The sequence below is a fragment of the Vombatus ursinus genome, unplaced genomic scaffold (genome assembly GCF_900497805.2).
Source record: "Vombatus ursinus unplaced genomic scaffold, bare-nosed wombat genome assembly UNPS02014810.1, whole genome shotgun sequence".
NCBI lineage: Eukaryota > Metazoa > Chordata > Mammalia > Diprotodontia > Vombatidae > Vombatus > Vombatus ursinus.
Window position 1 is genome coordinate 15,869,181 of NW_020954588.1, and position 72,089 is coordinate 15,941,269.

The 72,089-nt window shown below is 42.4% G+C and overlaps 1 protein-coding gene and 1 pseudogene across 1 annotated transcript in view; both read right to left on the reverse strand.

Annotated features, from left to right (window-relative positions):
- The window catches only part of ERICH6 (glutamate rich 6), a 41,806-nt gene extending 28,727 nt beyond the window's left edge, over window positions 1-13,079 (reverse strand). The window contains exons 1-3 of the mRNA XM_027876042.1: window positions 12,908-13,079; window positions 10,781-10,850; window positions 6,329-6,429 (exon numbers count right to left, since the gene is read on the reverse strand). Coding sequence (XP_027731843.1) covers window positions 6,329-6,429; window positions 10,781-10,850; window positions 12,908-13,079 — 343 coding nt within the window. The remainder of the gene's footprint in view (window positions 1-6,328; window positions 6,430-10,780; window positions 10,851-12,907) is intronic.
- A 40,854-nt stretch (window positions 13,080-53,933) lies between these two features.
- LOC114053173 lies at window positions 53,934-57,657 on the reverse strand (annotated as a pseudogene).
- Window positions 57,658-72,089: the final 14,432 nt, after the last annotated feature.

Sequence of the window (72,089 nt, forward strand, 5' to 3'; positions counted from 1 at the left end):
ACTTTGTCATGTAGAGGGGTTTGCTTTGACAATGAGAAAGGGCCAGTTATTCACATGGGATAGAAGCAAAGGAGGAGAGAGTGGCAGAGGACATCTGGATGATGTGAGATGGGGAGGAGGAAAGCGAAGGTGGTTTTGGAGAATGGCCTCAATTTTTTTAGTGAAATAGGAGGCAAGGTTCTCTGCTAAGAGGGTCTGACAAGGGGGAATCTTGAACAGCATGGGGAGGAATGCAATGATTTTAAAAATCTGATATGGAGAGTGAGGTATTGAGTTGATAGGAGGTTTAAAAGGATTGCCTTCTGTGTAGTGAGGGCCAAGCTGAGATTACATAACATAAAGTTGAAATAGAACTAGTCTTCACAGTCTTGATACATATTCTTGTAAAGATGTAATCATTGTGTCCTTTGGTTTTAGCTATTTTTTTTTCCTTGTTGCAAGGAGGGGGAGGGAGGAGCTCTTTTGTCTAGAGGAAATCTATCTGAAAATGACTGTGATATAAAAATAAAAGGCATCAAGAAAACTAATTTTAAAAAATAAAATAATTAAAAATAAAGAAATTACCAGTAAGACATAACAAAAAAGAAAAAAAAGGAAACTGCAATCAAATAATTGTAAAAATATAAACTGATCCAGAGAATAGAATATAAAATTGTAATGGAAGCCAAGTAATTGGAATAGCACATTGCAGTTGGACCTTATGTTATTGAATTAAATGGAAAATGAGATTAAAATGTAGAACTCGAAGTAAAAGGGTCTTTGTGGCTACATCCTGCTGTGTGTTATAGTATTGTCAGTCTGCGTCAAAATATCTATGACAACTGCCAAGGGTAGACATTGAGGCCAGAAAACACTTATATCCAAAGATTGTATATACAACATCACATAGACATCACTTACCAGACATTGGATATAACACTTACACCTGAACACCAGACAAAGTAAGAATGGGGCATTAATTAGCAGAGAGATTTTCAAAAGAAGGTGTCATGTGTATTGCCTCAGGCCCAACTGGTAAGAGGAGACCTCTCCCTAGCTTTACTCTGTGTAACACCTTTTTTCACTCAAATACTGATTCTCACAAATTATTGGGTTCTATATGGGGTTTTCTTTCTTTTTTTTTTGGTGAGGCAATGGGGGTTAAGTTATATGGGGCAATTTTGGAAATGAGTACCTTCATTGACTGGAACCCCATCCCAGCTCAGTTGAGAACCTCCACCATCATCTGAACTCAGTTTGTCCCTTACTAGAAGATGAGATTAAAAAGCATACATTTTTAAAAGGAGGCATTACAAGATTGGAGAAAGGTAACCCTCCTACTTTCAGAAAAGGTGAAGAATATAAATAGAATATAAATTGGGCAGAATGAAGAGATGTCATTGATAAAACAATCATTATAATAAAGTCTCCTATAAATGGTAGTTAATTACATATGAGAAACAACTGGACCTTGGAAGAGGGAGCTTCTTCTTCAGGTGAAAGCAGATGAATTTCTACACAGGAGAAGCTTTCCTCTCCAGGCTGCTTAAGTCAGTTGCTTGCTATTCATGGTGAGGCCTCTTTTTCCCCATCATCCTAGCATTTCCACAGATAGGTTCCAGGCTTTGGATAGTCATGGTGGAAAGATAAGACACTTGTTTCAGCTAATTTCCTTTTTTTCTTTCACGATTACTAAACTACCAAAGTCAGGAAACCTGATAGACACAGTGTGCCTGACTTTTAGCAAGACATTTGGCAAAGTCTTCAGCAATATCTGTGTAGACAAAATGAGGAGATGTGGACCAGATGATAGTTAAGTAGATTTAGAATAGGTTAAATGAAGGAACCCAAAGGGTGCTGATTAAGGAATTAAATTCAACTTGGAGGGAAATCCCTAGTGGAATATGTAGGCCTCTGTCCTTGGTCCTGTTCTGTTCAACATTTTTTTTTTTTTTTTTAGAAAATTGTTACTTTGGTGCCAGTGAAATAAAGCTGGGAGGGATAATTAACCCACCATGTACCAGAATAATGATACAAAAAGATCTAAAAAGTTTGGAATGATGGGCTAAATATGATAAAATGAAATGCACTTACTTCAGTAAAGCAACAATGCACAATTTCATTGATGGAGGTGTTCCTGCTATGGATACAGATAGCAACTCTTTACTGTTTATTTAGTGCACAGTCTTCACAAATTGCTGGGACCTCCCCCCACTTCCCCCCCCAAAAAAATTATCACCAGGTGGGCAAATCTCTGGCAATGGGCCTCTCCATATTTAACTAGTCTAGTCATCAGGCAATAGCCACATGTACAATCCCTTGTGGAGCCAGTAATTGAAGCCTTTCCATTTCAGTGGCACCTGACAAAATTTATTCCCCACTGACATCACCTTTGAGGACCCAGCCACTTTCAGGCTACAATGAAGTCCTGGACCAGGACTTCAAGTAGAGAGTTATTATATGGAATAGGAATACAAAGTTCTACATTTGGTTTCAAAAAATCAGTTGCACACATACAGGGAGGAAGGGACAGACATGGCCAGAGAGTACATAGTAGGTAAAAGATGCAAAAGCATAGTGGGACCTATGCTTAATTAGGGACCTAACCCTAATTGCGCTCGGATGCATACAAAGTACATAGTAGGCAAAAGATGCAAAAGCTCAGAGATTACTAAGAAAAAGGAAAAAGGGGGGAAAAAAGCTAGCTCCAAATTAAAAAGCATTACCAGAATCTAGGAGTTGTAACAAATATAAGAAGGAATTAGATCTGACCAATGGAAAGGGCTGCTTTAATAGTCAGAGAGATCCCCATTATTGAGGGGTCTTCCAGTGATTAAAAAACAGCAAATGACATACCAGGTACTGTGCACATAGGTATACAAAAAAAGAAGGAAAAAAAAACCAGTCTGCTCTTAGAAGGCTCACAGTCTAATGGGGAAGACAACATACAAACAATTATGTACAAACAAGCTATATCCAGGATAAACTGGTGGTAATCTCAGAGGGACAGCACTAATGTTAAGGGGGAACAGAAAAGGCTTCTTGTAGAAGGTAGGATTTTAGCTGGGATGTGAAGGAGGCTGAGATGATCAGGAGGGAAAGAGAAAGAGGGAAAGCATTCTGGAAATGAGACAGAGTCAGTGAAAGTGCTGAGAATCAGGAGGTGGAGTGTCTTATGGGAAGATCAGTGAGGAGGCCAGTGTTACTGCAATGAAGCTCATTTGAAAAAAGAAGTATATGGAGGAGAGTAAGGTGTTAGAAGACTAGAAAGGTAGGAAGGGGTTGGGTTGTGAGGGGCTTTAAAAAAACCAAACAGAGGATTTTATATTTTATCCTGAAGGTGGTAGGGAGCCAATGGTGTTTATTGAGTGGGGGTGGGGTGTTATCTGGTCAAACTCAAATGTTAGGAAGATCAATGTGACAGCTAAGTGAATGATAGATTGGAATGGGGGAGGGAGAGGCTGGAAGTAGGGAGACCAACCAGCAAACTATTGCAATGGTCTGGGTATGATGAGATGTGGGCCAGCACCAGGATGGTACCCTAGGTCAGAGGAAAGAAAGGGGGTGTGTGTGTGTGTGTGTGTGTGTGTGTGTGTGTGAGAGAGAGAGAGAGAGAGAGAGAGAGAGAGAGAGAGAGAAAGAGAGAGAGCGAGACAGAGACAGAGAGAGAGAGATGTTATGAAGTTAGAATGGCAAGAGATTGGACATGAGGAGGTGTGGCGAAAGAGAATGAGGAGTCAAGGATGACACCTAGGTTGCAACCCTGGTTATCTAGGGGGAGGGTGGTGCCCTCAACAGTAATGGGGAAGTTAGAAAGAAGAGAAAGATTGGGGGGAAAGATAATGAGTTCAGTTTTGGACATATTGAGTTTAAGATGTCTCTGGGACATCTAGTTCCAGATGGTCAATAGACCGTTGGAGATGCAAGTCTAGAGATTAGAAGAGATGCCAGGGGTGGAAAAGTAGATCTGAGAATCATCATCATAGAGATAATAATTGGATTCCTGGGAGGTAATGAGATCACCAAGCAAAATAGTATAGAGGGAGAAGAGAAAAGGGCCCAAGAAGAGAACATTTTGGAATTCCTAAGATTAGTGAGTGTGACCTGGCTAAAGACCCAGCAAAGGAGTTTTTCAGCTGTAGAATTCTATGATTATATGATTTTGTGGTAAGTGCAGCAATTTCTTTGATAGTGGTAAGGAGAGCAAAGCTTATCTCTACCTTGCCCTTTAAAATTAATTTCAATTGATATCTTTCATTTTTATATCTACCTACATTTTCCAATATATCTTCCTCAGTCCCTCCCAGAGAGGTAATCCTTATAGTAAACAATAAAAAAGAGGAGGAAAAAAAAACCAGTCTAGGGAAAACCAAAGAATGTATGAAAAAAGTCTGACACCATATGCAGTATTCCAAAATCATAATCCCTCAGCTCTACACAGTGGCAGGGAGAGGTGCTTTTGCATATCTCTTCTTTGGGGCAAAGCTTGGTTATTATAATTTTTCAGCATTCAGTTGTAGCTGTTTTGTTGTTCTTTCCATTTACGTTGCGATAGTATTTATATTAGTTTTTTTGGTTCCGCTTACTTCACTTCACATCAGTTCATATAAGTCTTCCCATGCTTTACCATATTCATTATTTCTTCTAGCCCAATCATATTCCATTACATTCATATAATACAACTTGCTGTAATATAATACAACCACCATTCTCTAATTGATGGTTATCTACTTTGTTTCTAGTTCTTTGATACTATAAAAAGAAGTGTTGCTATCTTTTGGCATATGTGAAGGCCTTTCTTTTGTTTGACTTCCTTATGACATAAGTCTAGCAGTGAAATCTCTGGTTCAAAGGATATGAACTTTTCCACCACTTTCTTTGTAAAATTCCAAACTGCTTTCCAGAGTAGTTGCAGAATAATTCATAGCTCCATCAGCAGTGCATCAATGTGCCTATACTTCAATAATCCTCTCCACATTGGGTATTCCCCTCTTTTGTTATCGTTGCCAATTTTCTAGGTGCACAGTGAAAGCTCAAGGTTGTTTAAATACTCACTTCTCTTGTTATTAATTACTTAGAACATTCTTTCACATGGTGGTTAAAAGTTCAGAATTCTTCTGACTGCCCAGCCCTTTTTCAGTCTTTTTAGTTGGTTTGTAGGGCAACCAAAGGCATTGGTGGGGGTGGGGGTGGGAAGGAATATACTCACTCTAGTTCCACCCAGCTTGTTTGCAGTTTTCCTAATGGAGTCCCCAGCATGATTTAAAAGGGATACAGTCTCCTACCCCAGAGATATGATAGGAGTTAAAAGGAATTTCAGACTATAATTCATATAATGACTTAGAATGAAAGATCATACTCATTAGCAAGAGAAAAGGAAACCAAAGAGTAGGGTTTCTCTAGCCATGGGATCTTTACACAAAAGAACTCATTGTCTTGGGGGGGGGGGTGGCCCACCATTGTCAGATCTCTTTGAAACTGATTATATTCTTCTATATTAAGAATAACAAATGCTGCCAATGTGGAAAACTAGGCATGCCATTATACTGATTATGGAGCCATTATTGAGGTAATCTTTTTGGAAAGCAACAATGAGACCTACAACCAGGCAACGGCTATAAATAACAATTTGATTTACTGTTTTGCTCATTATCTTGACTTAAGGGAGTGATGGAGATAATGTTAATAATGAAGATTAAGCTTAAAACATGTCCTGAGTACTTTTTATTTTTGAGAGCTAGTTGTTCAACATTTCCCAGGGCAGACCACCCAACCCATTTTGAGAGTGAGCAATCTTTCAGGTCAGATTTCTTGTAGAAATCAGCATACTTTCTTCTTATGCCTGATTTCTTAGGAAATAAATAAATCTGGATGGCATTTCAGATGAATGAAAGCTAAATAAATTATTTTTTCCAGAATGAAGAACTAGGCGCTATTCTTTTTCTGATAGTCTCAGTTCTTCCACTTGACCTTTGATGATTTTAGGTAAAATCCTGATAGTCTAGAAACAATGTAATAGCAAAAAAGGGTTTTATGCATCACTCAAGCATATAAGGTCTGTCTACTTTATGTCTATTATGTTTAGAGACATCATAGGATCACACAGAATGACAGAGCTAGAGCTGGAATGGACCCATCACCATATTTTACAAATGAAGAAACTGAGGCCCAGGGAGATTAAGTGCCTTATCCCTGGTTACAATGGCAGTAAACATAAAAAAATGGAGTTTGAACCCAGGGTCCTTTGACTCCCAAATCACTGCCCTTTCCGCTGTACCATAAGATTGAAAGGATACTGGTGTTTTATCTACTGGTATGAATGAATACTCTAAGAAATCCAGTCACTTACGGCTTATTTTTTTCTCATACTGATCCTGAAGCCAACTCATTTCTGTCTGCAATGCTACATCAGTTCCATGTTTTGTTGAAATTGTTGTAATGATCTCTTCCCTGAAGTTCAGACAAAAGATTACAATTATGAATATAAGTGAAATGATCTACCCAAGGTCACATAGGCAATAAGCATCAGAGATGAGATTTTAATTCAGATCCTCTGTATCATAGCATTAGAAAGGTTACTAGTATTTCTTTTACTGGTGTGAAAATACAATCTAAGAGCCATTCCTTGAGAAACTCACATTTACATAAGAATCATCTAAACAAGAGGATTGTTTAATACCAAAATAGTACTTGTATGTAGAAATGATAGCATTGATTTTCTGTAAGAAAAAAAAATGTCTTCTATCCTTACCTCCCTACCATAGTTGAAGCATTCATATATGACCCTTGGTTCTAAATCTGGATTGCTAACTTAAAATAAGGGTGATGGCCACCAAAAGAGCTAACATGATGTTAGGTTTGCCTTAAGACGAGCATAGAATCCAGGAATAAGGAGGTGCTGTGGTAGTCCCATCAGACCACCCCTGGAGTGTTGTCTTCTGTTTGCAGCGCCATATTTGAGGAAAGACATTGCTAGGCTGGAAAACATCAAGGAGGTGACCAGGATGGTGAAATGTCTTAGTTCATGCCATCTGAGGATTGGTTGAAGGAACTAGACATGTTTATCAATCAATAAGCATATGTTAAGCACTTACCATGTTCCAGGTTCTGTATTAGATGCTAGGGATACAAATATCCAGAATGAAACATTCTCTACTCTCAGGTAAAGAGAAGTCTTTAGGGGACATGATAGTTATCTTTAGGCGAATGAAGAGCTAGTTGTAGAGGGAATAGGCATGTTCTGCTTGGCCCCAGAGGGGTGAATTAGGAGCAATGCTTGGAGGTTACAAAGAAGCAGATTTAGGTTTCAAATTCCCAATAATTAGAGCTCTCCAAAAATTGAGTGACCTGGAGTTAGTTGGTTCCTCCTTTCATCAGAGAGGTAGTAGAGGAACTTTTTTTGGGTTTAGGTTACACTAAATGGTTACTGAGGTCCCTAACAACTATAGAATTCTGTCATCTATATGGCAGAAAATGTATCATATTCGTTTTTCAATGTTAAAAAAATCATGCTTCATTCTGGGTCCCACATTTTAGGCTGGAAAAATCCAGAGAAAGCAACCATGACAGTGATGTGTCTTGCGTTTGTGGCATATGCAGGAAGAGAAGATGTTTATCAACAACTCAAAAAACATATGCAATATTAAATATCCATTATGTGGCAGGTATTATTCTAGGCATTAGAGATACAAAAAGGATGAATGGAAGATTCTCTACTTTCTTGCAAAGAAGAGGTGGCTTGGGTGATACTTCTTTTCATCTAGAAAATGAAGATGCTGGATTAGATGAAGTTTAAGTTTCCTTCTGGCTCTAAATCCTAAGCTATTATTTCCATAAATTAAAAATAAAATAAATTTAGAAAAAGAAAATGTGAAGAAACAAATAAATAAATGGTTAAATGAAATATTAGAAATCTGGAATTCACTATAGAGGTCAATTTAAAAATTTAGCATCAAATTTGATTGTTTTGTTCAAACCAACAATTTTTATTCTGTTGTTAACCAGCAAGTTGTAAAAATGAAAAAAAAAAACCTTCTTTTTTTCTGTATGGTTCTTAAATGATTTGGTGGTCGAATTCACCAGAGATTGATTCACAATCTCTTCCTGAAAATGAGCATCCATTGATCACATTGGTTCTTTCCACCTCTCGTAGCTTCCTCTTCACAAATGACCACATCCTTATAATTTATGAATGTCTAGCTTCACTTCTGCATTTGGATTTCAAATCAATATTTTCCTTTTCAGGAATGTCTCTTGAGTTTTATTTCTTCGACTACCTTTCTGGTCTTTCTGCCTTCTACCACTTTTTTTTTTTTGGTCAAGGCAATGTAGGTTAAGTGACTTGCCCAGGGTCACACAGCTAGTACATGTCAAGTAACTGAGACCAGATTTGAATTCAGGACCTCTTGACTCCAGGGCCAGTGCTCCATGCACTGCACCACCTAGCTGCTCCCTTCTACCACTTTCTATCCTTTCTCTATCATGTGTTGCAAAAGATTCCACTCCCCCCCCCCCCCCCAGGAGATTACTTTGTCCAGAAGGACACATACAAGTGGAGAATGACTATGGTAAGACTCCTTGTCCAAAGGGGACACAGGTCACTTCATAGATCACTTCACCTCCAGAGCCACAACTAGAACTACACAAGACAGGCAGGTGCTTATGATGCAAAATGCCTCGTACTTAGCAAATGCTTAATAAAAATTTGTCAGATTGAATTGTGTTGAACATGCAGTGAGATACAAGGTAAACATTATTTTTTATGAATATGCATATTTTGACGTCAGAGAATTCTGTTGTCCATGGCACAAAGGTATTTATTTTGTAATTGAAAAAGTGTGTGGTGGTGGTGAGGTACGATGTCATAGCGAGGACTCAAACTCTTCAGGGTATTGTGACTTGCCTAAGGCTTCCAGATGTCTCATTCCAGGTATGCTTGCTTCCCAGTTAGAACCAGCTACAATTGTTGTCATTGTTCTTGGTCTTTCCTTCTCGAAGAGGACCAGTGACATCAGGAGGGTGATGTCTTGACTTGCACGTGAATCAGACTTAAGTGAGGCAGAGCTGTGCAAAGTCATCAGCCTCACTCTCTCCTCCAGAGTCATCGGAGTCCAATGGCAAGATCCAGGTCAGGACAACTGGCGATGGCTCAGGATGTAGTGGAAGACCTTGACTTTTTTAAGCTAAGGTCTTTCCCAGATCTCAGATTGCCTGAGGCACTGCCCATTCAGTAGTTAAGGACGAGATAAGAATTGAGGCAAAAGATAGCCTAGCTTGCCTTCCCAAAAGGATCTATCTGGGAGGGGAAGACCCTCAGATAGCAATAACATTGAAGAGAAAAATGAGAAGCACATACCACGGAACCATGGTTTGGGCTAGCACATTAGAGGTCAAATGGATGTTAAGGGGAGGCCATTGGTTCACAGAACCACCAGGTACCTTGAGGCCAACTACTTCATCTTTTGTCACTTTGGGCTAAGGAGCTGGTGCCAAATGTGAGTTCAGACTGGCCCTGGAGACCTGATGGCTAGGCATGTGCTGACCCACAGCTTGTTTTCATCTTCTCTACTTTCTCCATCATTAGCTCCCAGATGTGTGGACAGAGAAGCTGGGGGGAGGCAACTCCCTCCCCTCGATATCCTACCCTTGGTTGTAACAGAATCTTAGACAGTGAGGTTCTTCCAAGATGACATCTACTGAATTGAAAATGTCTTTCCCCTGCTCCTTCTCTCCCCTCGATCATTGCTAACCGTCTTAACCTTCCCCTTCCCCAGGGCAGATCCTTCTCTGCCCTTCCTTTTCCCTATGCCCTCTGAAATTCCCACATTATTTATCCTGAATCTTTTCCTCTCCTGTACCTTCCATTTTCTGGATCTCAAGGAATCCTCGTTCTCCCCAGAAGATACAGAATTTCTAGTCACCATCTTCCCTTGAAGATTGTCCCTTCTTGCTATCCATACTGACACACCAGGCTAGGAGAACGAGTGGACATACAACTTGCTTCCCAATGCCACAATTACACCTTCCTTCTGCTGCCAGCACCCTGCAACTTCCTCATCTTTGAGGTTCAGAGCATCCCTCTATAGTAGCAGTTCTCAAAGCGTGGTTCAGTGACCCTTGGGAATGTTTGTTTTTTGGGTGGGGGGGTCCAATAGGTCAAAACTATTTTCATAATAATACTTAAATATTCTAATTTCTAATGTGATAAACATCAACAGATCTAACCCACATAAACAAAAGCTCTCTGCGGAGGTCTCTAATAATTTTTTAAAGTGTAAGTGGGTCCTGAGACCCCAAAGATTGAGAATCACTGCTCTGTATCACCCAGTTGTTGCTATAATGCATCAGCCTCTTGTCCTCCTCTTTCAAGTTCAGTGCCTGACTCAGTCTTTCTCTTTTCCCCATCTCTAAGGCTTCATTAGACATGTGGATATCCCCTCAAACATCTTAGCATCTTGATTCACAGATGACCACCTGCCAGAAGTAACCTGTTTCCTTTAAATTGCTATGACTCTTACTGCCTAAACTGCTTAGGTGACATTTAGATGCGCTTCTGTGTATTATAATCATGTACATATTTGTCTTCTCTACCCCACCTAGACTATAAGCTATTGGAGGGGCAAGAATATAGCTTATTCTTTGGATTCCTTCCTCATAGTGATTCCTACATTGTCAATGTTCTGTAAATAATTTGCCAAATGAATTTTTAAAATGACAGCTTGTCTTACTGTACTTACCAACACCCTGCATTTTACTATCCAGCCAAAGAGGAAATGAGCACTTATGTTGTTTGTTTTCTTACCCAACTGAATCCTGGAAGGAAGGTGACGATTCTCTCCTAAATGTACCAAGTGCCCTGGGAATACCACCATCTGTGGAATGAAATTTACCTTAAATTCTGGAGGGGGCCCTCCCCCTCCCCTTTGAAGAAGCATCATCTACCTTTGTTGGACAGGTGCAAGGACAACCACTCATGACTAGGACTAGAGTTAGAGAATAAGAAGGCTGGGTCCTAGGCTAAGTACAAGCATGATTTTGTTAAAAAACAAAAAAGTGTTTGGCTACAACACCTTTGGTTAGCAGAGCATCTTCATGAGGTCATTCTTTTCTGAATCACGAAAATGCACTTTTTGGAGGGGGTGGGGGATTTGTGCATGAGCCAAACTGAAAGCAAGGGTAATAAAAATATGCTACCTTATATTTGTGTAGTGAGTTACTGGAGAGAGGCAATGTGGCATATAGACAGAGAAAACCTACTGGAATTTGTTAGCAGAGATAGTGTTTGAATCCTGCCTCCTATCAGCTTCTTACCATCTGAATGACATTAGGGAAGTCACTTAATCTCTCTGGGCCTCAGTTTCCTCACCTATAAAATGGGAATAGTACATACCTTACAGGATTGTTGTGAAGACTAAATGTGATAATATACGTAAAATGCTCAGCAAACCTTAAATCACCCCATCAGGGGTTCTTAACATGGAGTCTATGGGCAGTGGGCACATTTCTAGGGGTATATGAACTTGTATGGAAAAAGTTACATCCTTACTTTGACTAACTTTTGGTTTCCTTTAAAATCCCTGTATATTTTATTTTATGCTTTTAAAAAGATAATTTTGAGAAGGGGCTTCATCAGACTGCCAAAGGGATCCATGGAACACAAGAGCCCTGCTCTAGAAAATGTAAATTATTGTTTGACAGACCCTTTATGGTTTACAAAAACTTTCATATACATTGTCTTTTCTGACCTCCCCAAAAACTCCGTTGGGATGGCAGAGCAAGGATTATTGTCCCCATTTTACTGCTGAAGTAGCTGAGGTTCAGAGAGGTTAATGATTGGAAAAAAATTTGAATTGTAATGCTAACCCCTCTATTGATTTTGGAAAGATTGTTGTTCACTCATTTCAATTGTCTCTGACTCTTCTTGATCCCTTTTGGGGTTTTCTTGGCAAAGATACTGCATTGGTTTGCCATTTCCTTCTCCAGCCTATTTTACTGATGAGAAAACTGAGGCAAACAGGTTTTCAAGTGACTTGTCCAGGGTCACGTAGCTAGTAAGCGTCTGAGGTCAGACTGGAACTCAGGAAGATGAGTCTTCCTAATTTCTTTAGAAAGATGACAAATATTCAAAATAAGATATTCCCCTCCCCCCCATGCCTCCCTTCTCCCTCAAACTCTCCCCATCCTTCAACTGAGTGGAAGGCTTCTTTTGAACAGTTTCATAGGATGAGAGATTTGGAACTAGAAAGAATCTTAGAGTTCATCTAGTTGAACTCTAAGTTGAAATCTCATGCACAGTGAAAACGACGCCAGAGAAGTGAAGTCATTTGCCCCCATTACATAGATAGTAATTGGCCCAGCAATTTCAGAACCAGAGCACTGTATCATGGGGTCCTTCTCCGCTTCCTCTAGGTGGTAAGTGTTTCCCCAAAGATGAACTAGAACTATAAATAATAGGAAGAGACAACAGGTTTGTAGTGGTTAGAGTTGGGACGACTTGGGTTCACCTTTGACCCATGCTGGCTGTGTGACTCTGGGCAACTAAGTGCCCCAGGACAGCTCTAAGTCTCTCCACCTCATAGAATATTTACAGATCTGCATTGATAGAGGGAGTTCCCTCACGGGAGGTAGCTGCACAGCTAGGTGTAAAACTAAACAAAAACAGTAATAGCGTCCTGAACCGAAAGGGCAAATTTAGAGATTGCCTAACTCCAATCCCTTATTTTAATGAGAGGAACCAGGCCCAGAGAGGGGTGAAGGTTTGCTCAGTCACAGGCCAGCGACAGAAGAAGGATTAGCTGCTCTTTCCACACTGAGCGCCTCTGGACTCAGAAGTATAAAGGGAGAAGGGGAGGGTGGCGGGGACAAGACGGTGCATGGCTGGCGAGAGAGCCCCAGGAGCCCTGCGCCCCAGGGGTGGAGACGCGGGTACTTCTCTGTGTGTGAGATTCCTCGGGCGTCTGACTGGTGTCATGGGCTGCTTGGCTGCCTCGGCTGCTGACATAGAAGCTGCTGCTGCTGCTGCTGCTGCTGCTGCCGCCCGCGGGACTCCGGCTGGTGTCAGAGGGCACCAACGAGCCCGCGTCAGAGCCGGAGTTGGCCATGGTCCGGCGGGGCTTCACTGGCACTGCGGGGCTGGCTCTGGAGGAGCGCGGGCTGGGTGGGTGCGCAGGAGCTGGGGCTCGCGGGGCGAGAACACGCAGCGGGGGCTGGGCCCGGCTTGCGAGGAGCGCAGAGCGTCCACCAGTGTTGTGCGTTCCGTGTCCAAGGGCAACTGGCCTTGTTTGGAACGCTCCCTGGACCGAAAGGGCCTAGCCCCCCCTTCTCTGTCCTTGACCTTCTACTGGCTCCAGCTGGGGCCCGCATGCAACCTTCTCGTGCCCTGGAGTAACTGAGGATGCACAGACCTCCTGGTGCAGCCTTTGGCCCTGTACCCTCCGAACACTCACGTTCCTTTTCCAGCCTTGCTCCTGTAGCGTGTCTGGTCTAGGAGAAAGCAAGGCCGAGGGGATGGAGCCAGCTGTGCCAAACGGCTGACAATCAGAGAACCAGGTTAGAGCCCGAGGGCCCTTAAGAGACGCTCTAGTCTGGTCCAATGCCCACATTCCTACAAAATGCAGCAGAGATGGTTTGTCCAAGGTCACACAGCTAGTAAGTGGTACAGCCAAGTCACTTTAATTCAAATCCAATCTTAAAAATTTAGCTTTTTCAAAAAATTTTTAAAGTTAACAAACATCTATGTTCTTTCCCTCCCATCACTCCTTCCCCCCCACTATGTCTTGTCCGACTCCCTCTCCGCAAAGACTTAAGAGACCTTCTTCCATTCACAAGACCCACCAGTCCTTGGGTCAATTAATCAGTCAATAAATAAACATTCGGACACTAACATCTACAGAATTGGATGAACAGCCCTGAGAAGGGCTTGGCAAGCCCTCACACCAGACATGCTAATCCTCCCTGAACACCCTGCACACACCTTTGGTGATCACCTTTGACCCAATTCTTTCCCTTGGGCTCCAAGAAGCTGTAGCATGCACAGTGGTCGCACCCTGGCAAAACCTTCTCAGCAGATGGGCTAAACCAGGTTGAGGGTAACCCATGGGCCCTAATCCTGTCCGTGAGTTAGGGGGATGTGAAGATTTCCCCCAAGCTAGTGAAGACCTCTGGTGGAATGGGCAAATGAGAACAGTTTGTTCCAATGGCCACTAAGGCAGCTGAAACAGGCACACTGGAGTACTTAGAGCTTGGTCAGGCACCAAAGAAGCTAAGGCCATCCACTGCATTCTGGACCATTGCCAGTCGTCTTGACTTTTGTCCTGCCGCTGGACTTTGATGACTCTAGGAGAGAAAGTGAGGCTGATGACTTTGGGCAACTCTGCCTCACTTAAATCCAATCCACACTGTGATATCATTGGCCCTCTTGGAAAACGGAGGATAAGCAAGCATTTATTAAGAACCCATCTTGTGCTACACTGTGCTAGGTGCTGAGGATACAAATTTTAAAAAATAAAATAATTTCTACTCTGAAGGAGCTTACATTCTATTGGAGGAGATATTACTTACACAAGTATATATGGAATTAATACCTCCTAAGTTGAATAATAATAACGATAACTAGCATTTATATTGTGCTTTAAGGGTTGCAAAGCTCGTCATGTATGTTAAATGGTTGGATCCTCACAATTATCCTGGAAGTTAGGTGCCATTATTACCCTCATTTTACCGATGAGGAAACGGAGGCAGATGGAGGTGATAAGACTTGCCCAGGGTCATATCACAGCAAGTATCTGAGGCTGGATTTAGACTCAAAGATAGGGAGAGAGGTCACTAGGAGTCGGGAGGACCAGGAAAGGCTTCTATGTAGGAGGCAATGCTAGGGCTGAAAAAGCATTCTCCAAGGCAGAGAGATGAGGAGGGAGTGAATTTCAGGCATGGCAATAGCCCATGGAAAGACATTCTAATTCTGGAAACTCAGTGAGGGCAAGGGCCAGATCCAAACTTTGTCTGCCTACCACCCCACACCAGCCTAACACCATTTTTTGCACGTAGTAGGAGTTCAATAAATGTTTCTCTATAGTATAAGGAGCAATAGGTTCCTAGAACTAAAGCCAAAAGGGACTTCAGAGGTCATCTAATTCCACCCCATCATCTTACAGTTGGGGAAACTGAGAGACCCAGAAGCTAAATGTCTTACCCACAAAGAAAGGCTTTGTGTGGTCTTCAGTAAGGAAGAGGCATTGGCTTGGTCTGCTTGGCTCTTCAGGGCATAGCCAGCAGCAATCTGTGGTAGTTAAAAATAAGTAACCTTAGCCTTGTTGGTAAGGATCAAATGTCCTAGCACACTATCACCATACTTGGAATTTAGTCCCTCCTCATCTCTGTCTTGGAGAATTCTTTTGCAGCTCAACAGTTAGACCTGGTCAAAACGGCAATGGACTGCTTTGGAACGCAGTAAATTCTGGCTGCACAGTAATGGGGGTCCCTCTCAGTGGGGGCCATCAAACAATGGCCAGACCATCATTCTAGTGGTGTTTAAGCAATGGCGAGACCATCATTTGTGTCTAATATATTCTAGAGGAGATTCCTGTTCAGATATGGGTTGCCCTAGTTCAGGAGTTCTGAACCTGGGCTCTGTGGGTGCTCTAGGGGTCTATAAATAGATTTCAGGGAGTTAGTGAACATAAGAGGAAAAGTACATCTTTCTTTTCATTAACCTCTAACTGAAATTTATCATTTCCTTCAGTTATGAAATTTAAAAAAAAACAATATTCTGAGAAGGGTTCTCCAGGCTTCACTGGGCTGCCAAAGGGGTCTATGCTGCTCAGAAAGCTTAAGAACCCCTGGACTAGATGTTCTCTGAGGTCTCTTCTAGATTTAAGATTCTATGGAATCATGTTCACCTCTCTCTGTGCCTCTATTTCCACATCTGTAAAATAAGGGCATTGGACTAGAAAATCTCTACTTCCTTTTCAGCTCTCAATGCCCTAAGCCTCTAATCCTAATATGACACAGCTGAGTTACTGCAGCCCCATCATTCATAATGCCAGGCATGGCATTACAAATGATTATAATCTAATCCTCCTCAGAAATCCTACTTTGATGCCTCCTTGTGACCCTGGGTTCTTGAAAGAGGACAAGCCCTGGCAAGTTTTACCATGCTGGAAAGACTTCAAGTATGACCCTGAGAACAGATTAAGTCTGTTCTCCATGTACAGTTTAACTAATCACAGAGAGACACATCACCAGGAGGTGAGGTGCCTGGTGATGAAACATTTTTTAGCCATAGCAACCCACAAAACAGAAATTTTTTTAAAAAATCAGCTCTCAGTTTTGTGCAGCCCCATTCTGATTCTATAGTGATGATGGACAGAGAGTGTTAGGAATTACGTAGTTATTAGATTGTCAAAATTTTTTATTTTATGTTGATACTCTAAATATGAGATCCTAGTCCGATGAACAGTAAGTAGACACATTGCTGAAGGAGCTGAACCTTATCAGTCTTAACCTTCTTGTGAAAATCAGATGAAACCAGGAGTGAAGTGAAACCAGAAGAAAGAAGGAAATTGTAGCTAAAAAGTAATTGGCAAAGTGGGTTTTATTGTGAATCCCAAAGCTACAAAAAATACTATTTCATGGTAAACATGGTTGCACGTTGTAGTACTGAGGATAGGTATTTGCAAAAAGACTACCATGAAAATAATTTCAGCTTACACAACAACTATTGAGATTGAAATGCTAGAGAAATTCCATGAAGAACTGGATAAAACCCTCCACATCACATCAACATATACTCTGATATTTGGTGACCTTGTAAAGGTGGGAAAAGGGGAGGATGGGAAGAAATACACATGGAAGATGGTTCTGAAGAAAGAAATGAGGCTAAAGATAGATTATAGCAGATTCTTAAGTCCTTATGAATATTTCTTCCCCCACCCCAAAAGCATTGGAATTCACTGGAAATGCTGAAGACTAAGTAGCATCACAATGAATGAAACTGACTACATTTTAACAGTATAGCTACAGTAGTCTTAATATCACAGTACACAATTCATTTGGTTCTGTGGTAAGATCACTGACTCAACAGAATTAAGATCAGATTTTATATAAAAAAAAACCAAGAAAACAGAATAGCAATGAGAAAAAGATATGGCAAAATTAAGAAGATCTACCCTTGAATTATTTAAAGAAGGTATTGTGCATCAAAAATGGGAAACGGACAACAGAAATGACATTGACACTGATTATAAACATTTTGCCCAGAAGTTAAACCAATGTAAATTAATTGCAACAAGAGGAACAAAAGAACCTAGAAGGCACCTTAGTCAGCAAACATTTAACTTACTTGAAAAGTGGTTCAAGTCCTATTTTTGACATATACCAGGTCTTAATCTCTCAGTGTCCTAGGTGAACTAAGACAGGAAGTTGAAGTTTCCCATAAAGATGAAATTACATCTCTATGCTCCCTTCTCCTCCCCCCCATCCCCACAAAAGAAATTAGCCTTGGAATTGCCTATGTCTCATAGAGCTTAAATGCTTGACCCATGGCACAAATAGAAGGGCCAGAAGTAGGATTCAAATCCGGGTCCTCTGACTCCAGTCTAGCATTATTTTAATTAACACCCATTGATTCAATGTCTTGTGGTAGAAATAATAATAAAAGATGTCTATACTAGCTTAAGACTATACTAGTTTTCCCCTTGAGCCTTGTAGAGAATACTAGGTTTTTACTACTCTTAGCCAACTATCAAACATAATTTTTATTTTATATCTGTGTGTTCATATTTGCATGTTGTGTGTCTGTTTGTGAGGTCTTGTTGGGCAGTGGTGCAGTGAATCGAGTGCTGAGCCTGGAGTCAGGATCCAGCCTCAAACACTCACTAGCAGTGTAACTCTGGGCAAGTCACTTCAAATCCATTTGCCTCAGTTTCCTCAATTGTAGAATGAGGATAGTAATAGCACCTACCTGCCAGAGTTGTTGTGGGACTTAGCACACTTCGCAAAGTGCCTGGCATATAGTAGATATTATGTGATGCTTTCTAGTTACTATTATTATTATTATTATTGTCATCATCACCATCATCCTCATCATCTTCATCATCATTACCACCATCACCATCATCATCATTACCATCATCTCCCTATAAAGCTATGAACTCCATGAGGGAAGATGATGCTTAGCACAGTGCCTAATCCATAGTACGTACTTAGTGAATACTTTTTGACCAATTATATAATCTGTATATTCTACAGAAAGGCAGCGAGGTAGTGCCATAGTGTATAAAGCACCAGCCTGGAGTCAGGAAGATTCATCTTCCTGAGTTCAAATGTGGTCTCTAACACTCACTTACTAGCTGTGTGACCCTGGGCAAGTCACTTAACCGTTTGCCTCAATTTCCTCATTTGTAAAATCAGCCAGAGAAGGAAAGGGCAAACCACTTTAGTATCTTTGTCAAGAAAACCCCAAAAAGGGGCAGCTAGGTGGCACAAGGGATAGAGCACCAGCCCTGGAGTCAGGAAGACCTGAGTTCAAATCCGGTCCCAGACAATTGACTCTTACTAGCTGTATGACACTGGGCAAGTCACTTAAACCCCGCCCCCCCACCACCATTGCCCCACCGAAAAAGAAAACCCAAAAATGAAGTCAAGAAGAGTCAGACAGGAATGAAAACAATTGAACATCTACAGAGGTTTAGAATAGTGTTCCCTGCACAAAGTATGTGTTTAATAGACAGTTGTTGGTTGAGGCTTAAGAGAACAGAAGTCCCAAGTATGTGATTAATAGACAAACAGTTGGTCCAATCGACCAGAAAGCAATTTGGAATTATCTTATGAAAATGACTCAAATGTCCATACCCTTTAATCCAGAAATTCAGCTACTAGACAAGGTGGCCAGTGATGAAAAGAAAGATCTCATATAAACCAAAATAATTATAGTATCACTTTAGTGGAAAGAATCAGAAACAAAGGAAATGAACAAATTATAACTCATGAATGTAATGGAATGTAACTAAAGTAAAGTATGATGACTAGGAAGGCTACAGAAAAACATGAGAAGATTTATATGAATGGATACAGAGCAAAATAAGTAGAACCGAGAAAACAATATGTGCAATGCCATAAAACAGCAATAACAAATTAAAAAAACTGCTTTGAAAATATGAAGACCAAATTTGGCCTTGAAGAAGAGATAGGAGAATGCACCTCCCCTTGAAGGCAGCCTGCAACACTCCTGAGTGGGGTCAGAACCAGATTAATATGTAACTGGGAAATATTGAACAAAATGAATAAAAACACAGTAAAACATTGGTAACATTAATATGTGGTTTTCTACTGATGCTGAGTGAAGGAAACAGAACCAGAAGAACATTGTACGCAGTAACAGCAACATTGTGAGATGATCAGCTTTGACAGACTTAGCTCTCCTCAGCAATGCAGTGATCTAAGACAATTCCAAAAGACTCATGATGGAAAATGCTATCCACGTCCAGAGAAAGGAACTATGGAGTCTGAATGCATATTGAAGTATACTATTTTCTCTCTCTCTTTCTCTCTCTTTTTTTTCCTTTCTTGTGGTTTTTCTCTTTGGTTCTGATTCTTCTTTACAACATGACTAACGTGGAAATGTTTAATAAGATTGTACATGTATAGCCTATATCAGATTGCTTGCTGTCTTGGGGAGGGGGGGAAATTTAGAACTCAAAATCTTATAAAAGTGAATGTTGAAAACTAAATATAAATACATAAGCAAATTTTTAAAATGTGGTTTTCTAAGTCAATATGTGATCTGCCAGGATCCTTATATATGATTCAGTAGTACCTGTTTCTATTTGGGTTTGACACTGCTGGCATAGAATATTACACATAAGGCTGTACTTGGTTGATGTATTGATTTGTTTTTTGTTTTTGCTTTTTTCCTTCTTTTATTCTTTGTCCTAAGGCATGGTTGTCTGAGAGGAGGAGGGAGGAAGGATATTTGGGCATTTAAAGGTAATGTAAAGACAAAAAACACCCAAAACTTTTTAAAAAAAATAGTTAAATCCCTGATAGAGACCATGAGAGTTACAGGAAGGCAGAGATCATTTTAGGATGGGGAAGTTGGGGATTGTTTTACTTAGGAGATGGGATTTTGAACTAGGTCTTGAAGGATGAGTAAGATATGAGTAGGTGGAAAATAGGTGGTAAGGCACTTTAGGTGGGTGGAATGAATAAATTTTCCAAATGCTGTTTTATAGAAGTAATTAATCATGAACTTAACATTCAGTAATCAGATAAATGCATGATCAGAATAAGAGAATGGGGTCAGTCAGAGAGCAAGGGGATGTATTAACCATCCTGGAACCACATCCTGTGGGTTCCATTGGTATCCACACAATGTCAAGAAATCTAGGGGAAGCTCCACTCCCAACTTTAGAATGTCTCTCCTTCCTCCCCTCCCTTGCTTTTGGGGGACTTAGAAATATGCACCAAAGAAACAAACTGGCCCATGCTGCTAATAGCTACAGCGTGGTTTTTCTTTCTGTCCATAGCAGCTGCAGTCACTGCCCAGATGTTGATGCCCAAGAAGAACTGAATTGCCACCAGCAAATTCCTTTTCAAGCAAAGAGTAATGCTGACCAAGAAAGATTCCCCATGCCAAAGCACTCTGAGCTGTCAGATGAGGATGTGCCCAGGCTCCATGTGAGGAAGGCATGAAGTCTCTGAACTCTCATGGTCATGTTAAGGAGAGGTTTGTGTGGAGGCATTTTTGTGGATATCTTACCAATGAGGATATTTGTAATGCAGGATTACATTTACCTGTCCCCCAAAGTTGTGTTTGCCATAATGGGCAGAAGTTGCCTTGAGACAGTCTCAGGCCAAGACCCAGAGATCTGGAAGGTGAATGGCCAGCTTGGTTTACTTTGGGTGAAGTGGACAGAGACATAATTAGACAAAGGATGCTCTCCCTCATGCTGACTAGAAGGCTGAACTTTGTGCTGGGTCAGCAACAGAATTCCAGTTTAGAGGTGAATTTGACTGGGGACAGAGTCAAACTCCTGAGTAAAAACTACAGAGATTTGGTTCATATTGAATCAATTTGAGGTAAAAACCATCAGGCTTTAGTCTTGCTTAATCGTTTTTTCAGTTGGGTCTGAACCTTGTGACTCTATTTGGAGTTTTCTTGGCAAAGATAGTAGAGCGGTTTGCCATTTCCTCCTCCAACTCATTTTATAGATGAGGAAACTGACCAGTAAGTGTCTGGGGCAAATTTTTTTATTGACGTTTGAGACAAGGTCCTCAGCTAAGAGATCTGGGGAATGAGGTGCTTTGGAGAACTGAGGGGTTTGAGTTTGAAAAGATTTGAAACATGACATTAGTTTTTAGACTTTATCACTCCAGCGCTGTTGCGGGAAGAAAATAGATTTGTTCCTTCTTAGCTAGGGGCAGCCAGGCAGTGCAGTGGATAGAGTGGATAGAGGCTGGGTTTGGAGTCAGGAAGACTTGAGTTTAAATTCAGCCTCATCCATTTACTAGCTTATGTGACCCTGGGCAAGATATTTAACTTCCATTGGCCTCAGTTTCTTCAACTGTAAAATGGGGATAATAATAACACGTAGCTTACCGGGTTGTTATGATGTTCAAATGAGATATTTTGTAAAGCACTTAGCACAGTGCCTGCCACATAGTAGGTGGTGTTCAGAAGGACTAGCACCTCCAGTGTGAGGACTGCCAAGACCTTCCAGGGTTGAGTCTTCTCGATTCCAGGCATGGCACTCTGTGCACTATGGCGCCACCTAGCCACTCCTAGACTGATATAACAAATATGGGCTAATCATTACCATATAATTTTAGTCTTGGAGCTGACTTTAATCTGGAGTATCTTAACTCACAAAAGGCAAGGGGACCTAAGACACCTTTGGGGACGTGGTCATTTCTCCAGAGGGGCTTCCTGATGTAGGTGAAACAAACATCTGGGTACAGCTTGGAGAGGAAGCACATTGAAGACTGAAGGAGAGGTGATCATCCTGCCTGGTGCCCAGCTTAGACCAGCCTCTCATCATTCCCTCATTTCAGTGTGGCTATGCCTGCATTCTATTGCAAGCAACAAGGTCAGTGACTTTAAAACAAGGGCCCCAGCCTTGCCCAATTAGTTCCAATGTCTGATGTCATTATTAAGCATCTAATAACTAGGAATAAGGAAATATACATGAAGGAATATTCCAGATGAAGGAAAGAAGCATTTATTAAGTACCTACTATGTAACAAACACTATGCTGAGTGCCTTACTGATATTATATCATTTATGATATATAATATAGGAGGGAGGAGGGAGATGTTTTCTGGAAAATGGGGGTAGCATATATGGGTTATGTCCAGAGCTGAGACAGATAGTAGCAAGAGCTTTTATACTACTGCATAAGTGACTTGACACAGCTATGAGGAAAGGGGGAAATAAGCATTTATTAAGCTATTGTTGGTTATCTTTCTTTCATTTTAGAAGAGTGCTAGTGACATCATGGGGTGATGTCTTGCCTTGTGTGTAAACCGGATTGAAATAAGGCAGATTTGCTCAAAGGCATCAGTCTCACTTTCTGTTTCAGAGTCGTTGAAGTCCAAATCTAATAAAAAAGTCAATACAATTGGCAATGGCCCTGGAATGTAGTGGATGACCTTGGCATCTTCTATATCTAACCAAGCTCTAAGCACTCCACAATGTTTGCTTCAGCCACCTTCATGGTTATAGGACCAAATTATTCTCATCTGCCCATTCCACTCAATGACAGGTTTGATTGAGGCCTTTCAGTTACCCTCAACCTAGTCTAGCCCATCTGCAGAGACGGTTTTACTGGGGTGTGGGCACTGTACATGCTACAGCTTCTTGGAGCCATAAGCTGAGAGTTGCATGAATCAGGTGGACACCAAAGGTGGAGAAGCAGCCCTGGAAGGTCTTGGCAGTCCTCACACTGGAGGTGCTAGTCCTTCTGAACACCACCCACTGTGGCAGGCACTGTGCTAAGTGCTTTACAAATATCTCATTTGAGCCTCATAACAACCTGGTAAGCTAAGTGTTATTATTATCCCCATTTTACAGTTGAAGAAACTGAGGCCAATGGAAGTTAAATATCTTGCCCAGGGTCACATAAGCTAGTAAATGGATGAGGCTGAATTTAAACTCAAGTCTTCCTGACTCCAAACCCAGCCTCTATCCACTCTATCCACTGCACTGCCTGGCTGCCCCTAGCTAAGAAGGAACAAATCTATTTTCTTCCCGCAACAGTGCTGGAGTGATAAAGTCTAAAAACTAATGTCATGTTTCAAACCTTTTCAAACCCAAACCCCTCAGTTCTCCAAAGCACCTCATTCCCCAGATCTCTTAGCTGAGGACCTTGTCTCAAACGTCAACAAAAAAATTTGAGGCCATTCACTCAGAGCTCTCCTTTCTCTTCTCCTCCTCCTCTTCTTCCTGATGTCACCTCATTCAGATATCTTCCCCTCACACAAAGAAGTAGCCCTTTTCTTTGCTAAGGCCACCCCATCTATATATACTCTTGATCTCATCCCTTCCCATCTTATCCAACAAATTGCCTCCACTATCTCCCAGTTCTTTCTCTGTTCTTCAATCTCTACCTGTCTATGGTCCCACTTCCCTAATGCCTGAACACACACCCGTACCTCACCCATCCTTAAAAACAAAACAAACAAACAACAACAAAAAAAACTCAGTTGATCTGACCGTCCCCACTAGCTAACATATGGTACTTCTCGGCTAACTTCCTTAAGAAAACCAACTCTACCAGGTGACTCTGCTTTCTCTCTTTTCATTGATTTCTAAACCCTCTGAAGTATTGCTTCTAACCTGATCATTCCACTGAAACTGCCCTCTCCAAAGTTACTAATGATCTCTTAATTGTGAAATCTAATGCCCTGTTCCTCTTTGACCTCGATGCAGCATTTGATGCTGTTAACCACCATCTTCCTAGATACTCTTTCCTCTCTAGGTTTTCATGACACTGCTCTCTACTGGTTCTCCTCCTAGCTGTCCAACTCTTCCTTTCTAGTCCCCTTTGCTGGATCTTCATTCATGTCATACATAGCCCTTGGTGTCCCCCAAGTTTTTCTACTGGATCTTCTTCTCTTCTCCCTCTATACTGCCCTGCTTAGGGATATCATCAGTTCCCATGGAGCCAATGATTATCTCTATGAATATGATTCTCAGATCTGTATATCTCATCCTATTATCTCTTCAGCTCTAGACCTGTATCATCAGTGGCCTCTTAGACACTCTCCCAAACTCAAGAAACTCATCTACTAAGGCAGTAAGAAGGCAAGGCAACAAGTGTTTCGAAAGTGCTTAGCAGGTGCCGAGCACTGTGCTAAGAGCTGGAGGTACAAAGATAAGCAAAAGGAAAGATAGCCCCTGCCCTCAAGGAGCTTACATCCTAATGAGGGACGATAACCTGTTAAAGGGAGGGGGGAAAGGGGATAGTGTTAAGACAAGACATTTGGAGAGTCAGAAGCAGTACCAGGATGGGGATGAAGGTTGGCCAACCTGGCCCCTTCCCCAATATGGAGGAACTCACGTGGGGGGGAGTGGGCTTGGCATGTCAGAGGGATGTCCTAGGGTGAGGAAGAAAGGGCTGTGATCTATGGTGGTGGAGTATGTACCCAGATGAAATCCCAGATCTGTGAAACACTGTATCTTGTATTGTTATTTTGAAGACTCAGTCTATCCAGCTTCATCATGATCCACAGCTCTTCAATTTCTCTCACGTGACCCACATTTCCTGTGCCTGTTGATATCTTTTCAGGGAAAGAGAAATTTTTCTAAAGGGGACCTGTCCCCTGTGCTTCCTCTCCCTTCCACTCCCCCTTTATCAAGTGCCTTCTGTCCAGCTCAACCTCTTTAGCAAGGATTCCCCATATCATTCACACAGACCAAGGAATACTATGCAATTCTGTGCAATTTAATTCAATACTCCAGCTCTTTGGAGGCATCTTATGCCTTGTGCTACTGTGATAGTTCTGGGATTGCTTACTCAAGGCAGGTGTAATTTTTTAAACCTCAACCATGCATTGGGGTGATTCCCTTAATGCTGTTTATACTATGTTCCTTCATATGTATATGCCACATACCACCCCAATTTATCCACTGTATGTTTCTTGGTTGACAAGCGGTACCTATGCCACAGGGCAGCTAGGTGGCCTAGTGGATAGAGTGCTGGTCCTAGAGTCAGGAAAACATGAGTTCAAATCTGACCTTAGATACTTCCTAGCTGTGTGACCCTGGGCAAGTCACTTAACCCTGTTTGCTTCAGTTTCCTCAACTGTAAAATGAGCTGGAGAAGGCAATGACAAACTACTCCAGTATCTTTACCAAGAAAAACCCCAAAATGGGGTCAGGAAGAGTCAGACATGACTGAAACGACTGAACAACAACAAAGCTATGCCACTGTGTATATTGGAGTGGATATACTCTAAAGTTCTCAGGTGACAAATGGCATGGGATAAAAGATGGCATTTCCTTTACCTAACACAGCACCAATCTATACAGAGTGGTAGGCACATCAAAGAAGAGTGTGCTGGTGATCCATGAGGGCTGTCAGAGAAATCTGGGGTGGAATCTAGTTTTAAACATGAGGGAGAGAGAAGAGCCAATAGCAATCCTATCCCAAACCCTAAGTCACTTCTAACTATCCTCTCTAATTATCTTGGTACTACTGAGGTATCCAGGAAGTTTGTGCCCCATGGAGAAAATCCCCAGAGCCTTCGCTCTGGACAGAGACACCAATGCTTTGCACCAGGGAAAGCTGGAGACTGGGAAAGGAGTCACAACTGCCTGAGAGCTGGATACCTTCCTTTCTCCTAGCATAGCAGCCCATGCTTTTCTGTGAGAAAGAGAGCAGAACAGTCCTAGGCCCTGAATCACATCAACACTCTGGACATTGAACAACACTGAGGTTTGGCAAAAATCCAAGGCTCTAGGTATGGATTGGAAGTGGTCCAGAGGGCTGAACTTTGAACCTACTGGCCTGTCAAGAGCTGGGGAAGGTGATAGGCAGAGTTCTTGTAAAGTCTGAGGAAGACCACAGCTGGGCAATGCAGGCACTGGGTGCATTGCTATGAACTTGCTATGATTAATTTCTGATATTTTGGTTAAAGGGCTGTGCAGAGCTCTGCCTTTATGAAAACTTTAAGGTGCACCTGGCTACATAAGTAATGAAAAGGAGGAGCCCATAGGATGGAGGCCAAGAGCTAATTGTCTAATTGGGTAATCCATATCCATTCCTAGCCCAGGGGTTCTTAATCTTCTTTGTGTGTTTCTTCACCTTTTGGCAGTCTAGGGAAGCTTTTGACTCTCCTTAGAGTAACGTTTTTAAGTGCATAAAATAAAATACATATAATTACAAAAGAAACCAATTATATTGAAATATAATTTTTTTAAAGTTCATAGAAACTAGATTAAGAACTAGCTAGACCAGTGGTTCTCAAAGTGTGGTCAGGGGAATCCTGGGGGTTCCTAAGATCCTTTCAGAGAGTCTTTGAGGTTAAAACTATTTCATTAAGATGTTTTAATTTCAAATATGGTAAATATTGATAGATGTAACTCACATTAACAAAAGCCCTTGGGGAAGGTCATCAATAATTTTTAAATGTGTAAAAGTGTCCCAAGACAAAAAAAGTTTGAGAACCAGTGCTGTAGACTAACGGGGGAGAATAATGCCACCCATAAAAAGCCAGGGACAAATGGTCAGTGGCATTGAGCTTGCTGAGAGCCAGAGACAGGTGCTGGATGCTGGCAGCCATCCCCAGAGCACCCTCTGCTGTTAGATTTTATGCATAGAAGAAGGGTGGGTATGGTCATGGAACTGATTGCTTGATCCGTAAGTCCTGTTCTGGTTCTGACTATTAAATATTTTTCTGGGAGGCTTTGGATGTAGAAGCTTTGACTTTGTTGTCTTCTTCTGGTTGTATGTTTTGATCTTCTTTATTACCAAAAAAAGATTCTATGGTCTGACTCTTTTTTCGAGGTTTGCTCATGATCCCAGCCAATTACTTGAGTTATAAACTCTTTGTTAAGGTAGGGGTCTGCTTCCAATGTGGAGAATGTACTGTCCCAAGCTTCGGGGGTTTTGTGCAGCTGTTTTCAGAGATACTTATAGCGACCCGTAAGTTTTCAGTTCTTCTAAGGCGGTATGATAAGGATCTAGGTGTTTACTCCTTTCCTGGCCTGTGCTCTGGTCTGTGAATGACCACAAGCACTCTTTTCTGTCTTGGAACTGTGAGGAGGATTTCCTCTACACCACTACTACAAGCTCCACCACGCCAGTGCTCTTCCTCGCCCCAGGACCACCACCCAGGACTGTGACCCAGATCCAAGCACGGGCAACACAAGAGATTCCTGCCTCAGCACTGGCAAAGAGATCCCTGCAATTCCCCTCTGATCAGCCACTCGATTCCCCCTCAGTCTGTGGGCTGGAAGCTCAGTAGGCAGCCACTGCCCCGGGGCCAAACTCAGGGAATGGGACTGGGACCCCGAGTTTCTCTCTCACCGCAGACACAGACTTTTTCCACTGACCTTCTAAGTTGTCTTTGGTGTCTGTGGGTTGAGAAGTCTGGAAACCACCACAGCTGACTGTGATACAGTCCTCTGAGGCCTGCTCCAGGGTTGCTGCGGCCTGCGCACCCATGCCAAACTGCACTCCTCTTCCAACCCAGCACAATATACCTTTCTGATCAACCAACCAGGCTGTCTTAGGCTGTAACTGTGTTTCACTCTGTCTTTTTGTGGGTTCTGCTGCTTTAGAATTTGTTTAGAGCCATTTTTTGTGGGTATTTGGAGGGGTTTGGGGGAGAGCTCAAGCAAGTCACCGCTTTCACTCCACCATCTTGGCTCCACCCCCCCCATTAAGTTCAGGCACTGGTCACAAAACCCCCATGATGTCACACTAACCAAACAACCAATGTGAACCATTTGTTGTTTAATCATTTTTTCAGTCACGTCTGACACTTCATGACCCCATTTGGGGTTTTCTTGGCAAAGACACCGGAATGGTTTGCCATTTCCTTCTCCAGCTCATTTTACAGTTGAAGAAATGAAGGCTTTCCCGGGGTCACACAGCTAGTGAGTGTCTGAGGCTGGATTTGAGTCTTCTGACTCCAGGCTCAGCACTCTACTTTGACACCTAGCTGCCCATCACTTTTAGGCAAGCCACATTCTGTGATTCTAGTGAAGGTGCTAACAAGCAGTGGATAGGTCAGAAAAAAGAAGCCAGGGATGTGGATATTTCATGCTGGATAATCAGCCTCTGAATAGTGGAGAGATAATCGATAGGACAGCCTTGCTCCTCAAGGACCTTACATCTCTGGCATTCTGAACCCCAAGTAACTTCCAAAGAGACAGCCACTAGCAAGAAGTAATAGTTTGTGGGGTATAAAGTGTGTGTGTGTGTGTGTGTGTGTGTGTGTGTGTATTTATTGGAAGGTGGTATGGCATAGTAGTCCTGCACTTAGTGGCAGAAAGATCTGGACTGGAAACTTAACTCAGACAATTGCTGTGTAACCCTGAGCAAGTCACCTAACCTCCTTAGCCTAAGTTTGTCTGTCTATAAAATGGAGATAATAGCACCTGCCTCACAGGGTTGTTGCAAAGATCAAATTGTGAATCCTTTGCAAATAATATGTATCATATCAATGTCAGCTGTTATTATTGTAATTAATATTGTACTTTGTGCTTTAATTTGCTGGACACACCACAACTTTTAAATCACTCAGAGGTGTGAAATATCTCAAAGAGGGAAAGAATGAAAAAAATGATGGATGTATCTTTAACAGTCTTTAAAAAAAAGAAGTTTAGGCTTAGGAACTGAATTCTCTGTGTGAGAGCTGAAGAGACACAGGAGTTGGGTTTGTTCCAGTGAAAATCAACAGGAAAATAATTTGTTTGCCTAAAGTAGGGGGTAATCATTCCAGTGACCACTAGAGGGCAGTGTGCTACCATTTTTCCCGAGCATTTCAGCAAGTCACAACAGAAATTACTCCCCTGAGAATCAGTTGCCAAGGGGTCTGTAGGATGAAAGCAGTTTTGTTTGGAATCCTTGTTACTAGACTAAAGGAACATTCTTCTGAGACGAGAGTTATGGTATTAGTCCTTGGAACTGTCCTGCTGAGAAAATGAGCACTTCTCTTTGTGTGTGATAACACAGGAAAGGGCAATGTCAGTCAGTCAATAAACATTGAATAAGCACCTACTAAGTGCCAGACACAGTGATAAGTGCTGGGGGATACAAAGAAAAGCAAAAGGTAGCCACTCACAAGGAGCTCACGATCTAATGGGAGAATCAATATGCAAACAACTATCCACAAACGGGTTATATTCAGGATAAATGTAAGATAATCACAGCCCTCCCTCATTTAAATCCAATTCACTTGCATGTCACAGCATCACCGCCCTGATGTCATGGTCCTTTTAGAGAATCAAGGACAAACAAACAGTAAGATAATCACCAGACGGAGGGCACTGGAATTTAGGGGGACTGGGAAAGGCTTCTTTGCCGAAGGTATGACCTTAGCTGAGATTTGAAGGAAGCCTCAGAAGCTGGGGGGCAGAAATGGGGAGGGTGAGAGTACAAGGCATGGGGGGCAGCCAGGGAAAATGCTGGGAACAAGAGAGATGGAGTGTCTTCTTCATGGAACAGTCAGGAGGCTAGTGTCACTATACTGAAGAAAGCATGTGAGGGAAGGGAGTGTAAGGAGGCTGGAAAGGTGGAGGTAGGAGGGGGCGAGGCTAGGAGGGGCTTGAAAGGCAATCGGGATTGTCTATTTGACCCTGGAGGAGCGAGCGAGCCACTGGTGGTGACATGGTCAGCCCTGCACCTTAGGAAGACCACTTTGGCAGCTGAGTGGAGAAGGACAGGTAGTTGAAAGGAAGTCATTTTAGGAAGATTATTCTGGCAGTGGTGGGGAGAAGAGATTGGAAGCATGAGTTCATAGAGGTGGAGAGACTAGATCGTTGGCACAACCATATATGCCCCCCATCACAGAATTCATAGGTTGGGCATATTATGCATATACATTTATGCGTATATGAACACATAGACACACACTTCTATATCTAGCCAGATATCTTGTTCCATGGAACTGAAACCAGGCAGAGCTGCAGATACAAAGTGGAGAGAGCTGGAAGTCCAATCAGAGTGGAGAGGAGGTTAAAGGAGGCTGTGGCATAGATCAAGGCTTGAGTTAGCAGCAAGGTGATGAGATTAGGGATGTTGAGAAAGAAAGAAAGGGAGTGTGAAATACAGAGCAACACAGAGAGACAGAAAAAGGGATTGGTTATGAGGTCAGCCTCTGAGCCAGGAAGGGCTAGGTCTCACCTCTGACACTTTGTGTCTGTGGGACTCACTTAACCTCTCAAATGTTCTGGGCAGCTCCTTAAGAACTGACATTTCAGCACAATAGATAGAGCTCCAGCCCTGGACTCAAGAGGACCTGAGTTCAAACCTGGCCTCAGACATCTGAAACTTACTAGCTGTGTGACCCTGGGCAAGTCACTTAACCCGTTTGCCTCACAAAAAAAAAAGTTACATTTCAGAGGAGGTGTTGACCTGCTTGAAGGAAGGGGTTTTGTCACCAGTGAAAGGAGTTCCCTAGACCAATGAAATCACAGATCTAGTCCCCAGACCAACCTACATTATACAGGGTGTCCCAAAAGTCTTAGTGCAGTTTTAAGATTATATAGCTTTACTAGCTTAAAACTGCACTGCTTTTTGGCACACGCTGTGTTTGCATATGTAATGGCTACCACCTACATACGCCATCAAGGTTTATAAAGCACTTGACAGCCATTATCTTGTTTGCTCCTCAAAACCTTATTAGGTAGGTGTTATTACTTTCATTTTAGTGATAGGCTTGGAAAGGTTAAATGACTTCTCTGGGTCACTCAGCTAGTGCCTGAGACCAGACTTGAACTTAGGTCTTCCTGACTTGAAGTACAGTGCTCTATCCACTATACCACACTGCTTCACCTCTAAAACCTCATTTAAACAAATACCTTTTTCTATGAGTAAGTCCTTTAGATGTCCCTCCAACATGAGGACATGATGACAAGGACAATGATGATGTAATGTAATGAGTGGCATTTTCATAACACTTTACAGGTACAACAAATATATATATATACACACACACACACATACATACATACATACATACATACATACACTGTGTCTTATTTGAATCTCACAATAATCCTAGGTGGTGGGTAGTGGTTCAGTCATTTCAGCTGTGTTTAACTCTTCATGACTCAATTTGGTAGATTTATGGAAAGATCTGGATGAAAAGGCATGGAAGGAGAAGTCATGATCTGCATCAAAGATGGGAGAAGGGTCCATCCTGGTAAATGGGCTCTTCTGATCATATGTGCCATCGCCTTCCTTTGAGTTCACTTGAGTTGCAAATGCAGTAGCTAGGAGGAAATTTGGCCCATTTTGAACCCACACAAGAAACTCATAACTTTCTAGTTGCATCTGTTATTTGTCCCCCAAATAGCATTCCTTGGGTTGATCACCCCATTTTGTCACCAGACTTGACTCCAAGGGACTTCTTTTGGAGTAGCTTCAATAATTAAATCTACTATCATTGGATGAAGATTTACCACTACCAAAGGAAGAATTATCATTCTCTGAGCATGTCCAAAAGAATGTGAAGTTAATTGACTTGCCAAGGATCATAATGGTACCAAGCAGAATGCAGGGCTCCAGAGTTTTCAGAGAGTGTTCCTTCCCCAACACTGCAGCACAGAGATCATGTCTAAGGCCCTTTCTAGAGCTAAATGCCATAATCTGATGAATGACTTCTCTGATCTTTTTGAGGTCTGGAATCTGCAAAACAGATTTCTTTGTTTCTCTCTTCCCACCATCTAGTCTTCCTTGTATTCTTCCCCCACCCTGTCCCCTACTTGTATAGCACTAGTAGGGCTGTTTCCAAAAATAAAAGTTACTAAGCCCTTCAGCTACTTTCTCTTGGAGGAGGGTTTCCACTCTAAATGTGACTTCTTTGCTGTTATTGGCTAGTGAGAGACAATGGTGGAGAGCGACAAAGATGTAAGGGGGAGCCCTCCCCAGCTAGTACATGGCTGGGTTGTTTTTTTTTTTCTAATTTTTATTCATTTTGAACTTAAATACAAGAAGACCAAAAAAATAAAAAAAAATCTCCATCTACACAGGCACAATATATAAAGAGGATTCAATATAAAACCATGAGTTTCCATTTCACACTGTTTTGCTTTTCTTTTAATTTATATAATAAATACTACACATTATTTTCAAAGCTGCCCTGCTTTTCTGTGCTTTCTTCTAAGTTTTCTTTTGTTCTTTGCTGTGCACTTTTAATTTTTTTCTCCCTTCCTCCCCACTCCAAACTACAGAAGGCTATTAGACAAAAATGATGCAGTTTGGGGTTGCTGGGAACCCCAAAATGCCAGAGTACAGGGTGGCTTCCACCTGGAATAAATTCACCCACTCAAACCTTCTTTCAGTCAAAGTAGCAAGGTTTATTATAATGCCAATAGGAGCAGGCAAGATACTTTGCAATCTGCACAATTTAATGGGTTTAAGATTGATAGAAAAAAAGGAACAGTGAAAAGTTCTGGATGGGATTAAGTAGTGGTAAATAACTGGGAGTGGGCCAGTGAAAGGAATGAAGTGGTCTGGGGTGGGTCAAGGGCTACTGTGAAAGGACTGTCAAGTATCTAAGTGGCTGGGCTAGGCCAGATGCCTTAGGCAAAATGCCAGTGATCTGGGCTATGGCACTGGGTTGCTTTCAAAGACAGTCTTTTCCTTTTAGGGGTTCAGGTCCCATTACTCTATTATTCTTCCCTCCAATGGGACCTAATATCTTTTGGGGTAAGGGGTGAAGGTCTTGGCTCCTGAAACTGCTTCCTGTTGGTAAGGGCTATAGAACTGTCTCTCCTCAAGGGGGTCCTAGGGAGGAGGATGACTGGAACCCAGCATAGGCTAGGGGATCCAGGGGACAATGGATGAACAGGGGCTGGTACCTACCATTTGCCACCTGTAGTCTGGAAGACACAAAGCTGGCAAGCAAGTTGAATATGTAGGGCCCAAATACAGGGAGAATTAAAAATGAGGTCAGAATGGGGGAAAACAAAGAAACAAAGCAAGAGCCTCTTAGAATCATTCACATTTGGCATACAGGATTATCTGATCTTGTTACTTTCTTTTTTTTTAATTAATTAATTTATTTTTAGTTTTCAACATTTACTTCCACAAGATTTTGAGTTCTAAATTTTCTCCCCATCTCTCCCCTCCCCCACCCCAAGATGGCATGTGTTTCTGAATACCCCTTCCCCCAATCTGCCCTCTCTTCTATTACACCACCCCTTCTCTTATCCCCTTCTCCTTCTATTTTACTGTAGGGCATGATAGATCTCTATATCCCATTGCCTGTTATCTTATTTCCTAGTTGCATATAAAAACAATTTTTAACATTTGTTTTTAAAACTTTGGGTTCCAAATTCTCTCCCTTCCTCCCTCCCCACCCACCCTCATTGAGAAAGCAAGTCTTGTTACTTTCTCAAAAGTTTCCACTCTGATTCCAATTCCTTTAGGAGGATCTGATACTATTGGGATTCATTTCTTTTTTTTTTTTTTTTTTTTTTGGCTAGGCAATGAGGTTAAGTGGCTTGCCCAGGATCACACAGTTAGTAAGTGTTATGTGTCTGAGGCTGGATTTAAACTCAGGTCCTGGCCCAGGATTCATTTCCATACAGGAAAAAATATAAGTAACTACATTCTTGCATGTAAAACTTTTCTCCCCTTGGGTTCAGTAATAGTTATACAAATGAATTTGCCAGAGACTGGCTTTTATTCCAATTATAACAAAAGACTTGGGAGGATACTTAAGTAATGACTAGGCCAAATATCCATTTTTCTATAGGTTACCTCTCTCTAATAAAATTGATTGCACTGAAATTTTCTTTCCCAAACTGAAAATGTTCCTGATTTAATTTCAGTAATTAATAGCAATACCCAATTATTAAGTTGTTTAGGATATAGAAAGGAATATGATTTTAGACTGAGTAGCTCAAATCTTAAACACACATTTTATTATCCCAACCTTAGTCTATGGGATAATAATTCCTATGACTATGCAGGCAGGCAGATGACAAGCCTGAGTACCACTTTACCCAGTTTGTTTGGGATATGGAATAGTCATTCCATTCTACACATTCAGGTCAAAACAGCAAAATCTCACATACTTGCATTATGTTCTTATCTTTTATTGACCATTTGCTCTGATTATAGAAATTTGCTATAAAAGGATAATTTTATCCTTTAACATGATTTATACCAAGTGTGACAGTGATGAGGATGGGATCTGAACCCCTAAAGGGAAAAACCATGTCTTTGGGATCTGGACCCCAAAAAGGAAAATCCTTGGACGTTCCCAAATCCCTATTATTTGCTTGAGCCTGTAATCCACTCAACTGGCCTTTCATTATTGCCTACACCCAATCTCCCAATTCTGTTACCCTTAACCTAGCCTAGCCCTCCATTGTCTATTACCTCCTGATTGCCGCCCTCCCCCCACTTCCCACCCTTAATCCTATCTAGACTCCATTCTCCCTTGGCCACATGGTCCAGGTTCCTGGCTTTCCAGTCACCTTAGACTACTTGGCCACTCCTGGATCCCTCCCACAGTCTTTCTGTATATAAGATTCATCTTGTCTCCATTAAGGTGTTCAGATTCTTAAGAGCTGGTATACTTGCATTAGTGATACAAATGCTTAGATTCCTTAAGAGTCTGGCCAATATGGCAGATGTTCTAATAAACCTTGTCTTTGGCTGAAAGAAGGCTTGGGTCAAATTCATTAGGCAGGACCCATGTATTGTGATTTTGGGGTCCTAGCACTCCTAAACCTCAACAACAGGATAAAACATCCTTAGCTCTGTTTCAATTCAGATAATTCACAGTCTTCCAACCGTACAGTATCAATTCCACCTCATAGCTAGACTCAGGAATAGCCAAATGGATAAGATTCCTTTTCAAAGGAGCACAATGGGGAAACTGAACTAGGAAGATCCCATCTTAGACAGAGGCCAAAACTGTTCTCTCAGCTTTTCTAGATGCAGACCTTCACCTGTATCACATTGTCTCTGAGTAGCTTCTGGCATTTCTCTCAGACAGTGGATTACTGACTATTGATTATGGATGGATTATTATAATCCATCAGACAATCCAAAATAAAATCAGTTACAGTCCCAAGGGCTTTTACCTCAAACAGCAAGTTTTACTAATCACAACTTGGGGAAAATTTTGACAGAACTTATCTCAAATTGAAATTTGTCCTGGTGTAAAAGTCAATTGTTAGACATCATTTCTATATACTTACAAATTCTCAGCAAGCCAAGTTCATTGTTTAGGAACTCTATAACCCAAACAAGTTCTTTGGCAACCTTACAAAATAAAGGGGATCAACAGGAAACCTTGAGAAAGGGCTTCCTATCCACCTAATCTACCCTTAGAGCTACTGTGGGCTATGCCTTTTGACTAGCCCTAAGGACTGCTCTGAATAGGCAGAGTCAATCTGGATGAGGCTTTCACCTCATCCCCTCCTTTCCACACACACAGCAATCAATTACTATTTTTAGGTTTCAGCATCAAAAATTACCCAGATATCTTAGTTAACAATCTTACAATTTTCACAAGTGAGAGCCAAATTGTTTTAGCTGCAACTTCCTCTTACCGATAGATAGGCTAAGGTGAAAATATCCAGTTTTCTAAATGGCAGTTACAAAACATAAGACAGGATTGGCAGGGAAAATTTGTCCACTGTCTTTTTAGTTTCTCTCATTTCATACTCTAAATAATATCCAAGTTATGAAAAGCTGCTTGACATAACTGATAAAAAAGTTTACCAGTTTGAAACTTGAAACAAATCCATTACCAATCAGGTGACGTCAATCTGGTTGAATGTGTTTCCAAATTACTTTACACAGGAAATTGACATCTCATCATTAACATGTTAGCTTTAAAAGAGGAGGCTTACAGGTTTCTTACCTCCTACTGCCTTAACCCGTCCCCACTATCCGCTGTCTACTACTGCTCAGGGGAGGGGGGTGAGCAGAATGTGCTGAACCTGGACGATACTTCCAGGCTTTCCAGACTGGCTCCAAGGTGCCCAGGGTCCACGGCCATTGCCAGTGGGACCCTACTGTAGCTGCTGCCCTTCTCCCTCCCTTCCTTTCGACCTATGGTCAGAAAGTCTCTCAGTTTGGGGGTTTGCAAGCAGCCTCATGTTTTCTGTTAACCCCTCTTATCCCAGATCAGATTAAGAGAAGATCGTGCTGGAGAATGGTAGGGAATTTAGGTTGCCAAATGTGACCATGGACAAGTGACTTGTCCACTCTGTGCCTCAGTTTGCTCATATGTACAATGGAGATACTAATACCTTCCAAGGTTATGTGGCTCAAATGAGTTGTAAAGTACTTTACAAAGCCTGAAGTTCCATATAAATCTGGCTTCAAATCTAGGTTCTGACATTTATATTCTAGGCAGTTACTCCTCTTCTGCACTAAATGTCCTTGTCTGTAAAATGAGGTGGCTGTTCTAGATCAGATATGGCCACATATTCCCCACCCCGCAACACTTCTGAGTGTTACCTGAACCAGATTAAAATGTAAACTCTGTATGTTTAGTGGCCCTGTTTGTAGTTGTTTGACCCCAGTAGTCTAGATGACCTTCCCAGGTCCATTCTAGCAGTAACTCTCATCCTAAATGCTTGTGGTTTGGATAAAACATAGCTTAAAACAATCTTTAAGAAAAAAGGGCTTATGTTTAACCTGATCCTCCATTCTCCTCCCAAATCCCAAGGTCACACCTCTTACCCTTGTCCTAGGCAAGACTATTTCATGTTAACTGCATGGCATTCTGGAAACAACCCTGGGAAATGGACATGAGAGGACCTCTTTATATCCTGGCACTGTTCTCTATTACCCATCTGTCCCTGGCCAAGTCTCTTCACTTATCTGGGTCTCGGTTCCTCCTTTTTAAAGTGAGAACACTTGGTCTAGATCAGTTCTTCTTAAACTGTGGCTCTCAACCCCATACGAGGTCATCAAACAATGTGGGGTTCGTGAAAAACTTGGCAACAATAAAAGGTTTCTGAATGGGCAACGACCAAAAATAAATTCAAAATCAAACACGTAATGAATCCAAGGCATTCGTGGCAGCCTGGAACTTCAATGAAGCCTTGGTTCTGAACATACAACATGCGATCTTTGCACTACCCATGCTGTCACACCATCCAATGCCACACACTCTGCCAGAAACAACTCAGCTCAGATTCAAGACTATTGTCTTTAATAAATGATAAAATTACATGTATACCAAAGAATTATTTTAAAATATTTCTTTGATTTATTATCTGCAAATGTTTCATATACCTATATGCACTGGGTCACGCAAAAATTTCTCAGGCAGAAAGGGGTCATGAGTGGAAAAAATTTAAGAAGCATTGTTCTAGTTGGCCTTGAAAGGTCCCTTTCCAGCTCAACACTAATGTGAGCTTATGATTGTCTCCCTTCATATATGGAGCCTCCTATAAGGAGTCATGTATGCGGAGTTTCCATCTGAGCCAAAGGCTCTCCTCATCTCCCCAGATGGAAGAGAAAACCCAGGTTTCTAAGACTCTGGGTTAATTCTACTCATTCTTGCCCAACCTCTTGGCTACCAAGAAGCAAGGACTATTTTGTTTTAAAAGAATCATGGGGCAGCTAGGTTGTGCAATGGATAGAATACCAGTCCTAGAGTCAGGAAGAGCTGAGTTCAAATCTGGCCTCAAACACATAACACTTACTAGCTGTGTGACTCTGGACAAGTCAATTACCAATTACCTCACCAAAAAAAAAAAACTCAGTTGAGGGGCTTGGGAAAGCTTTAGGACAACACCTGAGAAGTGGTTATTAAGTGATAAATACAGATGACCATTGTAGAAGAAAAAGGAGACCAGGGAGGAGGGGGAGGCTGTAACTTAAATCCAGTCACTTACTGGCTGGCACCTGATTGTACACTTCAGAAAGTGAATAAATTGGGCTATAGCATTTGGGAGATAGAAAGGACATTAGAGAGTATCTAATCCAATTCCTTTCATTTTCCAGATGAAGAAAAATGAGGCCTAGAAAAACTTAAGTGACTTATCCAAGGTCACATAGGTATGTAGGAGAGCCTGCAGTCAAACCCTGGCTTCCTTCAGGTCTTGGCTAAAATCCTACTTTCTTCAAAAAGCTTCCCCCAACCTCCCCTTAATGCTGGTCTTTTCCCTCTGTTGCCCCTAATTTATCCTGTATACATCTTATTTATAAATAGGGATTTTGCACTTTGTCTCCCCCTGTTAGATTATAAGCTCCTTGAGAGCAGGGATTGAGGTTTTCCTCTCCTAACTCTGCATTTCCTGTATTTAGTACAGGGTCTGGCACACAGGAGGCATCTAATAAATGATTGTTGATTGACTGTGATGCAGAAGGAAGGGAATTTCAAAGAATAAAGACACAAAACAGGAGATTTCCTACGGAAGAATATTTATACTCCCTGACCTCTTTGTAGGAGAGGGAATTTTGCAGACTAAGCTGTTTTGCTTCCACAGATATTGTTATCTGAAGATGGGGTAAAGCCCCTGGTGGAGAGAAGAATGTGCTTGTAGATAAGCATATCTGGTTTGACAAATACAATGTTTGCACACAACTTGACCAAGAAAGACTTAGAGCTGAGACGTGCTCGAGCTCAAGGGGTCCTCCTCCAGTCACAATCCCCCCAATACTGCGCTTGTTCAATAAGGCTCATGGTGGGAGGGACATATTGAGGGGTACATGTTAGGGATATATAAAGAAGAGTTGTAACCTGGATGAATCTGGACCAATCTAGAATCCGATGGGAGGAGTAGGATTAACTAACCATTATAAAATCTTGTTCTTGCTTCTATATAGTGTGCTTGTTCTGTGAGCAGGGCACCTGCTTCTCTAGAGAACGGAAATAACCGCCTTCCTCCTTACACTCTATTGTGTGGAGTCTTTTCTTGTGAGAGCTTGACTGCAGTAGGAGGAGCCACCTTAGTAAGTCTTGCAACCAGGGAAGCAGTGGGCAGCGGCAGCTAGCCCGGGCTTTACTCCCTGATCCTGCCTGGAGGTCTGACGGTCATCACACACAGGTTATTTCTCTCATCTTCATGAGAAACCAGGTGCCCGTGATGAAAAAGCCAGGAGAAACAGGGGCAGAGGATGTGACAAGATGCCACCTTTTATTTCTTTAGAAACTCTGTGAGTTGCAATGGCACAGCAAGTTTTGCCTCGTGCACACCTTATGTGAACACATCATTCTTCCTTGAAGATAGATCATGTCCTAATGCCGTGTACATTTCAAGGTATTTGCCCAATGTAGGAACTGACTCAGTTTCTTTCACTACTGTAGGTTGAAATCTAAGCTTACTGCAGGACTCTGTATGTAGACAAAGTCAATACGAAATTGTAAACATCTCTGGCAAACAGAAGCACTTCTCATTGTCCGTTAATTAAATGGAGAGGGGAATATTTTAAAAGAATCCTTTCTGTAGGATGCCACATGGGACAAAATACTGACAATGGAGTCAGGATTTGGGTTCAAATCCCCGCTGACTTGGGCAAGTCACTTGGCCTCCACCCTCAGTTTCATCATTTGCATAATAATAGTGAAAATTTATATGGCATCTACATTCTGGGCAATATGCTAAATGCCGTTTACTGTTATGATCCTATCTGATTCTGATAACATCTTGGAAGGGGAGTGCTGTTATCCCCTATTTTACAGTTGAGGAAACTTAGACAAAGGTTAAGAGACTTGTCCTGGGTCATGCTGCTAATAAGTGCCAGAAGCTGAATTTGAAGTCAGGTCCGGTGCTCTGAGTCGGGGGTGCTGTGGTCAACTCCTGTCCTCTGTTTTCCTCAATTTCTCCGCTTGCAACAAAGAAACCATCTTGCTGCTATTAACAGCAAAAGTTCCACGAAGCCGTTGGTGAACCAGAAAAAAACAACTTTTCATTAATGGCCTAGCAAGGTCGGATGTCTCATGTGTTGGGCATACCTTACAGAAGGGAGAGCAAGGCTTTTTATCCCTAGGCCTGAATCACAGTTCCCTATCCTGTTTCTCCATTGGCTGGGTAATGCAGGGTTTACAGCCCATCTGGAGCACCTAATTTCCCCATGTGAGTCTCTGCCCCTAATTACATCTCGAGTTCTCCACATTTCCTTGTCAACAGCATACAGCTGTCAATACCCCAGCAGCTACTTATCACCCTGATGAGTGATGCAGAAGCAACATTCCCAACCACATTTCCTGTATAAATACAGGAGGCAGCTTGGCTGTAGCTACCCTTTCACACTGACTGTCTCTATACTCCCAGAAAGCCAGAACTCCCTGATGGGACAAATGAAACAATGAGTAATTTATTTATTTTATACACTTTTTCTAAGGCATACAAAGTAGTTTTATATGTCTTAAAAATGAGAGGCTCTCATTTCTAAAATATATAGATAACTAAGTCAAATTTATAAGAATACAAGTCATTCCCCTATTGATAAATGGTTGAAGGATATGAACAGGCAGTTCTCAGATGAAGAAATTAAGGCCATCTATAGTCATGTGAAAAAATGCTCTAAATCACTATTGATTAGAGAAATGCAAATCAAAACAACTCTGAAGTACCACATCACACCTATCAGATTGGTCAACATGACAAAACAGGAAAATGATGAATGCTGGAGAAGATGTGGGAAAATTGGAATATTAATGCATTGTTGATGGAGTTGTGAAATGATCCAACCATTTTGGAGAGCAATTTGGAACTATGCCCAAAGGGTTATTAAAATGTACATACCCTTTGACCCAGCAATAATACTTCTAGGTCTGTATCCCAAAGATCATAAAAATGGGAAAAGGACCCACATGTACAAAAAATATTTATAGCAGCTCTTTCTGTGGTGGCAAAGAATTGGAAATTGAGGGGATGCATTGGGGAATGGCTGAACAAGTTGTGGTATATGAATGTAATGGAATACTATTGTGCTGTAAGAAATGATGAGCAGGCACTCTTCAGAAAAACCTGGAAAGACTTGTATGGACTGATGCTGAGTGAAGTGAGCAGAACCAGGAGGATGTTGTACATGATAACGGTCACGTTGTGCTATAACTAATATTGATAGACTTAGCCCTTCTCAGCAATGCAAGGATCTAAGACGTCTCCAAAAGTGTCATGATGGAAAATGCTCTCCACATCCAGAGAAAGAACTCCATAGTTGGAATTAAGATCAAAGCATACGATTTGCACTTTTTTTTGTTTTGTTTCCTTTTTCTTGTGGTTCCTCTTATTGGTTCTAATTCTTCCTTACAACATGACTAATGTGAAAATATGTTTAATAGGAATGTATATGTAGAGCCTATATCAGATTGCACACCATCTTGGGGAAGGAGGGGGAGAAAAATTTAAAACTCCAAAGTTTATGGAAGTGATTGTTGAAAATTAAAAATAAATTAATAATGAAAAAAAGAAAGAAAAAGAAAAGAAAATGTGAGGCCCAGCTGGTGTTTTTTCCATCCCATGACTTTCCGAGGCTGGGTGAAAACATATGTGAGAACAGTCAACAATGAAGTAACAAGTTTACTGATGATGAATTGAGAATGCTGCAGAACAAAACAGAATGTTCACTCAACAGAGAGGACAAGTCAGGGGGAAAACCTGCTTCTCCCAATCTGAAAAATAGGAGTCCTATGTACTCAGTTTAAACACTCAGTATTCAAGTCTCAAAGTATAAGACAGGGCAATAATTTATTAAGTACTTATTATGTGTTTGCCACTGTGCTAGGCATAACAGAGGCAGGCCTATATATGGTGAATAAAAATGGAATTCTCTCACATCTTTGCCTTAAGGCCAGCTCTGAGGATGGGGGGTACAGCCCTTCATCCCGTAAATGAATGATACCTAGCTTAGAGATCACTTGATAAACTCTTCATTAGTAGAGAGAAGGCAGGTAGGATGGCTGCCCAGTTGTGAAGGGACTTGGGGCTGGAGGGTGGATGGGAAAGGCAGATAGGGAAATGAGAACAAAGCTGATGGAATTGTGCCAGTGGATTTCCAGTTGCTCCCTCCCATACAGGGTTCTTCAAAGAAGTACATTCTGACTTCCTCAAAGAGATACATGTGGGTGGGGGGAAATTTTTTAGGTTTATTTTCACACCAGTCTTAAAGACCACATTATGAAGGCTGGTGTCAGGGTGTGGAAGAGTGAGAAAACTCTTATTAAGTAGGTAAATACATTTGACCAAATCTCAGTACCCAGGTATTTTACAATTCAATGAACTCTTACGGTATTTATAGGCATAGTTTATTGTATACAGTAGTGATGATAATAAGAGTTAAGATTTATATGGCACCTGCTGTGTTCCAGGCACTGTGCTCAGCACTTTACAATTATTATCTCATTTTATCTTCACCCTGGGAAATAGGTGTTTTTATTATTCCCATTTTACAGAAGAGGAAACTAAGGCAACAGAGGTGAAATGACTTTCCCAAGGTCAAATGGCTAGAGAGTGTCTGAAGGATTAGATTTTTATTTGAATAGTACTTTTTAAGGAGCGTCTACCTCCTATTTCCAGCCTCATTATACATCATTCCCTTCCAAGGACCTATGTATTCTTTAGTCCAATTAAACTGGCCTTCCTGCTGTTCCTCATAACCTTTGGATGACTCCCTCCTCACCTTTGTCTCTTGGCAATCTCTGCCTTGATTCAGATTCAGCTCAAACTTCTGCAGGAGACCTTTCCTGCCACACTCCTGAAGGTTAGCCTGTATGTTTTGTACATTCCGATATATGTACCTATGGTGCAACTTCTTAGATGGCACAATCCAGGCCTGAGCAAGAAGATTCATCTTCATGAGTTCAAATCTGGTCTGAGATACTTACTGGCTGTATGACCCTAGGTAAGTCACTTAACCTTGTTTGACTCAGTTTCCTCAACTGTAAAATGAGCTAGAGAAGGAAAGGGCAAACCACTCCGGCATCTCTGCCAAGAAAACCCCAACAGGGTTACAAAGAGTTGGACATAACTGAAGATGACTGAACTGAATATATGTACATGTTGTCTGTACCATTAGCATGTAGACTCTTTGAATGAATAGAACATTGACATTGTAAAACAAGCAAACAGTTCTGAAAGACTTAAGAACTCTGAAGACAATGATCAATCACAACTCCAGAAAAGACTCTTTTGGCTGGGGGGGGTTGGGATAGGGGTCGAGGGGGAAGTGGGAGGGAGAAAAAAAGTTCAATCTTTTTAAAAAGAAAATTCAATTAAAAAAAAACCATGAGGCAAAGAAAGTATGGAAGCTCATTGAGGGCATTTTACTTTCAGGCTTGGGATCCCCAGTGCCTGGGACCTAGTAGATGCTTAATAAAAGCTTGTTGGATTGGCTTGGATTCTTTTCTCTAATACTGGCAGAGCAACACAGATTTAGAGCTGGAAGGGACCTTGGACGTCATCTAGTATCAGCCCCCTCATTTTGCAGATGGTGAAACTGAGGGCAAGAGTAAAAGTGGCTTACCAAAGGTTGTGCAGGTAGTAAGCAGCTGAACTGGGATGCTACTCCCACTCCCAATCCAGTGTTTTTTGAATTGTACCAAAATAAAGTCCAGGGACACCTAGTCTAATCTCTACTGGTCATGGATAAACTACTATCTTGCAGTTTCTGGAAGATTTTAATGCTGCTTGCGCCAAGAATTTTTTTTTTTACTTGCTGAGACTAGTTATCCTTCCCACTAACTCTAAAATAACAAATGTTTCCTTTGATTCTGGATCACAAGGAACTGTGGCCAACTAGTTACAAATAGCACTTTATTCAAGGCTTGTCCTTGGATCTCGCTACCCTCTGATTGCTGGGGAACAGCACACAATGTCGATCAAAAAACCTGACTGCTTGTGGAGTTCAAGGGAGATGACCTTCTCTTCCTTTTGATAGAGAGGAGAGGGAAAGACATGGATTGACAGGAATGGAGGGGCAGACAGGGGAGGAGGAGAAGAGGAGAGGAATGGAGAGAGAGGAAGGGAAGGAGGAAAGGAGGAAGAGAAGAGTTTCCAGCTGGGTAAAATTCCATCTTGTCTCTTGCCTTTTAAGCCTTTATAGTCTGAATTTTGGCTGCCCAGTTAACCCATCTTGAATTTCTGACATTTTTCCCTCTGATCTAATACCATTGTTTTGTCCAACTTCATGTTTTTGTGGAACCAGTTGGCAAGGCTAGGCAAGTCTCCAGACTTTAAAATTTCAATTGACTAGAACTCTACTACCCAGAAACCCCAATAAACAGAATCTACCTCTCTATTTGACCTTTTTTTTTTTTAAAGAGGCAAATCACAAATAGAGCTATTATTTCAAATTTTCTAGTCCAATTTGAATCTGAGACCCAGAGTAATTTGCCCAAAGACTCACAGGTAGCAAGGAACAGAGTTGGGAATTGGACCCAGGTCCTCTGTAGATGTCAAATCCAGGGCATCCTTTGGATACCAAATCTGCTGTACCAACTTTTGATCCTTCAAATCAAGTAGGCAGTCATGTCAGAGATATTGTCAAAAATCAGTGTAGTCTGGTCAGTACAGCTGGAGGGCAATCTCTCACACCTTCTGCACCAACAGCTCTATCAAGGGTGGGACAGGGCTCCAGGTCAGTGTTAGCTAAGCCCCTGGAGAGCTTGTCATTCATTATAACAAAGGAAGGTGGGTAAGCTAGTTATTGCTACCAGAGAGACTTTGATAATTTAACACTCCCCCCACCTCACCCCATGGGAAACCTTGCTGTCACTCAGAATGGACAAGTATCCACTCAACTTCTAATCAATTATCCATTGATATTTTAACTTTCTCAGAATATTCCAAAACAGTCACTGAGCTTAACTGACTTATCCAGCAGCACATACACTCATTGGTCTCCTCACACTTCCTACCATTCTCATTTGATTTTTTCCACAAAATATTATAAATTGTTCTGCAATACTCAGCTCAGATGAAGAGTTTGGCTGTGATACTGGATTAGTGTGTCTGCAGTCTGGCTTTTCCCTTGTAAAAGAAATAAAAATGCCTCAACTTAGCAGGAATCAAGAGCTCTGAGTTAATTCTTAGCTCCTATACATGGGAAGCATACTACTGCCCATGCCTTGCACAGGGCACTCCATTTCCCACCTCCATGGCTTAACTGGTTGGCCCTCATGCCTGGAATGGTCCCTCCTCACCTTCCCACTCCTGGCTTCCTGCAAGCCTTGCCTCAATGCTCACCTTCTGCAGGAGGCCAGTCCTCCCAGCTGCTAGACTCTAGTAGCCAGAGCTCTCTCCTCAAAGGTTATCTTTCTATCTCTTTGTATTTCTTATGTACGTGGGGGAGAGCCATGTCCCCTCAACACCAAGCTCTTGGAGAGGCAGTGCTGTTTTTGGCCTTCTGTTATCCCCCAGGGATTTTGTCCAGTGCCTCGAACTAGTAATAAGTGCTTAGGAAATGGATGTTCATTGACCGACCCTGAAAGGTTGCAATTTACCTGGTCATCTGATCACTCAATAGTCCCATTTAGCATATTGACTCTAATTACAAGGAAGAAAAGTTTCTTCAAAAGATTTTCACCAACAAGGTTGAACATAAGTGTTTGAGGGTCAGAAATGACTACAACATGCTAATTCCTCAAACACTCCCCACTCAACTGATCTTTCTACTGTAACTAGGTAGAAACTAGAGGCCTCCCTTATCGCCTCCCCCCCCCCCCCAAAAGGTTCCCTCTATGAAAGAAGTGACTTTGGCCAAGTAGCTCTATAATTTTAGGATTCAGTTGCGAAATACAGGGTTTGGATGATAGGATTTCCAAGGTCCCTTCCTGCTTGAAAGTGATTTAGGGATTAATCTATTCCATTTAATCAAAGTTCATTTATTAAGCCACCACTGCATAAGGAACCATGCTAGGTGCTGAAGATACAGACAATACAAAACAATTGCCCTCGCCTTACAGAATCTTATATTCTATTGGGGAAAGGAGAGCTTTGGGGGTGGGGTGGCGAGAAAAGAGACTGTTTTAGATACCACCACAGAGAGCTATTTTTAATATATGTTTTCATTTGGGTCAGAATTCTCCTAACTTGAGAAGCTGCAACCAAGTTGTATATTTGTAGTATTACTACCCGATCCCCTCTATGATACGAGAACTATGCCACAAGGTCTAATGTCAACCCTTGAAACCTTGACATAGCATTGAATTCCACATTTTTCATGTATTCTCTACAATGGTTTTGCAGCAGAAATCTTGGTCTTCACTGATTCCAATGTTTGAGTGCCTATTCTGGTCAAGGCAATAGGTTAAACTATTTCCCCAAGGATTTCTTATGTAAAGGTTATCTTCTGAAGGCAATATGTACAGTGTCACACGGAAGCAACTAGGGGACACAGGGAAAAGAGTGCTGGGACTGGACTCAAGAAGACCTGACTTCCAATCCAGCTTCAGACCTATTTAAGTGACCCAGGGCAAGTCACTTAACCCATTTGCCTCAGTTTACTCATCTGTAAAATGGGGATAATAGCACCTACCTCCAAGGGTAGTTGTGAGGATCAAATGAGTTAATAATTGTAAAATGTTTAGCACAGTGCCTGGTGCATAGCAATCACTAAACAAATATTAGCTATTATTGTTGTTGGACAGTTAGGTGGCACAGTGGATAGAGTACTCTAGACATAGTGAAAAGAGCACTGAGTGCTGGGCTTGGAACAAGGAAGACTGATCTTCCAGAATTCAAATCTGGCCTCAGATGCTAGCTATGTGACCCTGGAAAAGACACTTAACTGTGTTTTCCTCAGTTTACCCACCAGTTAAATGAGCTAGAAGGGACATGGCAAAGCACTCCAGTATTCCCAAGTGTGGTCACAAAGAGTTGGACATGACTAAAACAATTGGAATTATTATTGCTATTACAGTGGAAAGGGTACTGGCTTGGGGAGCAAAGGACCTGAGTCTAGATCCCAGCTCTGCTACTTACTATGTCAGTGATCTGGGGCAAATTCAATTAACCTCCTTGGGCCTCTTGTTTTCTCACCTATAAAGTGAGGAGGAGGGTATAGTAGATAATATCGAAGGAAGTGGTTTCCAAACCTTTTTAATCATATTCACCTCTATCAGTAAAAAGTTTTTGAGCATGCACTCCTAATGTGTATTCATATTATATATGTATATAAAATCTGTTAATAATGATGCATATTATAAAGCTTACCCCAAAATTGAAATTTAAAAGAGGAGGAGAAAAACATGAAATAATATTTGATGTTGGTCAGTAAGGAGGCATTGAAGTTTCCTGAATAAGGCACCGAGATGATCAGGCTTGCACTTTAGGGATCTCATTGCAGCATCAGGGTATGGAGAATGGAATGGAGGGGAAAGTCTTGAGGCAGGGAGACCAAGAGACACACTACTCAATGGTCCAGGATGAAGGCTCCAGATGGGGCAGTGGCTATCTGAGCATCAAAGTGATAGATAAAAGATGAGAGGAAAGGAGAACAAAGATTTGGCAACTGATTGGACCTATCCTGTGTGAGGGGATGAAGTGGATGATGGTGCAAAAGTTGGCCTGAAATTGACAACCTAGGAAGCTCACAGGATGGTGGTGCCCTAAATTAAGACAGGACAGTTTAGAAGAGGAACAGGTTTGAGGAGATACTGTGATGAGATAAAAGATACATATTGCAACCCATTTATTCCTGCTTATCCTGTGTACTATACTCTGTAGCAGTCAAAATGAAAAGGGGAGGGAGGTGGGAGTGAGACTCCTGCAGGCTGATTATTGCCCTGGAATAAGTTTACCTTCCTTCTAGGGGATGCCTGTAGTGGGCATGGGGATCTGATTTTTATATTAACCAATATGATATGTATAATGAATATACTATGGCAATAAAATTCAAATCACTAGAAATGATTGCAACACTAAATCGAGTGTCTCAAAGGGAAGGAAGGCACGTGTTCTAACTCTAGCTCTTGAGTTAGACATTTAGAGCTTGGTTAGACATCAAAGATGCCGAGGTCATCCACTGCATCTTGAGCCATCACCAGTTGTCTTGATTCTGTCCTGCCACTGGACTGTGACTCTGGAGGACAGAGTGAGGTCAATGACTTCGTGCAACTCTGCCTCACTTAAATCTAATTCACACACGAATCACACTCATACCACTTTACCATTTTACCCATCTCAAAGTCCTGTGATGAAGTCACAAAGACAAGTGATGAAGCCACACTGGGAGCTGTAGTCATAATCCTGCACACAAGAGGCCCAGGCCATAGGGCTGTTTCTCACTGGAAGCAGCAGTGGGATTCAGTAGCCCCCTGGGTGTCTGAGCAGTCTTTTAATGATAGCACTGCTCACCTCCTGGTGAGGAAAGGGCTAGAAAGGGTGCCCTAAAAATTGTCTGCTCATCCAACCCTGGCCTGATTACCACAACAGGAGGGGAATCTCACTCTGTGGTTGAAACAAAAAAATGTACAAAAACATCTGTGAAGATAATTCCACTCACCATCAGTACATGGAATGTGCACACACTTATAGATGACACAAAATCCAGCAGACCTAGAAGATAAAACAGCTCTTGTTGCAAGAGAACTCAGCAGGTATCACATCCAAACAGCAGCCCTGAATGAAACAAGGCTGGCAAATGAAGACCATCTTACTGAAGTCGGAGCTGGATATATGTGTTTCTGGAGTGCTCGCTGTGAAGGGGAGCACCATGAAGCTGGTGTAGGTTTTGCAATCAAAACTAGCCTAGTCAACAAGCTTATATGCCTACCAAAAGCAGTGAAAAATAGGCTGATGACAATGCGATTGTCACTTGCAGGAAAAGGTCACACCACCATCATTGGTGCCTATGTTCCCACCATGATGAACCCTGATGAGGTTAAAGAAAAATTTTATGAAGACTTGGATGTCCTTATCAATGTGCCAAAAGAGGACAAGCTTATAATTCTGGGTGACTTTAATGCTAGATTAGGCTCAGACTACCAGACGTGGCAAGGAATTCTAGGAAGGAATGGAGTTGGAAATAGCAACATTAATGGTCACTTATTACTGAAGAGTTGTGCATCTCATGACCTTCTCATCACTAACACTGTGTTTTGTTTACCTAAATGCAATAAAACTTTGTGGATGCACCCTCGCAGCAAACACTGGCATTTAATAGACTGTGACTACAAGGAGAAGAGACAGGATGTGAGAATGACAAAGGTAATGACTGGCTTAGAGTGCTGGACTGATCATAGACTTATCCTCTCCAAGCTAAGTATTCACATTCAACAAAAGCAGCATCCCCAAGGCAAAATGACTACCAGAAGAATTAATGTCAACAGATTAGAGCTCTTCCCTAAGAGGGAACAGTTTGTTGCTAACTTGGAGGGATAGTTGAGCCAACACACAGTTGGCAACAGCGGAGCAGAAAAGGAATGGGCAGCTTTCAGAGATTTGGTGTATGGCATTGCATTTGCTCATCTGGGTCAGAACACTCGAAAACATCAAGACTGGTTTGATGAAAATGATGGGGAAACTCAGAAGCTGCTAAATGAAAAAGGAAAACTAGATTGTCCTGTGACAATCACAGGGGGGTCTCTCTTGGTCATTGCTGGCAAGATTCTTGCCAGAGCTCTCCTTAATAGGCTGATCCTTCACCTGGAAGATGGTCAGCTACCTGAGAGCCACTGGGGCTTCAGAAAGGGCTGAAGAATGGTTGATATGTTGTTTGCTGCCTGACAACTCCAGGAGAGGTCTGTATATGATGTTTGTAGATCTGACCAAGGCCTTTGATACTGAGTCAGTTGTGAGGGCTTATGGAAAATTATGTCAAAATTTGGTTGCCTGGAGAAGTTCATTAGCATTGTATGTCAATTTCATGATGGCATGCTTCCTTGGGTTCTGGATAATGGACGACGCTCTCGTGCTTTCTCAGTCACCAATGGAGTGAAACAATGCTGTGTGCTTGCTCCCATGCTTTTCAGCATGATGCTTTCAGCCATGTTGTCAAATATTTTCAATGATGAACATGGTATCAAGGTCAGCTACCACACTGGTAAATTCTTCAACTTGAAAAGACTGCAAGCCAAGACCAAAGTAGAGGGAGTGTTGGTGCATAATTTCCTGTTTGCAGATGATTGTGCACTCAATGCAGCCTCTGAAGTTAAGATGCAACAAAGCATGGATTGATTCTCTGCTGCTTGTGCTAATTTTGATAAATTAATTTATTTTTAGTTTTCAACATTTACTTCCACAAGATTTTGAGTTTCAAATTTTCACCCCATCTTGGCCCTCCTCCACCCCAAGATGGCATGCATTCTGAACACCCCTTCCCCTAGTCTGCCTTCCCTTCTATCTCTCCCCTCCTTCTCTCATCCCCTTCCCCTTCTATTTACCTATAGGGCAGGATAGATTTCTGTACCCCATTTCCTGTATTTCTTATTTCCCAGTGGCATGTGAAAACATTTTTTTAAACATGTGTTTTTAAAACTTTGGGTTCCAAATTTTCTGCCTTCCTCCCCACCCACCCGCATCGAAAAGGCAAGCAATTCAATACAGGTTATACATGTGCAGTTATGCAAAACACTTCCATAGTAGACATGCTGTGAAAAACTAACTCTATTTACCTTAATCCTATCCTGGCCCCCCATTTATTCTATTCTTTCTTTTGACCCTGTCCCTTCTCAGAAGTATTTGCTTCTGATTACCCCCTTTCCCAATCTGCCCTTCTCTCTATCAACCCCCTTCTCTCTTGTCCCCTTCTCCCCCCCCCCCCGTATTTTCCTGTAGGGTAAGACAGATTTCCATACCCAATTGAGTGTGTATGTTATTCCCTCCTTAAGTCAAATCCTATGAGAATAAGATTCACTCATTCCCTCTCACCTTCCCCTGTTTTCCCTCCACTGTAAGAGCCTTTTCTTTTCTGTTTTTTGTGAAGTGATTTATCCCATTTGTTAGGGTAATTTTCTCATGGGAGTTCTAGCTTCTCTCAGCAGAAGCTGAGGGTCACAACCTGTTGCATGGCAAAAACAAGGAAGTCTCACAAGACCTCTCCTTTGCTGACACACAGCTCCCACGGTTGGCTCGGCTCTCCTCTCATTGGGAGAAAAGTCCTACTCATACCCCTGACACGAGGGCTGCAGTTGTCTAGCAGACTTGGTGATTGGCTATCACGTGGAGATCATGCTTTGATCGGGTGTTACTAGGGATATAAAAGAAAGCTACTAGCACTTAATAAACGGAGCTTCTGCCAACTTGCTGTTCTCCCGCCTCATCAATGCACCTCTGGGGTTAAGAGTATTGAGCTGGTCTAATGCTCACCACTGCAGCAGTCGCGTCACCCATTCTCCCTCTCTCTTTCTCCTTCTTGTAGTATAATCCTCTCTCACTCCTTAATTTTATTCTCCAGATATGACCCCTTCATCTTCAACTCACCCTGTGCCCTCTATTTATCTATCTATATAATTTTTTTCCCTCCAACTACCCTAATACTGACAAAGGTCTCATGAGTTACAAATATCATCTTTCCATGCAGGAATGTAAACAGTTCAACCTTAATAAGTCTCTTATGATTTCTCTTTCTTGTTTACCTCTTCATGTTCCACTTGAGTCTTGTATTTGAAAGTCAAATTTTCTATTCTGCTCTGGTCTTTTCATCAAGAATGCTTGAAAGTCCTCTATTTCACTGAATGACCATTTTTTTCCCCTTAAGAATTATACTGTTTTGCTGGGTAGGTGATTCTTGGTTGTAATCGTATCTCCTTCGCCCTCCTGATTGTTATATTCCATGCCCTGCAGTCCTTTAATGTAGAAGCTGCTAAATCTTGTGTTATCCTGATTGTGTTTCCACAATACTTGAATTATTTCTTTCTGGCTGTTTTCTCCTTGACCTGGGAACTCTGGAATTTGGCGATATTCCTAGGAGTTTTTCTTTGGGGATCTCTTTCAGGAGATCGGTGGATTCTTTCAATTTCTATTTTGCTCTCTGGTTCTAAAATAGCAGGGCAGTCTTCCTTGATGCTTGTGCTAATTTTGGTCTAACAATTAACACCAAGAAAACACAGGTGCTCCATCAGATAGCACCACACCATCCATACATGGAACCAGCGGTTACAGCAAATGGAGAAGTTTTGAATGCTGTAGATAAGTTCACTTACCCTGGTAGCATACTTTCCAGGGATGTACACATTGATGATGAAGTTGTCGCACACATTGCCAGAACTAGCTCAGTGTTGGGTAGGCTCCAAAGGAAAGTATGGGAGAGAGGAGGTATTAGACCTACTACCAAACTAAAGGTCTTAGAGAGCCATTGTGCTGACCTCATTGCTGTATGCCTGTGAAACCTGGACAGTATACAAGTGCCATGCCAGGAAACTGAAATTGCTTCCATTTGGATTGTCTCAGGAAGATTCTGAAGATCACCTGGCAGGATAAGATACCAGATACTGAGGTCCTTTCTCGAACTAAACTGCCAAGCATTCAAACTTTGCTTCAGAGAGAGCAACTCTGACTAGCTGGCCATGTTGTTTAAATGTAAAATGTGTTTGTCAAAAAGACTATTTTATGGAGAAATCACAAAGGGCAAGCATTCACATGGTGGTCAGAAGAAGCAATACAAGGACACTCACAAGGTCTCTCTTAAGAACTTTGGAATTGTGTGACATCAGAGACACTGGCACAGGACTACTTAGCATGGCATGCCCACATCAGAATAGGTGCTGTGCTCTATGAGCATATCAGAATTGAAATAGCTCAAGAGAAATGCAAGATATGCAAATTTAGAGAATTCACCCCAAAGATTCACAAGGACTATTTGTGCCTGACCTGTGGTAGAATATTCCGAGCTCATATTGATCTGATCAGCCACAGTTGGACACACTAAAACTTGACTCTGGCATAGTGATGTCATTTTGGTCCTCTTCAAAAACAAAGGACAACAATTCCGGGATAGGCCTTCCTGCTTCCTGCAGCTACATCACAGCACCCAGGGGTTCAAAGCTTTGTCTTTTTTAAAACTTGGGGAATAAAACAACTCGGCCAAGGGTCAATTTGAAGCAGGCTGAAAAACTCTGATCCCTTTCCGTTATTAAAGCTTGAAATGATTTCCCCTCCTTCTCTAAAGGACCAATGGAGAGCAAATTGGAGGGAATCTCCTAAGAATAGCTTTTGGCTCCTGTTAAAACTGATAAACACTCTAGGAGGACAGGCAAGGAACTCCCCTATCCCTGGGGGAGAGGGCCAATGGAGAGGGAGAGAAAGGGGAGCCAGTGAGAAAGAGAGGAGTGGGGAAAGAAAAGAAAGGGGAAAGAGAGAGGAAGAGAGAAAAGGTGAAAAAAGAAGGAAAAAAGGAAGAGAAAAGAAAGGGGGAAAGGAGAAAGAAGTGAGAGAGGAGATGGAGAGAAGAGGGAAGGGGGAGAAGGGAGAGGTAAGGGAAAGAAGAGGGGATGTGGGAGGAAAAGGGAATAGGAGGAGAAAGAGGGAGAGAAGAGAGGCAATGAGAAAGAAGGGGAGAGAAGAAAAGAAAGGAGAGTGAGAGAGATGGAGGGATAAGAAGGGGCAGAAGAACCAAAGACTTGTCAAAAAGGTGGTAGAGAATTAAATAAATCCAAGTTCCCTTCATTCTTTCTTGCAGTTAATTTCTCCTCAGGTTCTAAAAGTTTCTTCCAGACTGAACAGGTCAGACCATGTGTCCCAGTTTCTTTGAGTTAAGTGTCTGGGTTTGAGTTGACTCATAAGAGTGTGTAAAGTGGGAGAAGGGCAGGAGCTGGGCAGTTAAGAGGCAATGGTATAAAATGTCAGGTAATCTTAGCTTCTGAAAGATTAATGACACATTTAAGTACAATTTTAAAAACAACATTTTATTGAAGTGTGAAAGTACAATGCCCTGACAATTCTATAGCTTGCTAAAGCTACAAAAAACATGTTATGGATAATGTTTTGAAATGGTCACCTTGACTCTAAGGTCTCCCTTATCCATAAAGACATGTGCTATGGCTGCATCAAAAACAAGGCAGTTGCTGTTCAAGATGGCAGCAGCCACCCCATCATGGATGAAACGGGGTGTGGCTTCCCAGGTCAGTTTCTGCCGGTTACCATTCAGTTCCAGTCGATAAGCAAAGTTCTCTGCTTGCTCCTGGTTCCCAATGAGCAGCACGATGGCAAAGAACTATTGGTGGCCCTCATATTTCTCTTGCACCTTCAGCACCAGCATGAAGTGATGGCCAAAGCAGGACTGCATCATCACCCAATCAACAACCCCAGGCAAGTTAATGTGTGTAGCAAGGAAGACAATGTCTTCCCCCTAAAGGGTGGTAGATGCTCTTGTGAGCGTGCATGAGGTGGGACATCACGGCTTCCAGCGAGCCCTGCCATTTACAAGAGGCACCAGGGCAAGGACAGGACTATGGGCGGTATTCACAGATGTCTTCATGTTCCAGCTTTTCCATATGGTGAAGAGTCAAGGAACATCCCCTGGTGGTGTGCTAGAAAGAGACATATATGCATAAGCCCTTCAGTATTCTCCAAATTTCTATTTTGGCATTTCTATGTGGAAGTTGGGAGTGTGATATAGTACAAGGAGGGCCAGCCCTAGACTCAGGAGGACCTGGGTTCAAGTCTTACTCAGACAGACTGGGGCTGGGTAGTCATGAGCAAGACAGTAAACCTCCTAGTGTCCCCAGGCTACTTGCAAAGCTCACTGCAAATAGGTACTGTCTCATTTTTTTTATTTGTATTCCCATCATCCAGCACAGGACCCAGTGCAGTAGGTACTTAATACTTTTTAGTTGGTTGATATGAGAGCATCCCTGTGGTGAAGTGGAAAGAGCACTGGATTTGTAACCAGAAGGCCCGAGTTCAAATCCTAACTTTGCTCCTTACTATTTTTGTGAGGGAGGGAGATGAGGGAGAGAGAAAGATCTTCATTATCCCAAGCTGTGACCAAATGAGGCCAGTAGTTCCTGCTCCTGAAAGTCTTATATTAATAGTGAATGCTGCAAAATCCAATTTTGGTAGCAGCATCAAGCATAGATGATCGAACAATTTGTTAATCAATGTCAGATATCTCAGGAGAATACTAGGCTGATGAAAACCGAGAGAAATATAATGACAGATCTGAGCTTCAGGAAAACAAAGATGAAAACAACCCTCCCTCTTGTTTGAAAGGAGGTGGGGGACTACAGGTGCAGAATGAGGAATATGCTTTCTAATATGGCCAGTTTTGTTTTGCTTAACTCCTCTTTTTTGGGCAGCTAGGTGGCTCAGTGGATAGAACACCAGCCCTGTAATCAGGGGGTCCTGAGTTCAAATCTGGTCTCAGACCAGACACTTGACACTTACTAGCTAGGCAAGTCACTTAACCCAGATTGCCTCGCCCAAAAAACCATTTAGATTTTAACTCTTCTTTTTTGTTCTGGGTGGTGATAGTAACAAATGACAGCAATGTTTTTGGAAGCATCAATGTTTTTGAAATAATGCCATGCTATAAGTTGTTCATTACCAAAATCTAACCCCATAAAAGAATGCCACCATTAATCCTTGTTATTTATAAATACTAACCAAATACAAACTAAAAAAATTCAATTCAACAAACACTGATCAGATATATGCAAGGCTCTGTTGTAAGCAAAGGAGAGACAAAGACAAATAAGAAAGTATCTGTCCTTAAGAAACTTATAATCTAATTGGAGTGGGGGTGGATAATACATACAGATAAATAACCCTAACACTAAGCAGATGTGCTAAGTACAAAGGAATGGGGTTCCAAACAGTTATGAGAAATCTGAGGTGGGGAAATTACAAGAATGATTCTGAGTCCTTTGTGATCACTAGAATATCCAGGAACCCGGGTCCCTTTTCATTTCAAAGTAGGTTTTGAGCACTTAGCCCCTTGGGCATGAGGAAAAGAGATGAGCTGATTGATGCCCCTTCCTGGATTTGTCTCTGTTGTAGCTTAAGAGACCCCAAACACCCCTTAGAATACTCATCCTTCTCTATCATTCCCAGTCCTCCAGCTCCTCACCAAAAACCTCTTGGATGGAAAAGGGTAGAGTTGCTTTTAGGGGGTGTATATAACCCACACATGCACATGCTCTCCATGAAAAGCATCATTGTGCTGGCAAGGGGAGAAATGAGCTCTTAATTTCATCACTGAGTGAGTGCCTCTGATGTACATTTGTTCAGTTCAGTAGTTTTTTCAGTCACGTCCAACTTTCTGTGACCGCTTTTAGGGTTTTCTTGCCCAAGATACTGGTGTGGTTTGCCATTTCTTTCTCCAGCTCATTTGACAGATGAGGAAACTGAGATGAAAAGGGTTAAATGACTTGCCCAGGGTCACATAATAAGTATCTAAGGTCAAATTTGAACTCGGGTTTTCTTGATCTCGAATTGGAAGGGACTTTAGAGGTTCTACTACCCCATTTTACTGATGAGGAAACAGGCTCAGAGAGGTTCAGCAACTGGCGGAGGGTCACACAGTTAGTGGTGACATTTGAACTCTGGTCTTCCAGACTCCAATTCCACTGCTCTATCTACTCCATTCCACCTAGATTGTCATTCGGCTTCCTCTTTTTAACAGCCATCTGGAGCAAAGATCTTCGGCAGTTGAAGGGCGGTAAGAGTTTGCGCCCAGCACCTGGGGCTTACTTGCCTTGCAGGGAAATAGTACAGCAGAGGCCACTTTTTCCATGGCCAGGTTCCTGATGCTAGGGGTCAGGGATCCCCGGCACGTCGGGCAGCAGCTCAGCTTCTGGTGGCATTGGTTACAGACCAAGTGCCCAACCTGGCACTGCAGGATCGGGGGCAGCACATAGTCAAAACAGACCGGGCACTCAAAGAACGAAGCCGGCACGTGGCGTTGGGGAGAAACCCTCCCGCCACCCCGAGTTCACGAAATCACTGTGGCCGAGGCTGCCACCGCGGATGAGCCAGGTCTGACAGCCGAGGTGGTGGCTGTGGCCGGAAGCGCAGCCTAGGACCCCGCCAGTCCTCGCGTTCTGAACCAACCATGGAACTGTGGGGCGCCCATAGGTCGGGCACAGAAATCAACACAATCCCTTCTCCCTGAGGTATCTCCATCTCCAAGTGAAGCTTGCAACCTCGGCTGCCCAGGGACTGCCCACTGCTCCAGGGAAGCAAGCCGGGGCGAGACTAGAGGCAGCGAGGTGCCTCTGCCAGCCGCCACCGCTGCCTATTGGAGAGCTCCAGCATTCCAACTCTGGGTCCCAGCGATGTCTCGCGCTCCAGAGGCGTCTCCAAATGCAGCTGGCTTCCACGGAGCCCCGGTGCGCCTTCCTGTCTCCGGCCAGCCAGCGCCCCGCCTCTCCACCCCGGCCACTAGGAATACCACCTGCACGCCCCTTCCAGCTTGACCAGGAGCCGTGCCTGAAGGCCACCCGCTTCAGGGTCATTATATGAGGCAAGACACTGAGGCTAGTGATTCCTCCCAGCCTCTTCATTCGGGGACTGGAGGGGCGGATTGTCCACAGAGCCTGACTCTGCCCGGCTTCGCGGAGGGGCGTGGACTGAGACGTTCCCGGTCCGATGAGGGAGGGACCCTGGTTGTTGTGCTGGTCAAGTTTCCTGGCTGCCCTTGGCATTGAGAGGCTTCCCTGCTTTGAGCCACTGAGGTGTCGGTTGTCAGAATGGGGATTTCGCGTCTCCAGGTTTTAGCTGCTTCTAAGCTCTAGAGGGAGGGAGGGAGCGCCCTGACACAGCCCAGTCTAAGCGGGCCCCCTGGGATTCAGTCTCCCGAGACAGCTGATCCTGTTTTTAGCCACACCCTAGCACACTGGGTAGCAATATGGGCATCGTTATCCAGAAACCAGAAAGACCACTGTATGCTGTGCCAATAGATTTTTTTTTTTGTATCCTCACCGTTAGGCACAATACTGGGTTGATCATCCTTATCAACTGACTGTGCCTTGTGTGCTCCGTGGGGGCACAGAAGGTGGGTGCCGGAGTCCTAACGTTAGGCCCTCTGTCAAGGGGGATAGAGATTTTCCTTGACAGCAGTCAGAGGGCTCGGCTGCCCTGTGGAAGGTTTGTGGGAGGGGAGTAGCATTTCTAATAGGTCAGTTACACATGTGGAACCTGGTGTTGGCAGCCTTGGAGGAGATGAGCCCCCAGCTGGCATGCACAACAGGGCACGTAAGTAACAAGGTCACGAAGCTCCCTGACCTTGGTCCACGCACCAGGTTAAGAGCTCCTGCCATAGAAGGCCAGCTCCTCCAAGGCAAAGATGCCTTGGATTTAGGGTGATCCATACTAGGCACTTGATTGGCTGAATACTATGCACTAATAAGAACGAACCTTGTATTAATAGCTCATTTCTATAGTGTTTACTATGTGCCTGGCACTGAGCTGAGTACTTTACAATTATAATTTCATTTAATCCTCTCAAGAACTTTGGGAGGTAGGTGCTATTGTTACCCTATATTACAGATGAGGAAACTGAGGCAGAGGTTAAAGTGGTTTGCCCAAGATCACCCAGCTAGTAAGTGTCTGAGGAGTTGCCTTTGTGTTGAATAGGGCGCTCTCTCAATTAGCTTCAGGAGTCAGGAGAAGACATGGGGAAAGTATTACACAGTCAAGTAATTGGAAGTATAGTGTTTTTTTTTTTTAAAAACAAAAAACAAAAAACAAAAAACAACTGTACTTCACTTGTAACTAGAAAAAACTGACCCTAGCTAGTCAGGACTGTCATCTAAACTTAAACCCCATTGTACACAGTAGGAGCTTCATAAGTGTTTGCTGGGTGGGACCCATCTGCCTTGCACTACCAAGATCTTGTTCCTCTGGCCACTGATGATACAACCCTGAGGGGACTGTTTTAGCTTCCTTATTCAAAGGAAGCACTTGGGGTTAGTAGATAAAGACCTAATAAAGAAGCACACATTAAGTGCTTTTTATATACATTGTACTGGGCTGGGACAATCCAAAGATAAAAGTGAAAGAATCTCTGCCCCCAAAGAGCTTACATTCTACTGGGGGAAAATAAGAACAAAAGTCCAAGAGAAGGGAGCAGCAAGGGTCCTAAGAGCAGAGGTAGAATCTCCCCAGCCTTGGCCGTAGGACTGAATTTGGATGTGTAGGAGTGCAGTGACCCACTGTGCAAGAAACATTCATCAAGCATTGATCGGGTGATGAGACCTGGACCCCTAAAAGAAAAAGACCGCGTCTTTGAAAGAAACCCAGTCCCTGAATTTTCCCATACATTTCAGCAGCCCAGATCACTGGTACCTCTGCCCGAGGCAACTGGCCCACCCCAGCCCACCTAGATCACCTAATTAGCTTACTTGACATTCCTTTCCCTGTTGTACCTGGCCCACTCCTTAATCCCATCTGGATCCTTTCACTGTCCTTTTAGTACAGAAGCATCAGTCTCACTGCCATTTAGCGGGCAGGTTCCCCGAGAATCCCTGCCCCTCTTTATTGGCATTATAATAAACCTTGTCACTTGACTGGAAGAAGGTTTGAGTCTATGAGTTCATTCTAGGCAGAAGCAGCCCTGTACCCTGACATTTAGGGGTTCCCAGCAACTCAAACCTCAGCACCTCCTAGAGGATATGCTGAGCCCTAAGAGTTTGGTCAAGTCAATTTCTCTGCCCTCAGGGAGCTTACAGTCTTTTATGGGAACTGTTAGAAAGACTACCATGATATACCAAGAGCAGGATGAGATGGGGAACGACTAATAAATCTAGATGGACTGGAAGGTAGTAGCAATGAAGGCATTAAATGTAGGTTGTGGAGGTCTGTAAATACCAAGCTGAGAGTTTGTATTGTATGCTTGTATGTATGTTTGTATTGTATTATATTTTATGCTATTGGTAATGGGGAGCTACCAAAGATTTTTGAGCAGGGGAGGGACCTCATCAGATTTATTATGTAACAATATGAAGGATGGTATGTGATATGTCAAATTAGTGAGGGACACAACAAAATGATGTTGCGGTGGGGGAGGAGAAAAGCATATTATGCCATGTAGATTAAAAACATGATTTATATACAATATACCTCTGCACAGCATCCTAGACCTAGAGTCAGAAGAGACCTCAGAGGTCACCTAGATCAATTCTCTCATTCTATTAACTGAGGCCCATGGAGGGTGAAGTAACCCAAGGGTCTTGGGGGATGGGTCTCAGGTCCTCTGACTGCAAAGCCAGTATACTTTTCAGTGTCCCACCTTACTTCTCATAAGCAAGTACATATTAGAGCTGGATGGGACCTTAGCTTAGCTCTAATGGGTCATTTTTAGGCCCAACAAGGGAATGACTGTCCCTAGCTCACCCAAATGTTGTTGATGACTCATTTCAGTCGTTTTTCTGACTCTTCGTGATCCTATTTCGGGTTTTCTTAGCAAAGATACTGGATCTATTTGCCACTTCCTTCTCTAGCTCATTTTACAGATGAGGAAACTGAGGCCAACACAGTTAAATGACTTCCCCAAGATCACACAGCTAATAAGTGTCTGAGGCCCAGATTTGAACTCAGTAAGATGAGTCTTCTTGATTTCAAGCCCAGCGTTCCATGTCCTATAGCGCCACTGCAACCCGGTCCAGTGTATTTTCTGTTATCATGTTGGTTCTGTGAGGAATATACCTTCTCAGCCTTCTTTTGAGCCATTGTAGTTGATGTTTATTAGTAATGATGACCCTTTGAAACCCACTGTGGTCCAGGAGACAGTGTGGGATATTTAGAGTCATCTGGGAATGAATTCTAGCTTTGCCACTTACTACCTGCATGCATGGAAGTCACTGGCCCTCTCTGGGCCTCAGTTTCCTCATCTGTAAAATGAAGGGGTTGGACAAAGGTCCCCTTCAGCTCTAAGTCTAGAATCCCACTACCCAAGAGACATTGATTTCCACATACTCTTCAGAACATGCCCTTCTCTCTCTACCTGTGGATTTTTTCTTCATCCCCTTTCTTTCTCTAGGTGATGTCATCTGATCCTACAGCAGTAACCTTTACACAGAAGGCTTCCAAATCGATATTCTATATCTAGCCCTATTCTCTGCTCTGAGCTCAAGTCCTACATCTCCAACTACTTGCTAGACTTCTCCACCAGGATGTCCTATTGCCACCTCAAACTTACCTTATCCCAAATGGAATGGTTTACACCCCATGCCTAGCCTCAACCTATCCCTCCTCCAAACCTCTGTTTCTGTTAATGGCACCACTTTCTTCCCAAGCACTGTGTCTCAAGACCTCTATTTTCTTTGACCTTTTTATCTCCTTTACCATTCTCCCTTCTTCCCCCAAAACCCAGCCAGTTAGTTACTGAGTCCCATAGATTCTAATCTGGGGCAGCTAGGTGGCACAGTGGATAGGGTGCCAGGCTTAGAGTCGAGAAGACCCAGCTTCAAATCTGGCCTTAGATATTTCCTAGCTGTGTGACACTGAGAAAGTCATTTGCCCCCCGTTTACTTTAGTTTCCTCATCATAAAAGGAGCTAGAGAAGGTAATGACAAACCACTCTAGTATCTTTGCCAAGAAAACCCCAAATAGGGTCAAAGAGTCAAACACATATGAAAAATGACTAAACAATAACTACAAAATTATTCTAATCACACAGTGTCTCTTACAGTGCCACCATCCCAGTGGAGATTCTAATCACCTCTCATCTGAATTATTATGATAATATCATAATAATTATCATAATAATTATGATAATATCATAATAATAATCACTCATGACTGATCGCCACCTATAGCCTTTCCTTTTGCCAAACCACCCTTACATATTTATACAATAAATCTGATGAGGTCCCTCTCCTGCTCAAAAGTCTTGGTGTCCAACTCTTCATGACCCTATTTTGGGTTTTCTTGGCAGAGATACTGGAATGGTTTGCTATTTCCTCCTCCAGCTCATTTTATAGATGAGGAAACTGAGGCAAACAGGGTTAAGTGACTTGCCCAGGATCACACAGCTAGTAAGTGTCTGAGGCTGGATTTGAACTCAAAGATGAGTCTTTCTGACTCCAGGCTCAGCACTCTATCTACTGCAGTGCCACCTAGCTGTCTCTAAGTCTGTGGTGGCTCCCTATTACCAATGGGATAAAATATAAATTTTCAGCGTGTTATTTACAAACCTCCATAATCTAATTCAAACCTACTTTTAGTACTAGATTTATTTAGACTTAGACTCTAGGACTTGGGCGACCTTCCAGACCAACTGGATCTACTTATTCCCCATCTCATCCTGCTCTCAGGCGGCTCTGGGCATTTAAACAGCCATTCCCCAGGCCTGGAATGCATTCTCTCCTTATCTGCACCCACTGAAATTCTTCTCTTCAATGCTCTACTACATCCTCCCCTCCAGATCCAAGGGGGGTCTTTCTCCTTTTTTGGAGAGCTTCTTTGCTCTATCTTAAGCTATCTCTTGTCAATCTTATTTATATTCAAGACTTAATTTCCTAATGCCTACCCTCAATTAGATTATAAGCTCCTTGAGGGCAGGGACACTGCCAATATTCATCTTTGTACTCTCCAGCACAGTTCTCTGAACACAGTATGCACCTACTAGATGCTTGTTGAACTGTATTTCTGCTCCATTTTCTCTGAGGCAGCTAGGTGGCATGGTGGATAGAGCACTGGCCTTGGTCAGGAAGACCTGAGCTCAAATTTGACCTCAGATACTACCTTTGAGGCAGACAGAGGTTAAGTGACTTGCCCGGTGTCAACAGCTTCCTCAACTATAAAATGAGGACAACAGTCTTCCTGTCAAAGACTTGTTGTTAGGATTAAATGAGATTTATGAAGTGGTTAGCATAGTAGATGCTATGATACAGGCTTACTTCCTTCCTCCCTTTCCTCTGCAGATGTCTCTCCCTTTCTGTGGTAGCCTTTCAGAAGAGATTTACTGGTTTTTTTCCCCTCTTGCTCTTTTTCTTTTTTTTCTTCCCATTTTCTTCCCTTCCCTGACCATATGCAAATTAAAGTCCATTTTAAGATATTTGTTGTGCTTATGGAAGATAATTTTATGTTCTCTGTTCTTAATTTAAAAACCAAACTGAGCCTTCTCTTTTCCTCTCTTAAACAAACAAACACCCCCAAAACTAAATTTAGTTGTTGCTGTTGTTTTAACTTGTGGTGGTGATTTTTCCTTGGCTCAAGAGCAAGGATTAGGGATTTGCTGTTAGTCTCTGTTTTTATCTTTTGGCAAAGAAAACCAATCTATCCGCTATCCACTGTTTCCCTGGGACACATCCCTGCCTAATGAGGATGTATTTTCTCTTGTTTCTGTCCCTCGCTCCTTCATGTCGACCCAGGATGTGTGTCCACAAGGGTGTGTGATTTCATGATACAGCTATTGTTGTGTGAAGCAGTATAGCAAGATGTAGTCAGGCTTAGGATCAAGGAATCCAGAAATGGAAGGGACCTCAGAAATCTTCTTGCCCAACCCATTTATTTTACAGATAAGGAAACTGAGGCCTAGAGAAGGGAAATAACTTACTCAAGGTGATACAGATGGTAAAGTAGCAAAATTCATTTTTCCAGGATTGGTGCTTGCCTATGGGACAGCCTTTTCTACTCTGTAGTCATCTGTCTTTAATACCTCCTCCTTTTCCCTTTAGGTTTTTGGACTGGAATAGTAGGGTTCTTTTTGACAGGAAAGTGTCTGACAGTTCCCTATCTATTCCACACTATTTCTTACTGCTCCCAACAGCAGCCATTTGATTTAGCTAGGCTATCCTGGAAAAATACTATGCATTTATCTCTAAGTTTTTGTTTATGCAAGACTCAGAATGCTAACCACTTCCTCCCAGCCCTGACTCCCTCAATCTCTACTATCCTTCCCCTTTCCTCTGATCAATGCAAAACCTGTCCATCCAACTCAAGTCCCATCTCCAGAGGATCTTACCTTGAACTTCTATAGCATGCACCATCTGTTTCACACATTTTGTCACTTAATAATAAATGCAAAACAGTATGTGAACCTATTTTGGGTGTGTATATCTTTTTTCCCCAAGTAGACTCTAAACTCAGAAAGTAGAAACCCTACTCCATCTTTCTTCTTGTGTCCCCACCCCTTCCCTCTGAGAACCTATTGTGGGGCTATAAGCACATGGTATGTACTGAACATATATGGGGGCATGAAATGTCCTAGAAATTGTTGAATGTGGGGGAAATTGACCAAGAAACATAAACACTTAAATATTTTAAAGAAAAAAACCCATGACCTATCAGGCAAGATGTCATACAGAAATTTCTAAATTCCCCAGGAGCTTTCCCCAATCAGAAGTTTCACCAGACCAAGATCTGTTGAGTTACTGAGTCATCTTTAAACCAAAAGAAGGAAAAGTGCCTCATTTTGTTCAGCAAATGCATACAAATTTGCCTGCCCAGTTTGTCAGCGTACCATGGCAAGGACTTACTCATTACAATAGGGCAATAGCATCATCATTACTATCATTGTCATTAATAATGTTTCTTAGGAGATGGTGGGATTTTATCTGCTCTTCTGTTAATGTACAATTAGGTATTTATCTGATTTTTTTTTTTTTAGAGCCCATTCTGACATGCTGAAGAAAAAGGAAAAAAAAAACCCTTTCACTGTAACCTCCAAACCACTCTTTAAAAAATTGGTCTGGAGGGGAAGACCCAGTTAAGGAAAAGTGTGTCATAAGGGCAGGGTGGGAGTGAGAGGAAAGAAGTAAACCTACCCTACTAGAATTGTAAAAATAAGTCACGTGTCATAAAGGAACACAAAAGTGCTATCCACTTGAACTCGATAGGAACATCTGATTTTGATCTTTAGTGAAGGATTGGTTAAAAACACTTTTATCACCTGTGGGAAAGCATCTCCTTAAAAGTAACTTAACCAACCAAAGTGTGCTAGAGCTTTATAGATCCTTATGTCAAAATATCGATGTATTGGCAAAGACAGCTTTGTGCTAGCTAAAGGCTGGGAAGACTACACAGTGTGGTGAAATCAAGTCAAGAACTCAAGCGTTTACTAAGCAAACACTTGTGATGTGCCAGGCACTGTGCTAAATGCTGGAGATACAAAGAAAGGCAAAAAACAGCCCCTTCTCTCAAGGAGCTCACCGTCTAAAGGCGGGACAATTTGTAAACACCATGTACAAACAAGGTGTATACTGGGATGCTGTTTGTCTGTCTTTCTTGAAGAGGACCATGACATCAAGGAGGTGATGCCATAACATGAAAGTGAATTAGATTTAAGTGAGGGAGGGCTGTGCAGAGTCACCAGCTTCACTTTCTCCTTGGGAGCCATCTGGGTCCATGACCAGATATGGATCAGGACAACTGGAGATAACCTGGATGTGTAAGGGACCTTGGCCTTTTCAAGCTAAGGTTTTTAACAGGACTCAGTTCCACTGAAGCAGCACCCATTCAGCGATTAAGGCTTAATAAAAAAAGAGGCCAAAATGGTCTCTTTTAAAATATATATCTGAGAGGGGGAGACCCCTTGGGGTTTCTGGCAAAAGCAGAAACAATTGTTATTTACATTCATTCTGAGCCAATCAGGCTCAAACAGTGACCAAATAAAGCTTGGTCTGAGACCAGAGTGATTTGGGGTTAAGGCTGGTCTTTAAGAGAAAAAAATGAAAAAAAGAAAAGAAAAAGTTTCAGAGATTAAAATTTACATTCCCTTTGGGCAGAGCATGGAAGGTAGGGTGTGGGGTATCTTAGAGGAAAGGGACCAGGGATAAGGAGGATCAAAGTTTCTTGGAGAAGGTGGGATTTTAGCTGTGACCTGAGGGGAAAAAAAAAGAACCTGAATAGCTAGGAGGCAGAGGTAAGGAGGGACGACATTCTAGTCATAGAAACCAGTCAATGAAAATGCCCCTTTCCAAGGTCTAGGAGACTGAGGTGTTTTCCAGTTATGTAAAAAATAATCTAGGGGCAAATCTTGGGAAAGTCCCCTGAGTCCAACTGTGAGGCTGAAGATTTGGTGGTGGCTGTGAGGCTCAGAAGGGGGATCCAGTGGGCATGGGGGTGGGGACTGGGAGCTCCCCCATAAAACAAGAAGAGAAGAAGGAACCTGAGGTGTAGAGGGAAATTTGCCCATTTCTTTGCCTGTAAGCCTCAGGAAACCAAAAAAACGAACTGCAGTTTCTCAATTCTTGAGCATCCTAGAGAAATGAAAGAGTTGGGCATATACTTCCAGATAGGACATCCCCTCTTGGACAGAAGGTCTGCCCAGGACTGAGATGGCCTTGAACCAAACCACCTGACCCAACTGGAGCCTGAAACAGACTTGAAAGCATCTCCAAAACTTTCTAGGTGCTTGGAGAGTAACCCCAACTGTAGAGCAAGAAAGAGAGGAAGCTTATGTACTTTCTGGTATTGACTAGAGAAGGGCTTGGGGGGGAGGGTGTCAGGGGATTTCCCATACAGGGCCACCAAAATGACATGTTTTGGGATTTCTGGGAACCCCAAAATGTCAAGGTGCAGGGCAGCATACCTCTGGAATGAATTCAGGCACTCAAGTCATCTTCCAGTCAGTGGCAATGTTTACTGTAATGCCAATAGAAGGGGGCAGGGTCCTTAGTGAACCTGCTGATGGATTTTGTTTTTTAAAGAAAATTTAATTTAAAAAAAAATGAGGAAAAGAAAGAATGGAAGCCTACTGAAGGCAGGAATGATTTCACTCTTAGTGTTGGGACATTCTGTCAGATATTTAAAGTCCTCTATAACCTGGAAATCCCATTTACTGCTAACACTGCCAAGCTGGAAAGACCTTGGGCATAGATTGTATATCTGTTGTCCTTGGGCCAGTCAAATGAGATAATACATGTAAAGTGCTTTGTAAACCTTAGAGCTCCATATTATTCTTGATGATGCGCGCCTCACTGGGCTTGGAGTTAGGAAGACCTGAGTTAAAATCTGACCTCAGACACTTACTAGCTATGTGACCCCAAGCAAGTCACTTAACCTCTGTTTGCCTCAGTTTCCTCATCTGTAAAATGATTATAAATAATAGCATCTATCTCCCAAGACTGTTGTGAGGATGAAATGAGATAAAAGTATAAAGCAACATAGTGAGTACTACAAAAACATTAGCTAGTATTATTATAAGTTCAAAGAGGCTTTTCACACACACACACACACACACACACACACACACACACACACACACACACACACACACACACACACATACCTCAAAAACTCATCTACTAAGGCAATAAGAAGGCAAGGTAACAAGTGTCTTGAAAGTGCTTACTAGGTGCCAAGCACTGTGCTAAGAGCTGGAGGTACAAAGATAAGCAAAAGGAAAGATAGTCCTTGCCCTCAAGGAGCTTACATCCTAGGGGGGAAGATAACCTGTTAAAGGGAGGGGGAAAGGGGAATGGTGTTAAGACAAGACATTTGGAGAGTCAGAAGCAGTACCAGAATGGGGATGACGGTTGACCAACCTGGCCCCTTCCCCAAAGGAAGGGCCTCCTCACCAGGAGGAGGGGGGGAGGGGCCTTGGCATGTCAGAGGGATGTCCTAGGGTGAAGAAGAAAGGGCTGTAATCTACAGCGGTGGAGTATGTACCCAGATGAAACTGTATCTTGTGAAACAGATCTGTGAAACACTGTATCTTGTATCTTTTTTTGGGGGTGGGGCAGTGAGGCAATGGGATGAAATGACTTGCCCAGGGTCACACAGCTAGTATGTATCAAGTGTCTGAGACGGGATTTGAACTCAGATCTTCCTGAATCCAGGGCTGGTGCTCTATCGGCTGCACCACCTAGCTGCCCCGTCTCTTGTATTCTTATTTTGAAGACTTAATCTATCCAGCTTCATCATGATCCGCCGCTCTTCAATTTCTCTCATGTGACCCACACTTCCTGTGTCTGTTGAAACCTTTTCATTGTTCCCTCAACCTCAGGGAAAGAGAAATTTTTCTAAAGGGAACCTGTCCCCTGTGCTTCCTCTCCCTTCCACTCCCCCTTTATCAAGTGCCTTCTGTACAGCTCAACCTCATTAGTAGGAGTTCCCACTATCATTCACATAGACCAAGAAATTCTGTGTGGATTTAATTAAATATTCCAGCTTTTTGGAGGCATCCTATGCTTTGGGCTACTGTGATAGCTCTGGGATTGCTTACCCAAGGCAAGAGTAATTGTTTAAACCTCAACCACGAGTTGGGGTGATTCCTTTAATACTGTTTATGCTAAGTCATGTTCCTTCATGTGTATATGGCACACACCACCCCAATTTATCCCCTGTATGTTTCTTAGTTGGCAAGTGGTACCAATGCCACAGGGCAGCTAGGTGGCACAGTAGATAGAGTGCTGGGCCTAGAGTTAGGAAGACATGAGTTCAAATCTGGCCTCAGGTTTTGGAAACTGAGCCAAGGAACATACCAATAAAGAATACCCACTAGTTAATGGTTCATATAAGGAAGTTAAGTGGCACAATGGATAGGGTGCCCATCCTGGAGTCAGGAAGTCTCTTCTTCCCGAGTTCAAATCCACACTTACTAGCTGTGTGACCCTGGACAAGTCACTTAACCCTGTTTTGCCTCAGTTTCCTCTTCTGTAAAATAAGCTGGAGAAGGCAATGACAAACTACTCCAGTATCTTTGCCAAGAAAAACCCCAAAATGGGGTCACAAAAAGTCAGACATGACTGAAACGACTGAACAACAACAAAGCTATGCCACTGTGTATATCAGAGTGGATATACTCTAAAGTCCTCAGGTGACAAATGGCATGGGATAAAAGATGGCATTTCCTTTACCTAACATAGCACCAATCTATACAGAGCGGTAGGCACATCAAAGAAGAGTGTGCTGGTGATCCATGAGTGCTATCAGAGAAATCTGGGGTGGAGTCTAGTTTTAAACATGAAGGAGAGAGAAGAGCCAATAACAATCCTATCCCAAACCCTAAGTCACTTCTAACTATCCTCTCTAATTGTCTTGGGGCTACTGAGGTAGCCAAGAAGTTTGTGCCCCATGGGGAAAATTCCCTAGAGCCTTCACTCTGGACAGAGAGAGACACTATGCATTGCACCAGGGAAAGCTGGAGACTGGGAAAGGAGTCACAACCGCCTGAGAGCTGGATACCTTCCTTTCTCCTAGCATAGCAGCCCATGCTTTTCTGCGGGAGAGAGAGCAAAACAGTCCCAGGCCCTGAATCATATGGACACTCTGGACACTGAACAACACTGAGATTTGGAAACAAATCCAAGGCTCTAGGTATGGATTGGGAGTGGTCTAGAGGGCTGAACTTTGAACCTACTGGCCTGTCAAGAGCTGGAGAAGGTGGTGGGCAGAGTTCTTGTAAGGCCTGAGGAAGACCACAGCTGGGCAATGCAGGCACTGGGTGCATTGCTATGAACTTGCTATGATTAATTTCTGATATTTTGGTTAAAGGGCTGTGCAGCCCTTTGACCCACTAATAGCACTTCTAGGGCCGTATCCCAAAGAAATCATACAAATGGGAAAAGGACCCACATGTACAAAAATATTTATAACAGCTCTTTCTGTGGTGCCTAAGAATTGTAAATTGAAGGGATGCCCATCAATTGGGGAATGGCTGAACAAGCTGTGGTCTATGAATGTAACGGAATACTGTTGTGCTGTAAGAAATGATGAGCAGGCAGACTTCAGAAAAACCTGGAAAGACTTGTATGGTCTGATGCTGAGTGAAGGGAGCAGAACCAGGAGGATGTTGTACACAATAACAGCCACATTGTACTATGACTAATACTGATAAACTTAACCCTTCTCAGCAATACAAGGATCTAAGACATCTCCAAAGGCCTCATGATGGAAAATGCTATCCGCATCCAAAGAAAGAACTATGGAGTTTGAATGCAGATCAAAGCTTGCTATTTGCTATTTTTTTTTCTTCCGTTGTGTATTGTTTCCTCTTTCTGGGGGTTCCTCCTATTGGTTCTAATTCTTACTTACAACCTCACTAATGTGAAAATATATTTAATAGGAATGTATATGTAGAGCCTATATCAAATTGCATACCGTCCTGGGAAGGGAGGGGGAGAAAAATTTTAAACTCAAAAGCTTATGGAAGTGATTGTTGAAAAATCGAAATGAGTAAACTTAAAAAAGAGGGGCACTGCCTTGGTAAAAACTCTAAGGTGCATCTGGCTGCATAAGTAATGAAAAGGAGGAGCCAATAGGATGGAGGCCAAGAGCTTATTGTCTAATTGGGTAATGCATATTCATTCTTGGCCCAAGAGCTCTTAATCTTTTTTTTGCGTGTTTCTTCACCTCTTGGTAGCCTAGTGAAGCTTTTGACTCTTCTTAGAAAAATGTTTTTAAATGCATAAAATAAAATACACAGGAATACAGAAGAAACCAATTATATTGAAATACTATTTTTTTAAGTTCATAGAAACTAGATTAAGAATTAGCTAGATCAGTGGTTCTCAAAGTGTGGTGAGGGGAACCCTAGGGGTCCCCAAGAGCCTTTCAGAGGGTCTTTGAGGTCAAAACTATTTCATAATAACATTGATATTTTAATTTCAAATATGGTAAATATTGATATAACTCACATTAACAAAAGCTCTTGGTCCTCAATTTTTAAAATGTGTGAAAGTGTCCCAAGACAAAAAAAGAGTTTGAGAACCAGTGCTGTAGACTAACAGGGGAGAATAATGCCACCCATAAAAAGCCAGAGACAAATGGTCAGTGGCATTAAGCTTGCTGAGAGCCAGGGACAGGTACTGGAGGCTGGCAGCCATTCCCAGAGTGCCCTCTGCTGTTAGGTTTTATGCATAGAGGAAGGGTGGGTGTGGTCTTGGAACTGATTGCTTGATCCATAAGCCCTGTTCTGGTTCTGACTATTACGTCCAGGCACTGGTGACAAAACCCCCATGGTGTCACACTAACCAAACAACCAAAATGACCCATTTGTTGTTATTTAGTTGTTTTTCAGTTGTGTCCAACTGTTTGTGACCACATTTGGGGTTTTCTTGGCAGAGATGCTGGAGTGGCTTGCCATTTATTTCCTTCTCCAGCTCATTTTACAGTTGAGGAAACTGAGGCAAAACATGGTTAAGTGACTTGCCCAGGGTCACACAACTAGTAAGTGTCTGAGTTTGCATTTGAACTCAGAAAGAAGAGTCTTCCTGACTCCCGACTAGGTACCCTATCCGCTGTGCCACCTAGCTTCCTTATATGAACCATTAACTAGTAGGTATTCTTTGCTGGTATGTTCCTTGTCTCAGTTTCCAAAACCTGAGAGTCTGTTGGCTTCACCAATCTAGCTGCTGCTGCAGTTGGGCCCTCTCGCTAGTCATGGGAGAGTGGGGTGGGTGAGGTGGGGCAAGGCTAGCTATAGAAAGAAAAATAAATAACTGTCACTGCCCTCAAGAATATGCACGTCTATAACCATAATGCAGTTTTCCAAAGAGAAATCCCAATGAAGTACTGGAGAAATTTGGAAGAAAGACAGTAGTTCATTGACAGTAGGAGTCATTTTGGAAGAGAGATGGCTTACTGTTGGAGGGATGGTCAGAGGCTTCATGGGGAAGGCTGAGCTGAATCTGGAGGGGAGAAGTTTTCAAAAGGACAATCTGTGAAGAGAATGAATTCCTACCTAGCTTATACAAATAAGGGAAGTGAAAGCAATGGGGAATGGGGGGCAGCATGGAGTACAGTTTGGCTAGAATATGAGTGTAAGGGGGGAGGGAATAGGGACTGGACCTATGGTTTTATTGATATCAAGAACTCCTGGTTGAGGGAACCCTGTTCCAACGTAGCTCAGCTTATAGTCTTAAGAGAGTTGCCAAGATGACAAAGATGTTATGTCACTTGTCCAGGATCATACAGCCAGTCAGTATGTGTGATCCAAGTCTCCCTGGCTTCATGGCTAGTTCTCTATCCACTCTGCCAAAACTGCCTCACTGTGAAGGGCAGTTGTAGGAAATAAAGCTAAAATAATGTGGAAATTTGCAAGTTTTCATTTTATCTTAAAGAAAATAGGGAGCTATGGAAGATTTTGAAGGTGAGAGATGTGGTCAGATCAGTGTATTAGGAAGACTAATTTGTTAGATGTATGAAGAGCAGCTAGAAGGCGTAGTGAATAGAGTTCTGTCCCAGGAGC